The 72,089-nt window shown below is 37.3% G+C and overlaps 3 protein-coding genes and 4 long non-coding RNA genes across 10 annotated transcripts; 2 read left to right on the top strand and 5 right to left on the bottom strand.

The window, feature by feature from the left end:
* Positions 1-14,565: 14,565 nt before the first annotated feature.
* On the bottom strand, positions 14,566-16,688 carry LOC148936482 (uncharacterized). 3 transcript variants are annotated; one of them, XR_016139500.1, is made up of 5 exons: positions 16,462-16,688; positions 16,173-16,330; positions 15,686-15,809; positions 15,200-15,428; positions 14,590-15,059 (listed from the first exon to the last, which is right to left on the bottom strand). It is a non-coding gene; the product is annotated as an uncharacterized LOC148936482 (long non-coding RNA). The 3 variants fall into 3 exon arrangements; XR_016139501.1 differs by lacking the exons at positions 16,173-16,330; positions 16,462-16,688 and adding an exon at positions 15,904-16,111 and having other exon boundaries at positions 14,566-15,059; XR_016139499.1 differs by lacking the exon at positions 16,462-16,688 and having other exon boundaries at positions 16,173-16,445.
* Positions 16,689-19,277: 2,589 nt separating this feature from the next.
* Positions 19,278-23,415, bottom strand: LOC105426321 (uncharacterized). The gene is made up of 3 exons (XR_967752.3): positions 21,142-23,415; positions 20,711-20,800; positions 19,278-20,638 (listed from the first exon to the last, which is right to left on the bottom strand). It is a non-coding gene; the product is annotated as an uncharacterized LOC105426321 (long non-coding RNA).
* A 3,429-nt stretch (positions 23,416-26,844) lies between these two features.
* Positions 26,845-64,190, bottom strand: LOC105426530 (uncharacterized). The gene is made up of 4 exons (XM_089078202.1): positions 64,033-64,190; positions 63,809-63,974; positions 62,751-63,263; positions 26,845-27,735 (listed from the first exon to the last, which is right to left on the bottom strand). Exons 3-4 carry the CDS (start codon positions 62,860-62,862, stop codon positions 27,539-27,541), a joined length of 309 nt encoding a protein of 102 aa, XP_088934328.1. The 5' UTR covers positions 62,863-63,263; positions 63,809-63,974; positions 64,033-64,190; the 3' UTR covers positions 26,845-27,538.
* Positions 35,761-36,195, top strand: LOC148936481 (uncharacterized). Its single transcript, XR_016139532.1, has 2 exons — positions 35,761-35,994; positions 36,102-36,195. It is a non-coding gene; the product is annotated as an uncharacterized LOC148936481 (long non-coding RNA).
* A 47-nt stretch (positions 64,191-64,237) lies between the features above and the next one.
* LOC105426235 (uncharacterized) lies at positions 64,238-65,026 on the bottom strand. Its single transcript, XR_016139530.1, has 2 exons — positions 64,523-65,026; positions 64,238-64,401 (listed from the first exon to the last, which is right to left on the bottom strand). It is a non-coding gene; the product is annotated as an uncharacterized LOC105426235 (long non-coding RNA).
* A 2,601-nt stretch (positions 65,027-67,627) lies between these two features.
* On the top strand, positions 67,628-68,536 carry LOC105426157 (U6 snRNA-associated Sm-like protein LSm6). The gene is made up of 3 exons (XM_011637292.3): positions 67,628-67,848; positions 67,988-68,078; positions 68,357-68,536. Exons 2-3 carry the CDS (start codon positions 67,988-67,990, stop codon positions 68,503-68,505), a joined length of 240 nt encoding a protein of 79 aa, XP_011635594.1. The 5' UTR covers positions 67,628-67,848; the 3' UTR covers positions 68,506-68,536.
* An 89-nt stretch (positions 68,537-68,625) lies between these two features.
* On the bottom strand, positions 68,626-70,283 carry LOC105426029 (TIMELESS-interacting protein). Of its 2 annotated transcripts, none has more exons than XM_011637185.2 (2): positions 70,142-70,283; positions 68,626-69,762 (listed from the first exon to the last, which is right to left on the bottom strand). In XM_011637185.2, exon 2 carries the CDS (start codon positions 69,709-69,711, stop codon positions 68,782-68,784), a length of 930 nt encoding a protein of 309 aa, XP_011635487.2. In that variant the 5' UTR covers positions 69,712-69,762; positions 70,142-70,283; the 3' UTR covers positions 68,626-68,781. The 2 variants fall into 2 exon arrangements, with proteins under 2 accessions (XP_011635487.2, XP_011635422.2); XM_011637120.2 differs by having other exon boundaries at positions 70,118-70,259.
* Between the last annotated feature and the right edge of the window lie 1,806 nt (positions 70,284-72,089).

Raw genomic sequence — 72,089 nt, 5'->3', positions numbered from 1 at the left:
ATTTAATTCATTTTTTTTATTTTACAATGTATTAAAAAAATAAATATACACTGTTTACATGTATACAAAGAGTTTTTATTATTTTTTTCTTCCATTACATTTTTTTAAACTATACATGTATGCAACTTATGAGAACACATGTAAAACTACATGTATTATAAACAATATATGTATTAAGCCGAGTATACATTAAATAAATCGAAGAGAGAATTAAAGCTAATTCCTCAGCAAGTCGGATCTTGATTGCTATTATAAATTTTATATATTATATAAAATAAAATTTGAACAGCTAAATTTTATTGTAAAACTACATATAAAAACTACAAAAAATACATACATCTATACTACATATATAACAGTATCGTATAAAACTACAAGAATACATACGTTCATACATACGTACATAGATATATGATACATACATACATACGTACATATATGCATACATATAAACTACATATATAAATATGTAAAATATATGTACATTGTATATACATATATATTACAATGGAATCCGCCATGTCCCCACGGTAACGTCTTCGTCGAATCCGGTACGACGTATCGTTCGTCGTCGTACGGACTCAGAGCGATTTCGACTCGGACACCGTATATACTTGGTGTAACTTGGATCTTATACACGACTGGCGACGAGTCATTTCAATCTCTTCATTCAAGCACCGCGTGTAATCGAACGTTATTGTTCGCGTTACGACATTATTCTTTACACCTTTCGCCTTTTTAATGTCTTTTCTACCGTCCACTCTCACCGCGTACATCTTCGCTCTGAGTCTGACGAATTCCGTCATTATCGCATCGTTATTCTCATCCTTCATTAGACCGGGTACTTTTTTATTCACGAGAGGCATCCCATACGCGTTGCCCGGCGGATAATCGCTCGTATCGAATCTAGCGATATCGCGTTTTATCGTCTCGTACACATCATCGCACTGGATGTGATATACAAGACTGTCCGTGTCGGTGTACATAATCTTACATTTCTCGCGATACAGCGGTGACATGTATTCGTGGTGAAATTCGTACAAGCAGATTTTCGATATGTCGAGTATACACATACCCATGTAAATCGATTTGTCAAATTTCACCTCGAGTTTACGCAGTTTCGACGGCGATTAAGTTTTCCGCAAAGACGCTGTGGAAATTTGGTTTCGCGATCATTGCTTCCGCGCCATACCGTCCGTCCCATTAGGTCAAAAGTTTAATGTCGACGTGATTGCGCACATTTTCCATTGTTTTATCGAATTCCGCGTTGTTCGTCAATTTGTACAAATTTTTTTCGAAATCATTTTTCGCATACGTTCTAAAGTGTGTATTGAGTTCGATGTAATCGCGAAGCCAGGCGGATTGAGCAAATTGTAGTACGCGATGTATCTTTGCGAAGACCATGGCGCGTACATTGCTGCAGGTTGCGATAATGGATGACATACCGCTTCTTATCGTATAACGTCATGAGAAGTTTATCCTGCCGCGTGCCAGGTGGCTTATCGCGCGTCGGACAGAAAGGTAGGTCAGTGTGTCGATCGTGCAAATAATGCGGATACTCAAGATCGACCTCGAGAATATAACCTGTAGGCGAATCCGGAGCGATCGCGCTCGCATCAAAGTTCTCAATGTCTTCCATCGAAATTTGGCATAAGGCAGCGGTTGACACATCGCCCATCCGTACAGATTATTTACGTCGTAGTACATCAAATACGACGACGGTTTCGATGGGTCGTACGAATGCATGTACTTGTTATTGGCCTGCGCGTATCTGCCGGAACATTGACTGAGACCGCCGCGTATACCGCGCTCGATAAACATAACCATATCGATGTCGGTGAGCAACTCAAATTTTACGCGCGTATGTTTCAACATGGCGTCTCACGTGAAACTTGGCAATATGTAGTAATGCGCGGGATCGAGTCCATAACTCGCGACACAACTTTCGCGGAAATTTTCGAAAACGTCGCCAATAACAAAACATCGGTCTTGATATAGATCGCTGTATTCGCCGAGCGTTCGGATGAACCGCTGCCAAATGTTCGCGGCATGCACGTAATCGTTCTCCGACACTGTGTCACCGGTTAACGAGCTATAGAACGATTCACGGGATGGTAAATGCGTGTCCTGCAACTTGTCCGCGTGATCCACGTATTCGTACGGAAAGACATCTTTGCGCGTCAACAAGTCAAAATCTTTATTTGATACTGTGGAAAATTCGGAACGTAAAATTTTTAATTTTTCTTTCGTTAGAAAAGATACCAATTTATCGAGGCTGGTATTTAAAAATTTGTACGAATCTATGAACCGCAGGCGTACGCAATTTCATGAATCTGATCTCTCGGTGGTATCTTGAACATGTTTTGTAAACGAAATATATTTTTCTTTTGTTATCGGCAGCAGTCGATCCTGTCTTCGAACGCCGTAGTTATTTCCGTGATGATAAAATGCGCGTCACAACCGGATAAGTTGTGAAATCCTATGGGAATGCAATATGAACCTTTATAATTTAGATTACAATTTGAGTGCGCGGGATCACGGTAACGACCGGTAAGATGGCAATGATCGCGTACCCGCGTGTCGTCCGACGCAAATGGTTTTTCACAAATATGACAACGCGTCGCGCTACGATATGCCTCCCACTGCTCTCTCGACAACGTTTCCATGGGGACATTCGGATAACAGAATTTTTACTTGATACGCCAAGTCTTCGAGTTGCCGAACGAACCACGCAATGCAGTTTTCGTCGCGACGAAATTGATATATCGATAACGCGTCATTGTACGAGCATCGCACGTAGTATCCGATGCTAAATACCTCATGCTGTTGATAAGTGTACGATGCGTCTTCCTTCTCTGCCGATTTCGTTCGCTGTAATGCATTCCAAGTTCGCGTAAACGATGAATGGAAGTCGTTCCTTATTCGTGTGGTTCTTGAATTCGAGCTACTTGTCGTCTTCGCTCGGACGGCGCAATTGTTTATTTTTTCGCAGTCCGTTGTATGTGACTGCAATTTTTCAGACGAATTGAAGTAATGTAGGCATCTGCAAACGGAAAATATGCTTTTTTAATAAACAATTTTATAAGAGAAATAATCAAATTTGTTAAAATATATACCGGTCGCAAAAGTATTTCTTGTGTTCTTTTTTACTCAGTTGCAAGCTCACAAGACGGGACAGATCTTTGATGTACGCAAGATGTCCCGCGTTGTCGTCGCGCGGATCCTGCATGTACAATAGATTTGTGTTTCTCCATCTTCCTTGATGTTAGCCGTATCGAGAGAATCTCCTTTCCTCCCTCGAAGCCGTAAATGTTAATGGAGATGTCATTGATTCGTTCAAACTTCTTTATTTGATCTAACGTCATCGGAAACGTAATGTCTTGCAAATTTAACACTGTCGTATAATGCGGGTACGACAATTCTCGATTTGTATTCCTTTCAGCCGATTGCAGAACCGCGATCACCGACCACGCGAAACACGCATTGTCCTTGGATCATACATTGATCACCGCTCGCTTTAACATAATTTCCCGCGATAATTTGATGTAATATCCCGTGTGCATTGGATTATATTTATTCACGTTTACAGTCAAATTTAGAATTCGCAAAAACGTCCCTTGTCGCGTTCTTGGAATTCTTTGAGCGACGCTAACGTGGGTTCGATAACGTACTGCTCGTACCACTCGTCCAAATTTGACACTCGAAAGAGTTCAAATTTATTTTTAGTGATTATTTTTAGTGATTATACTTTTGTTCGCGCGTTTATTGCCCATCACAAACTCGCCGTTAAGTGCAGTGTTCACTTTCACACTATTGTGTCTTTGTACAATGTCTCGCACTCGCTTGAGCACTATATCACCAGCGTTTTCTAAAAATTGTCGCGGCTTGATATAGTCCACATTGATCACCGCACCTGTCAATATATGGCTTTCAAATGCCGTATCAATCTCGCGCCAAACGAGAGATCCAGTGTCTCTACTCGCGTACTCATCACCAACGTGCATGAAACGTCTTTCTAATTGTACTTTTACACCCGCGAGTCGCGCGATCCTCGCCACCACAGATTGTCTATTTGCAATGGTGAGACGAGGACGTTTAACACGGCTAAGTTCCTTGAATTGTTCGATGCACTCCTCACATCGTTGCAATCAGGCGAAACATTCCACCAAGGTAGCGACTTGGCTGCACTGCTCCAGCAGCTCGCGTTCCACCCTCCCTTCTTATTCGGGGGCTCGAGCCATGCTTGATGCAATCTCTCCTGTCGTGCTCCAGGAGGATTATTTGTATATTTGCCAATGGCGTTGGAGGGTGTCGCCGCTGCAGTCCGACCTGCATCCATCGAGAGAATAGGACTATCATCTCTCTGGAGTACCGGTCGTGGGGATTCGAAAGAATACATGTATATATGTATATTGTAATATATATATATATATATATATATATATATATATATATATCATTGTATTGTTGACGTGTTATTCTAAACATGTTATTTGCGATAAATATCATCACATGCCTCGGTAGTCGAAAGGATAAGATGCCTGCCCGGTAAGCAGGAGATCCAGGTTCGATTCCTGGCTGAGGTGGTATTTTTTCGCAAAATAATTACGAGTTTTCACGACTAGTCCGTGGTCGGGCCCCGCCGTGACGCACACCCTCCTTTCTTATTACCCTCGCTCTAGGTGTTTCATATTGCGAAATCTTGATTCTTTTAAATTGTTGTACTGTCTCATCAAAACAATTTTATATTTTTTTTACTTTTTTTTTTCTTTTCTCTATAGCTGCTTTAACTCGAAGCCAGTATATAAAGTGTTGTATTTCCGACATGTTCGGAGATTGATGGGAATAGAACAACCATATATGATTATCCTCGCTTCTTGGAATTATCTCTGCTACTTTTTGCCGCGAGAGGGGTATAGTAATATATTGTATAGTAATATATTGTATGCGTGTCCTCTATAATGATAATAATAATGATAATATGTGCACGCTTCCAGAAGCACGCTTATTTCCACTCTTTCAGAAGGAGCGGAGAAGCAGAGAGTCGAATTGTAGCGTCCCTTAACTCTTGGACAAAGAATCGGGAAATGGGGAGTTGGGGTATAGTGTCTCTTTATAAAATACACCGCCACGTTTACTGGTAGATGAGATTGAGTCCCATAACGGTGTGACGCGGTCACCTCGCTCGACGCTCGGATCGGCTCGTCGGTGTCCGGGTTCAAGAGGAGGGGAGACTCAAGCTTACGAGAACACAGATTGACGTGAAAAAGATAGTTTATTTAGCGAAAGATAGATACAGCGTGGGCCAGGAGATGTCGCAATGTAGTTGGCAGCAGCAGGAGGTGAGATGCAAAGCGCAAAGCGCTAGACAGGTGCGGCGTGCGATAGATGATGGCTTAATCACTACGGCGCGATTACAACTAAGAATCTTAGAATTACAACTTATAACTAGCAGCCTTAATCTCTGTATCTCTTATATATATATATATATATATATATATATATATATATATGTATACCCGTAATGACCCTGCCGTTACAATGAAGAACTTGTTAATTCTTCCAATGACTTTTCCATATTGTTTTTATATCACATCACACTCTTCCACGGAGCACTTGCATATGACTCGTTCACAATGTTGTCTTTTTTTCAATTTGTGCAAATTGGGCACATGTTGCATGGCATTATCACACAGACGGACTGTTGATAATTGGAGCAAAATCGGCTGTTTAGCGCATTGAGAGTATCTATCTCGTGCTTCCTAACAACATACAATACTCCAATGTCAGTGTCCGCCAGACGAACCATGCATTTGGCACATAGAGTTAGTGCACCACCCGTTGAATAATAAAATTGTATTGAACAATACTTTTTTTATTATTATTCAACGCAAGGAGTTCCGAACGGGTAACAATTTTTTTCTGCGTAATCCATAAGGTCATCAATTTTATCACTTACGTAATTGCTATCGGCAGACAATGCTCTTCATCTTCAAATATCAATATCAATATTGTCAATATTGTCAATCTCCATTTCTTCTTCATTTCCAAACACTTCGTCCACTATATTCACAAAGTTTTCCTCATCCATATTATACACATTTTCTATATTTAACACATTATCCATTTTCACCGTCAACTATTTTTTTCTCTCACATTAGACTTCCATCTACTGTGATCCTGCACACCCCATGACCCATTATATATCATCGACAATTTCTTTGTCCCTTTGTCGGAGCATCATCATAGGTCTCCCCCCCATTTATTTATAGCAGCCAGAGTATCGGCGCTTCTCTTGACACGCCGCGACATGTACATCGATTTCTACGAAGAGCTATCTTTTCGCGGGTTCTTCCTAGAAAAAGATTTGTCATCGCGCTCCTTTGCGAACATGTCGCTACATGTTTGATTGCAACAATGAAATTCCTAGAAAAAAAGGGGGGAGGAAGGAGGGGAGGATTAACGGTTTGTTCAAAAATTTACGCGATCAGTCCTCCTCCATCGAACGATCTGCACAACAAAAAAGGTACTCCGCTCTTCCATTATTCGAACAACATGCAATGTATTCCGCCAAAGGAAGCAGCGCACCGTACAATGGCGAAAAACAAAAAAAAGAATGTAACGCGTAAGTTTCAACTGCATTTTTTTAATTTTTTTCTCTTTTTTTCCAATATTGTGCAATATTGTATATTTAATTTCCACAGTATTTCGGTGGAGCGTCGTGCGGTGCGCTTACTGAGCAGACGTTACACTTTGACGGCCATGGGCTACAAATTTCTGGAAATTGGAATCAACGTTGGTCCATCGAGCTACGTGGAGATCGCTCTGGGAGATCATCGGGGACAGGAATTGATACTATCTCTCGAAACGTGGAAGGGATTCTACGAGCAGCGATGGAATATCTACAAATTGCTGCGAAACGATTGCTTGCGACAAAGATAATTTTATAAGCGGACCGTTAACCGTCAGAGTTTACCAGATGAATGACGTTACACTCGTACGTCTTGAATCTTTGAACGTACGCGTAACGATGATCGAATCGACCCTGCGCCGTATGATCTGGACGAATGTATCGATGTGACATTCGATCGACTCGTCAGATTCGTCGATACGATCGATACTAAGTATCGACGCGATTCTCCAACATCGCATTTGTTGTAACAGATCCCGAGGAAGTGCCGAATGCGATACGTGATTGCGATACATTCGATAGACGTCAATTCGTCGATTGCGAGCTATTAGCTTTAGTTTTTAATGTATAAGAAAAATGTGAATAAAAAAATTTCACACTTAAATGTATTCAATTGTTGTTTAAACATATAAACATATATAATATGCAAAAAACATATGTATGTATTTCTTTCATTTCTTTCTTCCCCACCATAAAATAATTAGAAAAATAACATTCGCCATAAAAGCGTGATGTCTGCTATGGACAAGATTTTTTACACGCTTATTCTCTTTAAGCGTGATGTCTGCTATGGACAAGATTTTTTACACGCTTATTCTCTTTAAGAGTGATGTCTGCTATGAACAAGATTTTTTACACGTTTATTCTCTTTAAGCGTGATATCTACTATGGACAAGATTCTAATAATCTAATATTTAACATTTTTAACCTGCCCACGAGGGACCAGCAATTTCATTGTCATTCACGGCATGTAACCTTAAAGTACTGCGTTTTTTTTTAGCAATATTAGCATATAATTTATCTGTTGACATAAGAGACAAATACTTTTCTTCAATCATCATGTTTAAACATGTTTCTCCTCTCGTCTTTAATCCTAATTTTAAAACACATGTGGCATTAATGGAAGCCGACAATAATCTATTTCGATTTTTTGTTTTTAAATTACTTAAAGAGAAAAACATTCTCTCTGGGTCGGCATTTGAATTTGGAAGTGATCGAACAGCATTCAGAACATTTGTTAAATTTGGATACTTAGTAATATTATTTGGATGTTTTGGATGTAAAATTTCCTTCCACATATTATCAAAATTTAATTTGGAAAGATTTTGCTTCTCTTCCATTGTAAAATCTAATGGCAATCCATTCTTTCTTTAAAGCATCTTCATCAACACTATCTATAGTTTTAACTATAAAAGAAACATCATTAAATGAAGTTTCTCTATCAGTATTGAATAAGCTTACAAAAGGTCTAAAAACTTGTAATTTTAATAAAAATTTATTAGGTGTACAAAAAAGTTCTGAGCTTTTTTTTGTAAAATTCAATCTTTATTCAAAAACAAACAAAAAAATATTAGCGAAATATTCCTCGTTTGCATCAACGACCTTTTGCCATCTTTCGGGTAGCTTGCGAATTCCTTGACGATAGAAGCTCACCGGCTTCGAAGCGATAAAGTCATCAATGCATTTTCATATCTCTTCAAATCTCATGAAATGTGTATCAGCCAAATGATGCTGCAGCGACTGGAATAGGTAGTAATCGGAAGGCGCCATGTCTGGGCTATACGCCGCGTGCGGAAGAAGTTAGCCTAACGCAAAGATATGGTCCTGAGTCGCTTTCGCAACATGTGGTCGAGCATTGTCATGAAGCAACATCACTTTACGACGTAACTGGCCAGTAAATGGCTTCTTTTCTTCTAATGCATCGCTCAAATTGGTCAATTGTGTTGGTAGCGGTCTGCTGATGATGTCGTGATTGTTTCACCCGGTTGTAACAACTCATAATACAACATATGTTTCCAATCTCACCAGATACAGAGCAAAACCTTGGCGTGGATATTGGGCTTTGGCGTCGATGTCGAAGGTTGACCAGGGTCAACTCATGATTTTCTACGTTTAGGGTTATCATAAAGAATCCATTTTCATTGCCTGTAATGATTTTGTGCAGAAAATCTTTTTTCCGGAACTTTGAAAACAAAGTAAGTGCAGTGTCACGCCGACGATTTTTGTTGTCTTTGGACAATTCATGCGGAACCTATCTGCCTTCCTTTCCCATCATATGTAAACGTACGGAAATGATTTGCTGCGTAACGCCAAGCTATTCTGCAAGCTCCTTTTCAATTTGCGCAGAGTATATTCAGCAGTGCTTGCAATTCGTTCGTTTCAATCTTTTGAGGGCGTCCAGCACGCGATTCATCTTCAAGACTGAAATCTCCTTGGCGAAATTTTTGATACCATCTTTTATATGTAGTATGACTTACAGCGTTCTCTCTATATGCAGCACAAATCATTGCAGTGGCTTCAGCAGCATTTTTCTTCAGATGAAACGCGAAGTGGACGGAAAATCGAATATGCTCTTTTGTTATTGCCATCGTGAACACTACTGATTTTTAAGGTTATGTGCATCAAACGCCGTATGGCATTTTAGATGGCTAAATGTCAACGCTTTAAAACCGCAAAAGGGCGGGAAGATATATAAAATTTAAATTGTTATTTGTATGAAATCTAAAGCTCAGAACTTTTTTGTACACCTAATATATCACAGCTAGGTGAGCTAAGAATGTACTTATAACATAACTTATTTTGTTTATAATTTAACAAGAAAAACAAAATAAATACTTTTTTAATCGTAAAATAAATTGTAGTTGTGTATAGTTTATATATATATATATATATATATATATATATATACACATATATCACATTTATCATAGGCTAGTTGCACACAAGATGCGACAAAGCGACAACGTGGCAACGCGGTATATCAGAAAACAAGACGATGATTGGCGCTGCCGCGTTGCCGCATTGCCACTTTGCCGCATTCTGTGTGCAATCAGCTATAGCGATCATCAATATTTGTTATTTAAAGAACTTAAAAACATAATTTTGAAAGCTCTTACTTTCTTTATCTGATTACGCTTCTCTGATAAAAATTATATTTGTTATAATATATGACCTATAGAAAAATATGTCCTTATAATATATCCTTTTTAAAATCTGACAATGAAAACAAAACATACTTTTTAAATCTTAGAATAAACTATATATAGTTGCTCTAAATGCTTTGATCACCAATATTCTTTGTTTAAGGAACTTAAAAATATAATCTTGGAAGTCCTTTTTCCTTTTAACCAATTGCTTTCATCGAAAGACTAGGACCATTATCTCTCTGGCGTACCGGAGTTATGGAGATTCGAGAGAATATATGTACATATGTATACCAGGTGTATGCATAAGTTTTTTCTGATTTTTTTAGTAAAAAAAGACACGTAATTTTCAAGGGAAATTAATTTCTTTTTTATTCAAAATATTGGCCATCGGCTTCTACACATTTCGCCCATCTTTCAGGTAATTTATGAATACCATGCCAGAAAAACTGCTTGTCTTTTGCGGCATTCGAGCCATTTTCCAACTTCCTCGAAATTGCTGAAATGCTGCTCTGCGAGCGCGTGCCCCATTGATGCGAAGAGGTGATAGTCAGATGGCGCCAAGTCTGGGGAGTACGGCGGGTGCGGAAGGATGTCCCATCCAAGCGATTTCAAGATGTCTTTCACTGATTTTGCTGTGTGAGACGGCGCATTGTCGTGTAACAAAATCACTTTGCCATGTCTTCTGGCCCATTCCGGTCGTCTTTCGATTAATGCGTGATTTAAATTAATCATTTGTTGGCGATAGCGTTGTGTATTAACGGTTTCGCCGGGCTTCAAGAGTTCATAATACACAATACCATACTGGTCCCACCAGACACAGAGCATGGTCTTCTTGCCAAAGCGATTTGGCCTTGGTGTTGATGGACCGGCTTCGCCAGGTGAAAGCCACGATTTTTTCCGCTTCGGGTTTTCAAAATAAATCCATTTTTCGTCACCCGTCACAATTCGATACAAAAATGATTTCCTTTCGTGGCGTTGAAGCAGCATTTCACAAGTGACTTTGCGATTTTCCATTTGACGTTCATTCAAATCGTGTGGGACCCATTTACCGAGTTTATTGATCTTTCCCATGATCTTTTGCTCGTAAACGTCTGCTGATTTCTTGTGATACATGTAATGCTTCTGCTAATTGCCGTTGAGTTTGAGTTGGGTCATCATCCAATAACTCCTGCAATTGCTCGTCTTCGCATTTTTGTGGTCTACCAGAGCGCTCACTGTCTTTCACATTGAAATCACTACTTTTAAATTGTCGAAACCATGTCTCACATGTTCTAAGCGATGGAGCGTGTTCACCATATGCTTCTACAAGCAAACGATGACTTTCAACAGCCTTTTTCTTTTGATTAAATAAAAAAAGCAATGCATGCTGCAAATGTTCTTTTTCAGGCACAAAACTCGACATGATCACTGAACGATAAAACAAAGACGCTAGTTTTTGGCGGACTCAACTTGTGTGTGTTTGTAGTTTTAAATGTCAGACGAACAAAATGATGTATGTGTCAAATTAATACGCTGCGTACTTTTCGCTGACGACATCTCTTAGTTAAACCGGAAAAAACTTATGCATACACCTGGTACATGTGTATCATTGTATTGTTGACGTGTTATTCTAAACATGTTATTTGTGATAAGTATCATCACATGCCTTTGTAATTGAAAGGATAAGATGCCTGCTCGGTAAGCGGAAGATCCAGGTTTCTGGCTGAGGTGGTATTTTTTCGCAAAATAATTACGAGCTTTTACGACTGATTCGTGGTCGGGCCCCACCGTAACACACACCCTCCCTTCTTTCAAAGGCTCGAGCTATGCTTGATGCAATCTCTCCTGCCGCGCACTAGAAGAATTATTTGTATATTTGCGAGTGGCGTTGGAAGATGTCACCATGCAATCTGATCTGCATCCATCGAGAGACTAGGACCATCATCTCTCTGGAGTACCGGCCGTAGGGATAATTACGAGTTTTCACAACTAGTTCGTGGTCGAGCCCCGCCGTGACGCACACCCTCCCTTCTTATTTGGGTATCCCCTCTTTGCCTAGTCTCTCAATGGCTTTTCTGTAATGATATCACTGGCTTTACTGACAGACTTTCAGATGACACGAGGTATCAATGACGACCAAATATTTTAAAATTATTTCGTACAAATGTGGATACAATACTTTCAATTGCTGCCAAGTTTTTAAAGGACACTTTTTTCTGTCCATTACTGGAAAGCTGTGATATTGTCGAAATTCAGCCGGTATGCCTTCACTCTCTCCAAATTCGTCTAAAATTTTACATCTAGATGTCACCAATTCGTCGTCTACATTCCACAAATCATATTTTTTAATCATATTGTTTTCGATATTCAGTTCGATATTATTACTTTATTGAGTATTTTTTTTCGGATTCAAATATCTCCTTCATAAGTTTAATTATTTTTGTTTGAGCGCATGAAACTGTGGTAATACTCTGAAAATGCATATTTTTATAACGTTGATCTAATAACGTTAATATTGCTAAAAAATTACTTTTTTCTATATTTGATTTTTTGGAATAAAAATCTTCGTTTTATTTTATTCAAAATATTCTGTTGAAGACATGTAGATATTTCTGTTTTTGGAATTATCCGATTAAAAATCACTATTAAATAGTTAATAATTGGAATGATTTGACTACATGTTACATATTTTTCTCCTGAAATTTCTCTTGTAACTGCTTCTATTGGAGATAATATTTCACATGCATTTTCAATGACTTTCAATCAATGAGATACCATTTCTGGTGAACCACTTCTGCAATTCTCAATATTGAATTATTAATAAGAATCGTGCTTACATGGTTTGCTAATTGTAAAAATCTTGATAACATTAGAAACGTTGAATTCCACCGGGTCTCACATTCTTGTTTTAGTTTTAAAACTTTATCCTTCTTTTGTCTTCCTGTTTTTGCATCCTTTTTGGTGCATCTGTAGCATTAACACTGCGTTTTAAAAAATAATAATCTGTTTGACTTTTTGGCTAATTGATTTCAGTTTCTGTGTTGAAAATATAACATCTTGTATCATTAAATTCAATGAATGGGCAAAACATGGAACATGTTTGTTATTTCCAAATGTATCGTACACTGCTTTTCTTATATTGGCGGCATTATCAATGATTACAGCACGTACACTTGTATCCTGTATACCCTTTTCTTTACAAATATTTTTGAAAATTTGGGATATATACGCTGACTCGTGTCGGTGTTCAAGTTCTTGCATTCCAAGATCTATTGATTCTAGAGTGAAGTTTCCAAAGTCAATATGCACTGTTATACCTAAAAATCCTTTTGTATTGTATGAATCAGTCCATATGTTTAAAATAAGAGACAAATCCTTGATGTTTGACAAGATAGTTTTAATTTTTTTTGTATAACGCGATATTTATCGTTCAAATAGGTTGTCATCATTTTTCTGCTAGGAATTTTGTAGTGGTGTTGTTTCATAACTGCTCTAAAATCTTCATTATCAACTATTGACAAAGGTTGATGATCTTTAACAATATATATATATATATATATATATATATATATATATATATATATATAAATATAAAATACTGTTAGTAAGCCGAGTAGCCTGTATCTAAATGCGATAATGTATCCTGTATCTAAAAATAAAGAATTTTTTTGAAATCTATGTGTCAACAGCTTCTATAATAGTAATCGAAAAATCATTATTTCTATTAAAGATTAGCCAAATAAATTTTGTATTCTTAGCATATTAATGCATATTAATGCTACTCAAGTAACATGTAATTGTCATGATAAGTTCAAGATGATGTTATATGATGTCATTTTAATTAAAAGATAATAAAATTTCAAAATGATATCATTTCAAACTAATTGTGACAATCGCATGTTGCTTGGATAAAAATTAAATTCATATATCAACAAAAAATTAAAGTTTTAATTCTGAATGTCAATATATTAAGAGTTATGTGGCAGCACCACATAATATATAAATACATATCTAAAGTACATATATAAATATTCACTCATACATATAACTAACCAAAGCGCGATTCCATCAGCAGCTATGGACAGCGGCCCGACGATCGAGCATACTTACCTGCTCCTGCGCCGCGTCACGAGCCGCGTCATCGCGCCTGCCTGATGCGCCGTGCCCTCCCCCCCCCCCCGACGGCCCGGAGAGAGTCCTCTGACTATCTTGCCTCAGGGATGCCATTTCATGTACGATTGCAGCCACGCTGCAGCACGTAGAGAGGATAGGCTGGCACACACACTAGCGCGAGCGCTCATCCGTGTGCGCTCCGCGCTTCGGCCAGCTTCGAGCGGTAGAGAAGGAGTACCGACAACTGCTGTCTTCTTCTTTCTCGAGAAACGCTGTATCGCTGATTTGAAGCTGGCGTCTCATGACGACACGAATTAATCATGCGAGGCGCGATGCCATTGTCGATTATTTTTACACTTTTATAGATTTATTTTATTAAGTTAATAACATTATTACAATATATTTTTTTCATACATAAATAAAAATTAAAATTTGTAAATACAAAAATCCACTCTTTGCCAATATATACGCTTTTTATTTGCAAAAAGTAATTATTATATTAAAAAAAATTTATTGTGGTCTTATAAAGATATTTAGATATAGCTATTAAAAACTGAATAAATATATAAATAAATATATAAATATATAAATAAACAATATATATATATATATATATATATATATATATATATATACCAATAAATATATAAAATAAATATTAGATATATTATTATATAAAAGGGAGCTGAATATAAAAAGGCTATATAGCTTTTATGATATTAATAAATAATAGATAATAATAAAACTAATAACTGATATAAATATATCAATCGCAAAAAGAAATTCAAATTATGTTAATACTCTTATCTTTTCATTATTGTTATTAGTTTTTAAATGTTTAATGCTTTTTTGATAAATTTTTATTAAAAGAAGTATTATTCTTTTTGGTAATAATTTATCAAAGAAGCATTAAATATTTAACAAATAACAATAATGAAAAGGTAAGAGTGCTGACATAATCCATTTAAATTTATTTTTATATTTTTTATTTAAAATAATATTTTTTTACAATTATATTTTTTCCCCGGCCTCTTCCTCCTCCATTTCCTTCCGGGCCTCTTACATACGTCCCCCTCGTTGCAAGACCCATCTTGCACGGGACCGCCCACCACTATTTCGTCTATAAGGCACTGAAAATAATTAAATGTCAAAATATTAATATGTTTACATATATATGTATTATACATGACATATACTAGTATGTGTGTATTTATATACATATAATTATTATTATTATATTATTATTATATATTATTTCAATAAATAATACCACTATCTTGATGCTGCTGCTGTTGCTGCTGCTACTGCTGCTGCTGCTGCTGCTGCTGCTACGGCTGCTGCTGCTGCTGCGGCTGCTGCTGCTGCTGTTGCGGCTGCTGCTGCTGCTGCTGCTGCGGCTGCTGCGGCGGCTGCTGCTGCGGCTGCGGCTGCGGCTGCGACTGCGGCGGCTGCTGCTGCTGCTGCGGCTGCTGCTGCTGCTGCTGCTGCGGTTGTTGTTTCTGTATAAAAAAAACTTTTGAAAAATCTAAAAATTACAAATTAATCAGATACAGATCTAGAAATAATTTTATTGGACCATCAATATTATTATGTAGGACACTTAAATATAATAATAATGTTCACAAATTTCTGATCTAGCAACCGATTTGAATATAACAGATTTTAAAGATAATCATTTTAAAGATCCAATAAAATTATTTACATCAGTATCTGTCCAAATTTTTATATTTGTCATTAAAAGCATTCTTTTTTTTACCAGCAAGTTTATCTGCTTCCGCAGCTGTTGCAATTGCAGCTCATGCTGCTCTCTCAATTGCTGCATTTGCAGCTCATGCTGTTTTGCTGCTGTTGCAGCATATCAGCAAATTTTTTCTTTTGCTCTGTAAAATACATAAACTATATAATAGTAACATTATTATACTACTGATTATACTACTGATATCGGATAATGATAAAATTTTAATACACACGTACACGCGTACGCACGTAGGCACACGCACACGCAGGCACACGTACACACAGGCACACGTACACGCAGGCACCGTACACGCAGGCACACGTATACGCAGGCACACATACACACAGGCACACATACACACAGGCACACGCAGGCACACGTACACGTAGGCACACGTACACACAGGTACACGCAGCCACACGCACACGCACACGATAATGAAGCATATTAAATTAGATTAAAAATGTGATTTATATTTCTTAAATAATAATAAATTGTAACTAACCTGTCATTGCGTCGTCAAGTATGCTGTGGCGCCGAATAAAAAAGAAACAACGATCTCGATTTTCCATTATTTATCTCACGATGCGCGACGATTTCATTTGTCTTTCGGTGACTTCGTGTACCGTCTTTCGATCACATCGTGTATCTTATACATCTTGACTTTTTAATATTGAAGAATATATTCGAGATTAAAAGGTATAACTTTCCATATACACATTTATACACACACACACACACACACACACACACACACACACACACACACATTTTATATATATATATATATTCACATATACGTATACGGAGAGAGACGATTTAAGATCGTAAAATATTTTGACAAATGCGTCATGTGTCAGTGTGCAAGCTGCAAGCCACAAGAATTGACCAGTCACAGTCGAATAGGGAGAATACTTGATTGTGATTGATCCATTCTTAGCCCACGATCCACGACACCGACATACGACGCATTGTAGAACAGGCCTACGAAGTTAGAGAATAGGCATATAGGTGGCCGAAGTGCCGAGTGCACATGTACGTGCTTTGCCTTTGTATGCATGCTACGCGTCTCTCCTCACAATCGATCCTTCGGGTGACACCCGTTTGACCACGTCCCGATTGACCACTAGCCATTCACAGCGCTTGAACAGTGAAAAAATTCTAGGCACCGGCCCTTGTGAGTGGCTAGTGATCAATCAGGACGTGGTTAAACGGGTGTCACCCCATAACGACATATCTAGCTAGTGAAACTGTTGTTAAGAAGTTAGAGAATAAATCTGGAACGCTCCCTTTCCGAATAATATATTGTTATATGTTGTTACATCTATATTAATAGCTATATTTTAACAAAAATTCAGCAAATCGGTGGCCTGAAGGCCGGAATCTTTTTGATTAGAAGGATCGGGTGATACTCGTTTGACCACGTCCCGATTGATCACTAGCCACGCAGGGACTGGTGCCTAGAATTTTTCCACTGTTCAAGTGCTATGAGTGACTAATGTTCAATCGGGACGTGATCAAACAGGTGTCACCCGTCGTTACGCAGCTTTTTTTTCCATATACTATACCTGCGCAACGACAACATAATGATAACGACACTGTCGTTGAGAAGTTAGAGAATAGGCTTATACAGCGTCCCAATTGATCACAATTACTCACAGGAGCCGATGCCTAGAATTTTTCCACTGTTCAAGCGCTGTGAGTGGCTAGTGGTCAATCAGAACGTGGTCAAACGGGTGTCACCCATTCGGAAATGATGTATTTTTGAACTATTAATGAGAAATTGCGATTTGAATTTTAGTATGCTCCATTAGTATAACTACAGTAAGACGAACGTGTGGCGTAGTGGATTAGATGCGTTGGAAATGTAGAGATTGCGTGTTCGCGTCTTAGTATTTTATATATAATTTCTTTTTCTTTTTTTTACATTTATTTTTTTTGTTACAAAAATATATTTAGTTTATAATAATACGGAAACTTATTATTTATATATTTCAACTTTTTATTCCTGTTTGTTTTTAATAAAAGTAAACAGTGTTAATATGACAAGTTTATACATATATATATGTATTTATAGATGGCGAGATATTTATATCATATAAAAAAAGTTGTTTGTACATAAATAAACCAATAAATGTATACTACTGTGATCAAATATAAACGAGATTTTTGTTATAGAGTGAAAAATCTTTATTTATTCTTCAAAATCAAATTCGTCGCCTTCAAAATAATCCCCTCCCGACACTTATGCCAACGCTTTTTCCAATCCTCGAAACACTCTGAAAACTCTTCTTCCGGAATGGCCTTCAATACTTTCTTCGTTTCGGCTTGTATCTCCTCAATCGATTCAAAACGGTGTCCCTGGAGCGGTCTTTTGAATTTATTGAATAGCCAGAAGTCACACGGTGCTAAATCAGGCGAATACGGTGATTGTGGAACGATATGAGTCAAGTTTTTGGCGAAATGGTCACGAAGAACCAGTGTAATGTGAGATGGCGCATTATCGTGATACAAAAATTATGAGTTATCTGCCCATAAATCTGGCCTCTTGAGGCGAATAGCTTCACGCAAACGACGCATAACCCTAATATTCCTTGTTGACAGTTTGGCCCGGAGAAAGGAATTCATAATGCACCACACCACGATAATCGAAGAAAACTGTTAACAAAATCTTGATTTTTGAGCGACTTTGGCGATCTTTGGCCTTGCCTCACCTTTTACATGATATTCGCTCGATTAGTCGGTTGTTTCCGGGTCGTACGCATAGATCCAAGTCTCATCTCCAGTTATCATGCGTTTCATCTCGTCCTGGTAGTCAGAAATCATTGTTTCACACACTTCAACGCGACGCTGTTTTTCCAAAAAATTGAGTGTTTTCGGAATCAAACGAGATTTGACTCTTCTCAAATCTTTTCAAGCACAAATGGTCTTTCAAAATGGTCTGGACTAATCCAAATGAAATGTTTACAGTATCGGCAAGTTCTCTAATTGTCAATCGACCATTTTGGAGCACCAAATCCTTGATTTGCTTCACATATTGTTCATCAGTTGATGTTTTTGGTCGTTTTTGATGTGGTTTTCTACGCTTTCTCGACTATCTTTCAACATTTTATACCAGTCAAATACTTTTGGTCTTGATAGAGCCTGGTCACCAAAAGCCTTCTGCAACATTCTGAACGTTTCAGTAGCAGAAATTTCATTCCGTAAACAAAATAAAATACAATTTCTTTGCCCAACAGAATCACACATCGTAAAAATCGAAAAAAATACTTTTGGATATTCATAAAAACGAGCGTTCACTATTAAACAAATGAAGAGAATGACATGAAATTTCACACAGATGTCAAAGATAGTACTACCAACTTAATCAAAAAATATTTGTCAGAATCAATGAATCCGCGCAGTTTAAATTTAAAAATCTCGTTTATATTTGATCACAGTTTATACTTACATGTATATACTTATATATATATATATATATATATATATATATAATATATATTATATATATATAAGTATATACATGTAAGTATAAACTTGTTAATTAATACTGTTCACTTTTATTAAAAACAAACAAAAATAAAGAGTTGAAATATATATAAAAAAAGTTTTCATATTATTATATGTACTAAATATTTTTCTTTGTAACAAAAAAAATTAATATAAAAAAAATAAAAAAGATTATAAAATACTGAGACACGAACACGCAGTCTCCACGCGCGCGCGCGCGCGCGCGCGCGTGTGTGTGTGTGTGTGTGTGTGTGTGATAAGATGCAACATGCATGTGTTGCATGTATCAATACTCGCGTGTAGCTATCAGCTGATTGCATTGAGTGCCTCACGTAATCGCCCGCATCAGATAGTGAGTTGCTCCGGTCCTGTCTATCCTCTTCTATGTGCAGTTCGTAATTCGCGAACTGTTTTCTCTTATAATTTAAAAACTAAGCTTCTGATAAAAATTTGATAGGGGAAAAATCATCTTCAGAATCGACTCAGGAATATGACATTTTAAGGACAAATGGTTCTTCTGAATGACCCTGTATACATAACATTAATGTATATAATATTTTATCATTTTTTTCACCTTATTCACTTTATGTTTTCACTTATTTGTCCTTATTTAATTTTATTTTAATAAAATACTATAATTTTTTTTTTATATTTACATTCTGATATATAATACTTATTACGTACATGCCCGCGCATATGTCAAAAAGGATGTGCAAACCAACAGATTACTACTTGAACAGTGCTACTAATTCATAAAAATTAAAATTATTTCGTTTAGAAAATTTCGTTAGTGTCAATATTATTATCCCGTTATTATATTATCCCGTCTATTTTTCAGGAAACTGTCTAACCCAATATTTCACTTAAAAATGTATTTGATAGTTAATATGTTACAGTATTAATTTAGTTTATTTACAATGTTATTTGCCTTTAATGTTTAAATCTCACAAAATTAAAAGCAGTAAAAGATATTTTAAGAACAGACATGTAGTAACTAGCGACACCCCCCTAATCGGAAGCGAGAGAGACCCTAAAAACATAAGTATCCAATGAGATTAATCCAAAGCGTAGTGGGGCAAGGTATAAAACCCACTGCGCGTACGGACAGCAGCAGTTACAGTGAGTTTAAGTTAATCAATCAGTAGTCGAGGGTGAAAAGCGCGAGTAATCGAAAAGTAGTGTACAAAATCTCGCTCACGAGAATGATCGCGTGCGGCACGAAGTGACTGATTCAATTCGTTAAAAAGCGTGATAAAGCGTACGAATTAATTTGTGATTCGCGCATAAGCGACATTTCGAGTACAGATCAAATAGACATATCAAATTATCGCGACGATAATCGCGACGACGAGACGATTTATTTTATTACACGATTTATTGGTTTGTGTATAAATATATAATTAACATATTGTGAAACATTATTATTTCGTTATTGCGGCATCAATACAAAGTTTGTAAAATCTGGAACAAAACGACATTATATAATATATTTTATTAACATTAAAAGTGAACATTAATGTTACCCATACTCACCATTCCTGGAAAGAAAGTCGAGTCACAAACTGTGATCCAATAGATGTCCTGACGGAAAGATTCGAGTGATCCAGCGACATCCAGAGGATACTTGAAACAGAAAGATGAGTTAGAAACCATCGAAAGGTTGGGTGATTCATATATCAAAGATAGACAATTCGTATTAAAAATAGATATGTAAAGCATGCCGCGCATATTATATTCATTTTTATATTCATTTTATAAAAGATAAAGTAATACGTGATGAAGTGCTCGAGTTATAATTTTTCAATTGAAATCGATAAATTCTTGAAATTTTTCCATGACAGGAATTTAAATTAAACATTCCGCGCGTACGAGAAGTAATTTCATTTATCTGATAAAAACGAATGGCGACCGAAAAATATTAATAAAAATAAATTTATTTATGCATAGAGACCAAGGTACATTACCATCGGTCACATCACGACATAGTGTGAGGAGAAAGCAGAAATATTTTTGTACTCTTTCGCACTTTACGCGCTGTGCGATGGTCGAGCGTCTCCGACGTTTATATCTCTTGATTATCGCTAACATCTGGCAACATGACATCGAGTTATACGAAATATGAAACAAAAAGAAGCCTGAAGACCATATCAGACTAGCGGTTACCTGATTACGGTTGCCGATTGACGATTCTATTATTACTAATCACATTGACCATAACCAGGACTTGCTACATTGTGATTGGCTGAAATAGAATCGCCAACCGTAGTCGGCAACCGCTAATCTGATATGGCCTTCAGAGTGGTCATGGACGCGTTTTAACTGTACCCTTATTCGCGTTGGTAATGTGCACGTTTTTGTGGTTCTGTTCCGTGCTAGAAGAATGATAAAGAGGGACGATATGGACACGATATCCATATCTTTCATATTATCTCACACGTAACAGCACATGCATCGAGTCGCTTAAAAATAACTAGGACTAAAGTTACTTATAATTTACGAATTATTAATAAATAAGGTATAGGATAATTTATCGATAAAATAAGGATAATATATGTATATGGACCTAGCAAACGACTAGCAAACGTTTTAACACCGAAATATTCATGAAATCATAAGATAAAGATTCCAAATGAGATAATCAAAGTCATATGTATACTGCGATATATGTATATATGTGTATCATTGTTATTCTAACATGTTATTTGCGGTAAATATCACAAGTTATAGTCTTACAAACATGAAGCTACAAGTCCATTTTAGTCAAATTATATATTTTAATCATATAAAAGATTTGATAAACCACTGTTTAAAAAAATAATAAAACTCAAGTAGTAGTTTCTTTAATTTAAAAATAATAAAAACCAAATTATATGTATATCTTTCTATCCATTAAAAACTTCTTTTTCTAATCCAAGTGGTAGTAATTATTTAGCTTTAAAATATTTTTATATCACAAAATTGCTTTACTCAATTTACGTTTTTATTACAAAGAATTATAAAGTAACAGTATAAAATAAATGATAAAATTTTATTTAAATAAAAAAAATTTTTATGTAAAAACACTTAGCGCTGCTCATACCTCTAAAAAGAATATGAATATGTGTGTGTGTGTGTGTGTGTGTGTGTGTGCGTGCGCGCGCGCGCGCGTGCGTGCGTGCGTGCGTGTGCGTGTGTGCGTGCGTGTGCGAGCGTGCGTGCGTGTGCGTGTGTGCGTGCGTGTGCGAGCGTGCGTGCGCGCGCGCGCGCGCGTGTGTGTGTGTCGGCCTCCGTCGTGATGCACACCTCCCTTCTTATTCGGGGGCTCGAGCCATGCTTGATGCAATCTCTCCTGCTGCGCATCAGGAGGATTATTTATATATTTACCAGTGGCGTTGGAGGGTGTCATCGCTGCAGTCCGACCTGCATCCATCGAGAGACTAGGACCATCATCTCTCTAGAGTACCGGTCGTGGGGATTCGAGGGAATATACATGTATATATGTATATTGTATATGTGTGATTGATATATGTATATATGTGTATTATTGTATTGTTGACGTGTTATTCTAACATGTCATTATTTGCGATAAATATCACCTAATAAAATTACCTTTTAAAAAAGATAAAAAATAACGCCAAGTTCACGTTTTCTTATTTATGTAAAAGAAAAAATTTTATACAAAAATTTTCATCTACAAAAGTCTTTTTAATAATAAATTTCATATTGATACAAAAGATGTGATATGAAGAATTGGCGCCAACTTCTACGAGGGTAGTCTGAAAAGTTTTGAGCCTTAACATGAAGATGACGTTACTCGTCAAAACCATTCTAATACTACAATAGTATATGCTTTGAAAGACTTTTGTGAAAATTTCAGCCATTTTGAACGTCCAGTTGTTGTTTGACAGTCGTTTGTGTTAGTCGATGTCAGTGTTTTTGTAAAAATGGAAAAAATTGAATATCGTGCCGTGATTAAATTCTTACATTTAAAAGGCAATACGCCTGCGCAAATTAAAATCGAGTTGGATGCTGTTTACAGGGACTCTGCCCCATCATTTGCCACCGTAAAAAGATGGACAGCTAAATTTAAACGTCGTACCAGCTTGGCTGATGATGAGCGTTCGGGATGGCCAAAAACTGCGACCACCGCTGATAACATCGAAAATGTTCACCAAATGGTACTGGACGACCATCGAATCAAGGTTAGAGAGATAGCAGAGGCTATGAGCATATCGAAAGAACGCGTTTGTCATATATTGACTGAAGAATTGGATATGCGCAAGCTATCCGCGCGTTGGGTGCCGCGCTTGCTCACTTTGAACCAAAAACGAATTCGAATGGACATTTCCAAGGCCCTGTTGGAGCGGTTCAAGCGAAACGAGTCAGATTTTTTGCGTCGATTCATAACTGTAGATGAAACTTGGATCCACCATTACACTCCAGAGATAAAAGAACAGTTAAAACAGTGGACTGCAAAGGGTGAATCTGCTCCGAAAAAGATGAAGACGGTTCCATCAGCTGGGAAGGTAATGGCGACTGTTTTTTGAGTCACAGAATTGTGTGTATCGACTATCTTGAAAAAGGTAAAACAATAACGGGAGCGTATTACGCATCATTACTTGATAAGCTGAAGGTAGAAATTGCAAAAAAACGGCCGCATTTGAAGAAGAAGAAGAAGAAAGTGCTGTTCCATCAAGATAACGCACCTGCTCACACTTCGACGGTCGCCATGGCCAAAATTCACGAACTGCACTTCGAATTGGTTGACCACCCGTATTCATTAGATCTGGCTCCCAGCGATTTTTTCCTGTTTCCTAAGCTTAAAGTTTCGCTTGGAGGACAGAGATTTTCATCGAACGAGGAGGTCATCGCATACGTAAACGCCTATTTTGCGGAGCAAGATGCCAACTACTATTTGGAGAGGTTAAAGAGGTTAGAGTATCGATGGGAAAAGTATATCGACTTAAAAGGAGATTATGTTGAAAAATAAAACTGTAATGGCAGGGCCGTTACTTGTAAGGAAAATATATATCCATGTATACATATACACTTGGCTTGTTATTTGTCCTGCGCTGCCTATCCTGCTTGCACGCACACCGCTCGCGCTATTCCACTCGCTTGCCTGTACACCGCACGCGCCGTCTCGCTCATGCTATCGCTCATGGTACCCCACGCGATACCGACTCCCCACCGCCGGATTGATGGCGCACAATAGGGAACGCCGGCCGGGTATATAAGCCCGGCCGGCCGAGACATGGGATCAGATCCCATCCTGCGATCCGATTCCTGACATCGACCTGACCAGTACCTACTACCTCTTGGAGCCAAGGTTTCGCTTGGTTCTGTCGGGTTTCGCTGACTTCTGTCACCACGCCTCGGGCTAAGGTTTCGCTTAGCTCTGTCGGGTTTCGCCGACTCCTGTCACCACTCCTCGGGCTGAGGTTTCGCTCAGCTCCACCGGGTTTCGCTGGTTTTCGTTGCGAAGGCAAGGCTCGACGTGACACTCGGCCCTGCCCGCAATACCTCGCCGGCATTCAACCTGACATTAGCTTATAAGTGCATGCGATTCTATTAGTTATAAGCCGATACAGATTCTGTTAGTTATAAGCCGGTAGCTCTAAGTTCTTTAACCGCGCCATAGTCACGTGTAAATAAACCGTTGTCGACTGCACACCGCACCTGTCTTGCGCCGCCTTACGTCAACTGTTTGCGTTTCCGCTTTGCAGCGACACTGCGACATCACCCGGCTTTGCACTACTCTGTATCTATCTTTCTACCAATAAACGATCTTTTCGCTGTAACCTGTGTTCGCGTACGCTCTCCCCTCCTCTCGAACCCGGACACCGACGAGCCGAGTGTCGAGTGAGGTGACCGCGTTACAAAACTATATTTGACCGAAAAAATACTTGTTTCTATGTTAGGCTCAAAACTTTTTAGACTACTCTCGTAATTTAATAAAATAAAAAGAGCTTTACATTGAAATACATTTTATCTTGTAGTTTATTTTTATTTGAAAAATCGTTTCATTATTTCTACAAAAAACATGATATAAAAAATTGGCACAAACTTTTAATTATATGAAGTAGAAAAGAAACTTTGCAAAGGTGAAAAAAAATGTTATCAATCCAAAATTAATGTCAATTTATAATTGGCAAAAAAATTTTATTGAATTATTGTACTTGTGTTATATAAAAATATAATATAAAAGAAAATCTGATAAGAAAAAAAAACGTACAAAAACTTGGCGCGCCCGGGTCGTATTAAAACTACTTTTAATAATAATGAATTATGTGACAGATAAATAAAAAACAGTTTGAATTAAAATTTAATATATTTTAAGATTTTTTATTTTTAAACTTATTTCTTTTTTAATATTAACTAAATAAAATTAATGAAATATATAATTAATTATTAATTAATGAAACATTTTTTACATAAATAATGCAAGAAACTTAAGAGTTTATTTTATTAGAATGTTATCCAGTATAAACGCATGTGTTTTAATATTTATTAATAAATTTTTTTTAATATTATATATTTACATATAATATTAAAGAAAAATATATAAATAAAAATTATATAAAAAATTTATTACAAATAATTTAAAAAGTAATATACATTATTAATGTAAAAAGATAAACAGTAAGAGTGCAATATAATAAGTATGTATGTATGTGTTTTAATGCGACCCGGTCGCATCAAGTTTTTGTATGTCGTTTTTTTTTCTTACACATCAGATTTTTTTTTTATATTTGTATTTTATATTGTATTTTATATTGTATTTTTATATAAACACAAGTACTATATATACACAAGTATAATTCAATAACATTTTTTTGGTAACTACAAATTGACATTAATTTTAGATTGATAACATCTTTTTTCACTTTTGCAAAGTTTCTTTTCTACTTCATATAATTAAAAGTTTGTGCTAAATTTTGATACCATATTTTTTGTAGAAATAATGAAACGATTTTTCAAATAAAAATGAACTACAAAATAGAATGTATTTCAATGTAAAGCTCTTTTTATTTTATTAAATTAGAAGTTGGTGCCAGTTCTTCATATCACATCTTTTGTACCAATATAAAATTTATTATTAAAAAGAATTTTATAGATGAAAATTTGTGTATAAAATTCTTTTTTTTACATAAATAAGAAAACGGACGCGTGAACTTAGCGTTATTTTTTAGGTAATTTTATTAGGATATCACTCATTCTTTTAGTAACAAATAGTATTTATTATTTAGCATATTTGAAACATTTTATTACTTTATATATACTAGAAAAAACAATCAGTATTCAATTATTATTTTTTAATCTTTTTTAAAAAAAATATATACACATTGTTTGCTCCTCTAGGCCATTTTTTCTTGTTAATTTGTGCATCATCAATGTCTATCCATCTATTAGATGTTTCATCTCTACACATACTTGTGTAATGACCATCTTCAATAGATAATTCCATCTTCAATAGATAGATAAAAAGATCCATGATGAAAAATAGCATTCATTACTTTATAAAATTGTCCCCTACTGATATTGTAGTTGTTGGTACTGCACGCAAATTAAATTGATCTATTTTTATTAATTTACCATTTTGTTCTAAAAATAATTGTAAATAAATGATAAGTATTTCTCGTGTTAATGTTAATTCTTTTTTAAATATTGTATCTTTCCCTGTACAATTTTTACATAGGTCATGAGAGTGATACCACCTCGAAAAAGTAATATTTAATAAATCATTAAGATCTTACGTAACTGTCTTTTTTTAAATTAGTAATGGGAAATAAGAATATTATCATTAGTAATAACAATTGTATTATCATTTTATCACAAGTTTTACACCGTATAGTGAAACGTATTTGATGCTTAACTAGATTTTTAATATAATCATATTTTTCACAGATAGCTATGAGAAATTCAGATGCATCTTGTTTTATATAGCTAGAAAAATTACTTCTTAAATCTTGTCGTACTGTAAATGTATTCAAATCAGATATTCCATTTTCATATCAATTCATTAATATATCTAAAACATTTAATTTATCACATTCAAAAATTTGTTTTCTAATAACATTTAAATGCAAAAGACATTGCAAAATTGCATTTGCGTAAGATGAAACTTTATCCTTATTTTGGAACCCATGTATTATTCAAATAGTATTTTTTTGAACCATTTCATATGATTCTTGAACAGAAGAAATAACTTTTGGTAATATCCATAAAGTATCTTTTATTTTAATATATTTTTGTTTTGAAATAGTAATTAATTTCGCTTCTGATTTATATGTTTGTTTTAATCGATTATATTCAATAATTGCACTTCACTAGCTTTTATAGATGAGGGATCATAATTAATTAAAAAATCTTCTCTAAATGTTACTCGTGACAAAGCAATATAAACTTGTCCTGCATTAAATACAGATTACCAATGTCCAATAGCATTTTGTACTTACCTAGGCTTTTATGAATAGTGATTCCATAATTTAATGATAATGGAAATTGTTTTCTGATAATGTAAGCTCTATCCATCATTTGAAATTTAACGCTGACTCTTTCAATCAAGTATTCTGAACCTGTAGATAATAAAAGTTTGATCTTTTCTACATATTCAGTATTTATATTTTGAACAATTGATATTATTTTCGCGATTGTACCATTTACCAGTCCCAAACTAGCATCAATATTATATATTACGTCTTAGCATTATTTTTACTTTAATCTTAATAATAATTTGTTTCGAAAGTCCAGCTGTTCTAGTATCATCTTCATCATTTTTCGATAATACTTTCAATACTTTCTTTTTTATGTATGGAATACAATTTATCGTGTCTTCAGCAATTAATAACATTTCTTTTGAATTAATACGATTCAACATTGTGTTGTACCCCGGATGGGCTACAACGTTAATTTTTAGAGATAGTCGGGTCCGTTAAGCCTAAGGAGTTGGGACTCCGAGCAGGATCGAACGAATGGAAGGAAATCTTGAAATCACTAACACACTTTCTTTAGGATACTTGATTTATTTAACAACTGCACAATTTCTTGGATTGCTTATATTATTTCTTTTACACACGGTTAAACGTCGGCGGGCGCGTATCGCGTTACTCTGGCGGCCGTCGACCGAGTATGTCACCTGAGACGTTGATAGTACGGCTCGCGTGAACTTCGCTGTGCTCGTGTAATATCTTGCGCGATAATTATAATAACGATTCCGAACGACACGTAATGTTTGATTGATTCCCGACTCTGACTATTCCGCCTTGTATAGCCGGTTATATAGTCTGATCGATGCCCGGTCAGCATTCTGATCGATTGCGTCGATCGGTTGCGTGATATTGATCAATCAATATCACGCTCGATTTGATCATCAAATTTAGGAATTTGTTGATCAGCTTTTTCGCAATGTTCTCGCGATGCATTTCTTCGGTCTTTCGAAAGACTGGTCGCGATTTCGGCGATCACACATTTGTGTAATCTTTCGAAAGACTTTTCGAGGTTCGTGCAACCTAATTTTGTTGCCATGCGGACTACTTTTATTATTGGTTGTAGGCTTGGCTACAACATCCCCCCCCCTGTTATTAAAAGAAAACGGAGGTACGAGGTTTTCGCTTCTTACATAATTTTTGTTTTTTCCCGATACATTTTTTGGTATAATCGTTTGCTTAGAATCGAATACTTTCGCTTATTCTAACGGCGCGATTTACATTGCGTGCGTTATTGTTTCGTTTTGTTTTTTCTTCCTTAATACAATTATTATTGTTGCGATAACGATGACTATTATTAATGAGCTGCTAATTGATACAGGATATACAAAGTGTTTTTGTTGAAAAAAGGGTGTCTCGTTATTGTTTATTTCGTTTTTCATGTCATTTAATTTCTTTGTTAATTCTGTCAGGTCTGTTGCGTCTTGTATAACTTTTAATTTTAATTTCTCTGTCTTATTTGTCTTGAACGTTTCGCTTAGTAGCGTAATATTATATTTCGGTAGATATGTTTTTATTTCTTTTCCTTTATTGGTGCTTGTAGATTTTATTGTCGCGTCTGCTGTGACTATTTTGCAATTGTCTGACAACGTTATTCTGAATTATTTCCTCGTGGTTATTTATGTGCGCTATTGTCGCGTTTATAATCTTGATTTGATTCCTTATTATGTGCTCTGTCGTTTTTTGTTTGTTGTCTAGGATACTTAGTTGCTCGTTGATTAGTTTTCTATCTTCATTGTCCATTGTTCCAAATAATGTTTTGGCAATAGTTCCTATTCCATCTATTAGTCCTCGTTTCGTTTTTGTCTCTCGTGTTTTATACAGAACGTTTATTCTTTTTATTAAGTGTTTTAAACGTTGATAATTGTTTTCAATTATGACATTATAGTTTTGACATGACCCCCTGTTTGTGAGGTGTAACATTGTGCATATATTTTGCGTTTTTTGAATGTATTCTTCTATTTGTTCTGTTCGCTTTTCAATTGGCGAAATATCTATTTTTATTATTATCTTCCAGAATGACTCGATTATGTTTAGTTTTCCTATTTCCTCGAAGTATATTCCGGGGTGATGCTCGAAGTTTTCTATTTCGAATGGTAATTTTTTCTCTTCTTCTCCGTTGGTCATCCATATCTTTATTCTGCAAAAATAAAAATTCTTATTTCTCCTGAAAATTTGTCGATGCTTGAATTCGGCGTTTTTTCTTTTTTATCCTGTTCCCAGGTGTAATATTACTTTATTCTGAATTTGTTATCTTAGTTAAACGATTCTCCTGTGAATCTGTTTAGCTTGCTTTTTTACGACGTATATCGTTTCTCTTGGTGTCTTATTTATTATATCGGTGCGATCCTTCTAATATTTCATTTTCGCGATGAGCTCTCTGGCTGCATTTCGTCAGTTGTCGAAGTGCTTTCCTTGTGACATCATGGGTCACAACGCGAATTTTAATCGTGCTCCGCCAGTTTTCGATGACGATGCCGCGGTGGAAGCCTCGTCTGATGACGAGGGCTTCGATGTTGAGATTGACGATGATGACGTTGACGAATTTATGGGCCAGCCTGACGCTCAGGCCCATTTCCGACGTGTGCGCGAGTGGTTATCCATTGTAAATCAATTTTATCACAATGGTGTGTTCCATGTATGTGCGGACTGTATTTGGTTCGTCAGCAGTGATGTTCCAGGCAGGGTTGTAGAGTTGCCTTGGTGTGTGGAACTCTATGAACTGCTGGTCTCTCTGCCTGAGGCCGTTGTGGCGGACGTGGAGGTTGATTCGGAGGGTGCCTCGGATGTCGATCCGTTGGATGTTCCCGCCGATAATTTGGATGAAGAGGGATTCGAGGATGGCCCCGCGGACAACCCCGCAGAGGCGAAAGGCCGCTCTCCTGGGGCCTAAATTTTTTAATGTGCTTCGTAGTATAGTTTATAGTGTAGTTCGTAGTGTTAGTTTTTTAGTGTAGTGTAGCTGTTAGTTTTTTTTTTTTTTTTGTAACTCTGGATATTATTGCTGGGATTATTTTCCGGACCTGCTGAGATTCTTCTCCGGTGAGTTCCAATGTTTTTGTTTTTATTTCCTTATTATTTTTATTCTATTATTTTGTACTGTGTGTTCTTTTCTTTTTATTTTCTCTTAATTTTCCACGAACGGTTTGATTCGGTTCGCGTGCACGTTTATCGTTCGGCGGCCCATTTTTATTTTATAGTTTAATTCGCTTAGTTTTTCTAGAATTATGTAGGGTCCGATCCATAACGCGTCTAGCTTTTTTGATCTCCCTCGCCGAACTGTTTCGTCGTGTAGTAGGACTTTATCTCCTATTTCGAACGTGCGTATTTTTGTTTTTCTGTCGTATGTTTCCTTCGCTTTTTGTTTTTCTTCTTTTATATTTTCCTTTGCTATCTGATTCGCGGCTCGTATTCTTTCTCGGAGTTCTTGCGCATAATCATCGTATGTATACGATGATTTCGGTGAGCTAGTTAGGGCCGTAGGTAGTGGTGCCTGGTGCCCGTATACCAGTTCGAACGGCGTGAATCCCGTAGCGGTGTGCGGTGTCGTATTATATGCGAACATCGCATACGGTATCCATTCGTCCCAGTCTGTCTGATCATTATTAATATAATGTCTTAAATATTCGGTTAATGTCCGATGTGATCTTTCGAGTGCTCCGTTTGTTTCTGGATGATAGGCCGTCGTTTGTAATTTGTGTATTTTTAGTAATTTGCACGTATTCTTAAATAATTCGCTTGTAAAATTTGTTCCTTGGTCGGTCAATATTTTATCTGGAATTCCATATTCTAATATAATTTTTGTGACAAATTCTTTCGCTACTGTTGTCGCCTCTTGATTTTGTATTGGTATTCCTTTGCTAAATTTTGTTAAACTGTCCTGGAATGTCAATACATATTTGTTTTCCATCGTTGTTATAGGCAAAGGTCCTACAATATCTAACGCGCATTTCTCAAATGGTTTTGTTGGCGTATCTGTTATCATTAATGGTGCTTTAGCGCGTCGTTGCAATTTATTTTTCTGGCAATATTCGCATTTTGAGATGTATTGCTCAACGTCTCTTTTTAATCCTGGCCAGTTGTGGTGTAATCGTATTCTATTTATTGTTCGTTCAACGCCCTGGTGTCCTCCTATAGGTGCGTTGTGATATTCATATAATATTTGTTTCTTTTCTTCTTCTTTATATTGTTTTTCTGACGCGACGTCGTCAGTTTGTTGCCCTTCTGTTATTGTTGTTACGTTACGGCTCAATGCGTCGGCGTTAGCATTTGCTTTTCCAGCTTTATGTATTATTTCGTAATCGAATTCTTCCAATTTTAATCTCCATCTGACTAAACGTGATCCGGGATCTGTTACGTTAAATAACCATATTAACGGTTTATGATCGGTAATTATTTTAAATTTTGTCCCGTATAAATAAGGTCTAAAATGTTTTACTGCCCATACTATTGCGAGTAATTCCTTTTCAGTCGTATTATAATTCTGTTCTGCTCGCGATAGTACACGGCTGGCGTACGCGACGGGTTGGTCTTGACCTACCTCGCCTTGCGATAAGACGGCTCCTATTGCATAGTCCGATGCATCCGTTGTTAGGAGAAATTCTCTCGTCTGGATATTTTAATATCGGTGCCGTCGTTAATTTATTTTTTAATGTATCAAATGCGTTTTGCTGTTTTTCGGTCCATTCGAATTTCTCTCCCTTTTTTGTGAGTTTTGTTAGAGGTTTTGCTATTCGTGAGAAATCTTCGATAAATTTTCGGTAATATCCGGCTAATCCGATAAATGATTGCACATCTTTTACTTTTTTGGGCATAGGAAAATTTTTTACGGCGTGCAGTTTTGATGGATCTGGCGAAATTCCATTTTCCGTAATTATGTGTCCTAAATAAATCACTTCTTTTCTTAAAAATTCGCACTTGTCCGGTTGGAGCTTTAGATTGTTCTCTCTTAGTCTTTGGAGAACTAATTTTAATCTTTTGTTATGCTCTATTAAGCTAGGACCGTATATTACAAAATCGTCCAGATACACTAGACATTTAATTCCTTGCAACCCTGTTAAAATTGAATTCATTAATCGTTGGAAGGTTGCAGGTGCGTTTTTCAGACCAAATGGCATTCTATTAAATTCATAATGACCGTGTGGTGTAGAGAATGCTGTTTTATTTTTATCCCGCTCCGTCATTGATATCTGGTGGTAACCTGATGCGAGATCCAGTGTCGTGAAGTACTTTGCGTTGCCCAGCTGATCAAGTATATCCGTTATATTGGGCAACGGAAATGAATCTCCGATTGTGAGATCGTTTAATTTTCTGAAATCTATTACAATTCGTAATTTTGTTTTTCCTGACGCATCTGTTTTTTTGGGCACGACTAATAGTGGTGCGTTCCATTGGCTGACGCTCGGTCTGATAATTTCTTGTTTCAACATTTCTTGAATCTGTTTATTTACCTCGTCTTTGTGTTTTTCCGGTAAACGGTAAGGTCGTACGTTTACTGGTGATGAATCTGTTCGTACAGATATTTCATGCTTAATCTTTGTTGTGCATGATAATGTATCCCCTTCTAGGTGGAACACGTCATTGTATTCGTGACATAATTTTAATATAGATTTTCGTTCTTCTTCATTTAAATGTTCTGTGCGCAAGGAATTGTTTATTTGCTCTTCTCGAGCTATTGATTTTGTCTCTTTATTTTTTGTCTGTATTGCGTTTACAGATTCTTGTATTATTTTTTCTTGTGTATTTATTTCTTCTATTATTACTTGTGGTACTTGCACAATTTTTTCTTCTTCTGTAATATTTATTATGCTTATTGGGCACGTATAATTTCGTGGTTCGACTAGGCAACATCCAATAAAAATTCCAGGTATCATTTCCTCTGGTTTTGTCAATCCCATTATATTTTGGTTAGTCGTGACTTGCACGATTGTTTCGCTGCGCGGTCCTAAGGTTACGCGCCTGTATGGGTACAGTCTGAATTTCGTATTTTGAAATTGTACTAAATTTATTCTTGGATTGAACGCAGTCATGTATTTCCAAATAAAATCTGCTCCTAGGATTGCATCATATTCCATTGGCGCATTATCTCGCACTATGTATACGGGGTGTCGTATCTTTTCTCGCGACAGTTGCACCGTAATATGTGTTTTGCCCAATGTTATTATTTCATGTCCTGTTATGCCTGTTAGCTTAGTTTTTTCTTCATAGATTAGGACGTGGTCTAAAACATGTTTCAGTTTTATTATTGTTGCTGATGCTCCTGTATCAAACAAGAAATTTATTTTTCTACCTTTGGCTTCTGCAATCGGTAATGTGATTGCATTTAATCCAGTGTTAACGAGCGGTGTCCCCTTCACGTGTGCCACGCGATACTCTGACGCGGGACGCGGGACGGTCGATTTATCTTCGCCAGTTTCGCTCTTTTTACTTTTAAAATTCTTCGCGGAATTTTCTCTTCGCGAATTCGAAAAAATTTTTCCGGAAATTTTGCTGTTTTCCGGTTTTCCATTTAATGTCCAACATTCGTGCCGTAAATGTCCTATCTTTTTGCAATAGCTACACTGTTTTTCAATTGTATTTATTCGTGGTTGCCTTTCTGGCTTAGGCAGAGTATATCTATTTGAAAAACGGCTAGTCCTACAATCGTATCCGTAATGACCGATTTTTCCGCATTTTTCACAACGCGGACTAGGTGTATGCGTTTTAAATACTGGCCGGTTTCGATAGGTTAGCGTTCGCATGCTAGGTCCTCGCGTTTTTTCTTCCGCGGTTGCTCCTGCGATTGCTTCCTGTATTGTTTGATATCGCTGCGATCGTACAATTAATTTAATTTCTTCGTGTAAACCATTCTGGTAATTGTGGAGCGCCTGCTCTTTTATATTTTCTAAAATCGCGCGTTGCTGTTCGACCGTATGATTTTTTCCTTCTTCCATGGATTCGTATAATTCCATGGCTATATTTTCGGTTCGTCTGCCGAATTCTTGTGCATTCTCGTTTGCTTTTTGTTTGAGCGAGTTGAATTCGAGTTGCAAATGTGCGGTGCTTCGTTTGCTCAAATATTCTTTTTCTAATTCTCGTTTCAATTGTTCAAAGTTTATTATATCTCGCGTACGGAAATCCATCATGGCCTTGCCTTTGAATTTAGTGCAAAGAATGGCTTCTAATAGAGAATGTTCATCCGCGGGATGTATATTTTTTATCGCGTACGTACTTGCGTTTAGAAATTCGTACACGCGTCCTCGTGACGTGCCGTCGATCTCTGGGATCATGTTACGCGCGTCTTTCAGTGTGAGGAATGCCAGTGCATTTCCCGGCTGGTTTCGTATGTCTTGATACGAACGTCCGTACGTTAGATCTAACGGGTGTGGTAAAAAATCCTGGGATATTCTCGTTCGTTCGCCCATAGGCAATTGTGTTTGTTGTCTTAATCCGTTGACTTGCACACGGAGATCGCGTATTTCGTCCATTAATTCTCGAATGAGACTGTTATCGGGCGGTGCGTCGATTGTGACGCGGCGGTTCGTTCGACTTTCTTGCGGTCCATGTCTCTCGACCGAATGTCGTAATTGTAAAATTTCGTTGTCGATTTCATTCTGTTGTTCGACAGGTGACTGAGCCATTTCGTTTATTAGCGAGTGATATATATTAAAAGAATTGAATAAGCTTCCGTCTCGTAGGTTTGTATGTATGTTTTTTCGCGCTTGTATGTGTGTGTTAGTGTGAGAGTCGGTGTCGTTCGGTTCGAGCAAGCTGTAATCTTTTTCGTCGTATGGAAATTCGCGTTCTGTTATTACGTGGACGTCTTCGTCACTATCGTATTGTAATACGCGGCGCACGTTATCGCGTATTTCTGTTAATGCGTTTCTCGCGGTATTTAACGCGGAGATAGTATGCGGAAAGTTTACAGAATTATTTATTGACCGCGCTTTTGGCCAAGTCGCATTTGCTACGCTGTCCTTCGCTGCGGACATTCGCCTTTTTAAAATATAATTTCTTTGACTTACATTAGTAGATAAATCGCATACGCTCGCATGTTCGCTGCTTGTGCTGGTGCGTCAATTGGCTGCGTGTAGTAGTGCGTATCGGTGAAGCGTCCTTGCTGCCTGGTATCGTTGTACACGGTCAGCGCTGGCTGGCTCTCGGTGCTCGTGGACTCTCTGGTCGTTGCTCCGCTGCCACTGGACACTCGTTGTCGTAGGTCGGCACTCTACTAATATTGCACTGTACACTTGACACAATTTCGTGGGCGGCTTATTTTTTGACGGGGCCTTTTCCGTCCGCCTGTTTTCTACAGGTCTTGTATTTTCTGCTTATTGAGAATTTGATTCTTCTGCCTGTCTATTGCTGCAGGTCTTGTATTTTCTGCTTATTTTGATTCTTCTGCCTGTCTATTACTGCAGGTCTTATTTTTTCTGCTCATTGAGAGTTTGATTTCTTCTGCCTGTCTATTACTGCAGGTCTTATTTTTTTTTCTGCTTATTGCGAGTTTGGTTTCTTCTGCCTGTCTATTACTGCAGGTCTTATTATTTTTTTTTTTTTTTTTTTGCTTATTGCGAGTTTGATTCTGCTGGCTTGATTAACAATGATCCTCTCAAGTTGTTCTTGGGGATGGTTTTGACTATCCCACCGCTGCCACCAAAATGTTGTACCCCGGATGGGCTACAACGTTAATTTTTAGAGATAGTCGGGTCCGTTAAGCCTAAGGAGTTGGGACTCCGAGCAGGATCGAACGAATGGAAGGAAATCTTGAAATCACTAACACACTTTCTTTAGGATACTTGATTTATTTAACAACTGCACAATTTCTTGGATTGCTTATATTATTTCTTTTACACACGGTTAAACGTCGGCGGGCGCGTATCGCGTTACTCTGGCGGCCGTCGACCGAGTATGTCACCTGAGACGTTGATAGTACGGCTCGCGTGAACTTCGCTGTGCTCGTGTAATATCTTGCGCGATAATTATAATAACGATTCCGAACGACACGTAATGTTTGATTGATTCCCGACTCTGACTATTCCGCCTTGTATAGCCGGTTATATAGTCTGATCGATGCCCGGTCAGCATTCTGATCGATTGCGTCGATCGGTTGCGTGATATTGATCAATCAATATCACGCTCGATTTGATCATCAAATTTAGGAATTTGTTGATCAGCTTTTTCGCAATGTTCTCGCGATGCATTTCTTCGGTCTTTCGAAAGACTGGTCGCGATTTCGGCGATCACACATTTGTGTAATCTTTCGAAAGACTTTTCGAGGTTCGTGCAACCTAATTTTGTTGCCATGCGGACTACTTTTATTATTGGTTGTAGGCTTGGCTACAACATCCCCCCCCCTGTTATTAAAAGAAAACGGAGGTACGAGGTTTTCGCTTCTTACATAATTTTTGTTTTTTCCCGATACATTTTTTGGTATAATCGTTTGCTTAGAATCGAATACTTTCGCTTATTCTAACGGCGCGATTTACATTGCGTGCGTTATTGTTTCGTTTTGTTTTTTCTTCCTTAATACAATTATTATTGTTGCGATAACGATGACTATTATTAATGAGCTGCTAATTGATACAGGATATACAAAGTGTTTTTGTTGAAAAAAGGGTGTCTCGTTATTGTTTATTTCGTTTTTCATGTCATTTAATTTCTTTGTTAATTCTGTCAGGTCTGTTGCGTCTTGTATAACTTTTAATTTTAATTTCTCTGTCTTATTTGTCTTGAACGTTTCGCTTAGTAGCGTAATATTATATTTCGGTAGATATGTTTTTATTTCTTTTCCTTTATTGGTGCTTGTAGATTTTATTGTCGCGTCTGCTGTGACTATTTTGCAATTGTCTGACAACGTTATTCTGAATTATTTCCTCGTGGTTATTTATGTGCGCTATTGTCGCGTTTATAATCTTGATTTGATTCCTTATTATGTGCTCTGTCGTTTTTTGTTTGTTGTCTAGGATACTTAGTTGCTCGTTGATTAGTTTTCTATCTTCATTGTCCATTGTTCCAAATAATGTTTTGGCAATAGTTCCTATTCCATCTATTAGTCCTCGTTTCGTTTTTGTCTCTCGTGTTTTATACAGAACGTTTATTCTTTTTATTAAGTGTTTTAAACGTTGATAATTGTTTTCAATTATGACATTATAGTTTTGACATGACCCCCTGTTTGTGAGGTGTAACATTGTGCATATATTTTGCGTTTTTTGAATGTATTCTTCTATTTGTTCTGTTCGCTTTTCAATTGGCGAAATATCTATTTTTATTATTATCTTCCAGAATGACTCGATTATGTTTAGTTTTCCTATTTCCTCGAAGTATATTCCGGGGTGATGCTCGAAGTTTTCTATTTCGAATGGTAATTTTTTCTCTTCTTCTCCGTTGGTCATCCATATCTTTATTCTGCAAAAATAAAAATTCTTATTTCTCCTGAAAATTTGTCGATGCTTGAATTCGGCGTTTTTTCTTTTTTATCCTGTTCCCAGGTGTAATATTACTTTATTCTGAATTTGTTATCTTAGTTAAACGATTCTCCTGTGAATCTGTTTAGCTTGCTTTTTTACGACGTATATCGTTTCTCTTGGTGTCTTATTTATTATATCGGTGCGATCCTTCTAATATTTCATTTTCGCGATGAGCTCTCTGGCTGCATTTCGTCAGTTGTCGAAGTGCTTTCCTTGTGACATCATGGGTCACAACGCGAATTTTAATCGTGCTCCGCCAGTTTTCGATGACGATGCCGCGGTGGAAGCCTCGTCTGATGACGAGGGCTTCGATGTTGAGATTGACGATGATGACGTTGACGAATTTATGGGCCAGCCTGACGCTCAGGCCCATTTCCGACGTGTGCGCGAGTGGTTATCCATTGTAAATCAATTTTATCACAATGGTGTGTTCCATGTATGTGCGGACTGTATTTGGTTCGTCAGCAGTGATGTTCCAGGCAGGGTTGTAGAGTTGCCTTGGTGTGTGGAACTCTATGAACTGCTGGTCTCTCTGCCTGAGGCCGTTGTGGCGGACGTGGAGGTTGATTCGGAGGGTGCCTCGGATGTCGATCCGTTGGATGTTCCCGCCGATAATTTGGATGAAGAGGGATTCGAGGATGGCCCCGCGGACAACCCCGCAGAGGCGAAAGGCCGCTCTCCTGGGGCCTAAATTTTTTAATGTGCTTCGTAGTATAGTTTATAGTGTAGTTCGTAGTGTTAGTTTTTTAGTGTAGTGTAGCTGTTAGTTTTTTTTTTTTTTTTGTAACTCTGGATATTATTGCTGGGATTATTTTCCGGACCTGCTGAGATTCTTCTCCGGTGAGTTCCAATGTTTTTGTTTTTATTTCCTTATTATTTTTATTCTATTATTTTGTACTGTGTGTTCTTTTCTTTTTATTTTCTCTTAATTTTCCACGAACGGTTTGATTCGGTTCGCGTGCACGTTTATCGTTCGGCGGCCCATTTTTATTTTATAGTTTAATTCGCTTAGTTTTTCTAGAATTATGTAGGGTCCGATCCATAACGCGTCTAGCTTTTTTGATCTCCCTCGCCGAACTGTTTCGTCGTGTAGTAGGACTTTATCTCCTATTTCGAACGTGCGTATTTTTGTTTTTCTGTCGTATGTTTCCTTCGCTTTTTGTTTTTCTTCTTTTATATTTTCCTTTGCTATCTGATTCGCGGCTCGTATTCTTTCTCGGAGTTCTTGCGCATAATCATCGTATGTATACGATGATTTCGGTGAGCTAGTTAGGGCCGTAGGTAGTGGTGCCTGGTGCCCGTATACCAGTTCGAACGGCGTGAATCCCGTAGCGGTGTGCGGTGTCGTATTATATGCGAACATCGCATACGGTATCCATTCGTCCCAGTCTGTCTGATCATTATTAATATAATGTCTTAAATATTCGGTTAATGTCCGATGTGATCTTTCGAGTGCTCCGTTTGTTTCTGGATGATAGGCCGTCGTTTGTAATTTGTGTATTTTTAGTAATTTGCACGTATTCTTAAATAATTCGCTTGTAAAATTTGTTCCTTGGTCGGTCAATATTTTATCTGGAATTCCATATTCTAATATAATTTTTGTGACAAATTCTTTCGCTACTGTTGTCGCCTCTTGATTTTGTATTGGTATTCCTTTGCTAAATTTTGTTAAACTGTCCTGGAATGTCAATACATATTTGTTTTCCATCGTTGTTATAGGCAAAGGTCCTACAATATCTAACGCGCATTTCTCAAATGGTTTTGTTGGCGTATCTGTTATCATTAATGGTGCTTTAGCGCGTCGTTGCAATTTATTTTTCTGGCAATATTCGCATTTTGAGATGTATTGCTCAACGTCTCTTTTTAATCCTGGCCAGTTGTGGTGTAATCGTATTCTATTTATTGTTCGTTCAACGCCCTGGTGTCCTCCTATAGGTGCGTTGTGATATTCATATAATATTTGTTTCTTTTCTTCTTCTTTATATTGTTTTTCTGACGCGACGTCGTCAGTTTGTTGCCCTTCTGTTATTGTTGTTACGTTACGGCTCAATGCGTCGGCGTTAGCATTTGCTTTTCCAGCTTTATGTATTATTTCGTAATCGAATTCTTCCAATTTTAATCTCCATCTGACTAAACGTGATCCGGGATCTGTTACGTTAAATAACCATATTAACGGTTTATGATCGGTAATTATTTTAAATTTTGTCCCGTATAAATAAGGTCTAAAATGTTTTACTGCCCATACTATTGCGAGTAATTCCTTTTCAGTCGTATTATAATTCTGTTCTGCTCGCGATAGTACACGGCTGGCGTACGCGACGGGTTGGTCTTGACCTACCTCGCCTTGCGATAAGACGGCTCCTATTGCATAGTCCGATGCATCCGTTGTTAGGAGAAATTCTCTCGTCTGGATATTTTAATATCGGTGCCGTCGTTAATTTATTTTTTAATGTATCAAATGCGTTTTGCTGTTTTTCGGTCCATTCGAATTTCTCTCCCTTTTTTGTGAGTTTTGTTAGAGGTTTTGCTATTCGTGAGAAATCTTCGATAAATTTTCGGTAATATCCGGCTAATCCGATAAATGATTGCACATCTTTTACTTTTTTGGGCATAGGAAAATTTTTTACGGCGTGCAGTTTTGATGGATCTGGCGAAATTCCATTTTCCGTAATTATGTGTCCTAAATAAATCACTTCTTTTCTTAAAAATTCGCACTTGTCCGGTTGGAGCTTTAGATTGTTCTCTCTTAGTCTTTGGAGAACTAATTTTAATCTTTTGTTATGCTCTATTAAGCTAGGACCGTATATTACAAAATCGTCCAGATACACTAGACATTTAATTCCTTGCAACCCTGTTAAAATTGAATTCATTAATCGTTGGAAGGTTGCAGGTGCGTTTTTCAGACCAAATGGCATTCTATTAAATTCATAATGACCGTGTGGTGTAGAGAATGCTGTTTTATTTTTATCCCGCTCCGTCATTGATATCTGGTGGTAACCTGATGCGAGATCCAGTGTCGTGAAGTACTTTGCGTTGCCCAGCTGATCAAGTATATCCGTTATATTGGGCAACGGAAATGAATCTCCGATTGTGAGATCGTTTAATTTTCTGAAATCTATTACAATTCGTAATTTTGTTTTTCCTGACGCATCTGTTTTTTTGGGCACGACTAATAGTGGTGCGTTCCATTGGCTGACGCTCGGTCTGATAATTTCTTGTTTCAACATTTCTTGAATCTGTTTATTTACCTCGTCTTTGTGTTTTTCCGGTAAACGGTAAGGTCGTACGTTTACTGGTGATGAATCTGTTCGTACAGATATTTCATGCTTAATCTTTGTTGTGCATGATAATGTATCCCCTTCTAGGTGGAACACGTCATTGTATTCGTGACATAATTTTAATATAGATTTTCGTTCTTCTTCATTTAAATGTTCTGTGCGCAAGGAATTGTTTATTTGCTCTTCTCGAGCTATTGATTTTGTCTCTTTATTTTTTGTCTGTATTGCGTTTACAGATTCTTGTATTATTTTTTCTTGTGTATTTATTTCTTCTATTATTACTTGTGGTACTTGCACAATTTTTTCTTCTTCTGTAATATTTATTATGCTTATTGGGCACGTATAATTTCGTGGTTCGACTAGGCAACATCCAATAAAAATTCCAGGTATCATTTCCTCTGGTTTTGTCAATCCCATTATATTTTGGTTAGTCGTGACTTGCACGATTGTTTCGCTGCGCGGTCCTAAGGTTACGCGCCTGTATGGGTACAGTCTGAATTTCGTATTTTGAAATTGTACTAAATTTATTCTTGGATTGAACGCAGTCATGTATTTCCAAATAAAATCTGCTCCTAGGATTGCATCATATTCCATTGGCGCATTATCTCGCACTATGTATACGGGGTGTCGTATCTTTTCTCGCGACAGTTGCACCGTAATATGTGTTTTGCCCAATGTTATTATTTCATGTCCTGTTATGCCTGTTAGCTTAGTTTTTTCTTCATAGATTAGGACGTGGTCTAAAACATGTTTCAGTTTTATTATTGTTGCTGATGCTCCTGTATCAAACAAGAAATTTATTTTTCTACCTTTGGCTTCTGCAATCGGTAATGTGATTGCATTTAATCCAGTGTTAACGAGCGGTGTCCCCTTCACGTGTGCCACGCGATACTCTGACGCGGGACGCGGGACGGTCGATTTATCTTCGCCAGTTTCGCTCTTTTTACTTTTAAAATTCTTCGCGGAATTTTCTCTTCGCGAATTCGAAAAAATTTTTCCGGAAATTTTGCTGTTTTCCGGTTTTCCATTTAATGTCCAACATTCGTGCCGTAAATGTCCTATCTTTTTGCAATAGCTACACTGTTTTTCAATTGTATTTATTCGTGGTTGCCTTTCTGGCTTAGGCAGAGTATATCTATTTGAAAAACGGCTAGTCCTACAATCGTATCCGTAATGACCGATTTTTCCGCATTTTTCACAACGCGGACTAGGTGTATGCGTTTTAAATACTGGCCGGTTTCGATAGGTTAGCGTTCGCATGCTAGGTCCTCGCGTTTTTTCTTCCGCGGTTGCTCCTGCGATTGCTTCCTGTATTGTTTGATATCGCTGCGATCGTACAATTAATTTAATTTCTTCGTGTAAACCATTCTGGTAATTGTGGAGCGCCTGCTCTTTTATATTTTCTAAAATCGCGCGTTGCTGTTCGACCGTATGATTTTTTCCTTCTTCCATGGATTCGTATAATTCCATGGCTATATTTTCGGTTCGTCTGCCGAATTCTTGTGCATTCTCGTTTGCTTTTTGTTTGAGCGAGTTGAATTCGAGTTGCAAATGTGCGGTGCTTCGTTTGCTCAAATATTCTTTTTCTAATTCTCGTTTCAATTGTTCAAAGTTTATTATATCTCGCGTACGGAAATCCATCATGGCCTTGCCTTTGAATTTAGTGCAAAGAATGGCTTCTAATAGAGAATGTTCATCCGCGGGATGTATATTTTTTATCGCGTACGTACTTGCGTTTAGAAATTCGTACACGCGTCCTCGTGACGTGCCGTCGATCTCTGGGATCATGTTACGCGCGTCTTTCAGTGTGAGGAATGCCAGTGCATTTCCCGGCTGGTTTCGTATGTCTTGATACGAACGTCCGTACGTTAGATCTAACGGGTGTGGTAAAAAATCCTGGGATATTCTCGTTCGTTCGCCCATAGGCAATTGTGTTTGTTGTCTTAATCCGTTGACTTGCACACGGAGATCGCGTATTTCGTCCATTAATTCTCGAATGAGACTGTTATCGGGCGGTGCGTCGATTGTGACGCGGCGGTTCGTTCGACTTTCTTGCGGTCCATGTCTCTCGACCGAATGTCGTAATTGTAAAATTTCGTTGTCGATTTCATTCTGTTGTTCGACAGGTGAGTGAGCCATTTCGTTTATTAGCGAGTGATATATATTAAAAGAATTGAATAAGCTTCCGTCTCGTAGGTTTGTATGTATGTTTTTTCGCGCTTGTATGTGTGTGTTAGTGTGAGAGTCGGTGTCGTTCGGTTCGAGCAAGCTGTAATCTTTTTCGTCGTATGGAAATTCGCGTTCTGTTATTACGTGGACGTCTTCGTCACTATCGTATTGTAATACGCGGCGCACGTTATCGCGTATTTCTGTTAATGCGTTTCTCGCGGTATTTAACGCGGAGATAGTATGCGGAAAGTTTACAGAATTATTTATTGACCGCGCTTTTGGCCAAGTCGCATTTGCTACGCTGTCCTTCGCTGCGGACATTCGCCTTTTTAAAATATAATTTCTTTGACTTACATTAGTAGATAAATCGCATACGCTCGCATGTTCGCTGCTTGTGCTGGTGCGTCAATTGGCTGCGTGTAGTAGTGCGTATCGGTGAAGCGTCCTTGCTGCCTGGTATCGTTGTACACGGTCAGCGCTGGCTGGCTCTCGGTGCTCGTGGACTCTCTGGTCGTTGCTCCGCTGCCACTGGACACTCGTTGTCGTAGGTCGGCACTCTACTAATATTGCACTGTACACTTGACACAATTTCGTGGGCGGCTTATTTTTTGACGGGGCCTTTTCCGTCCGCCTGTTTTCTACAGGTCTTGTATTTTCTGCTTATTGAGAATTTGATTCTTCTGCCTGTCTATTGCTGCAGGTCTTGTATTTTCTGCTTATTTTGATTCTTCTGCCTGTCTATTACTGCAGGTCTTATTTTTTCTGCTCATTGAGAGTTTGATTTCTTCTGCCTGTCTATTACTGCAGGTCTTATTTTTTTTTCTGCTTATTGCGAGTTTGGTTTCTTCTGCCTGTCTATTACTGCAGGTCTTATTATTTTTTTTTTTTTTTTTTTGCTTATTGCGAGTTTGATTCTGCTGGCTTGATTAACAATGATCCTCTCAAGTTGTTCTTGGGGATGGTTTTGACTATCCCACCGCTGCCACCAAAATGTTGTACCCCGGATGGGCTACAACGTTAATTTTTAGAGATAGTCGGGTCCGTTAAGCCTAAGGAGTTGGGACTCCGAGCAGGATCGAACGAATGGAAGGAAATCTTGAAATCACTAACACACTTTCTTTAGGATACTTGATTTATTTAACAACTGCACAATTTCTTGGATTGCTTATATTATTTCTTTTACACACGGTTAAACGTCGGCGGGCGCGTATCGCGTTACTCTGGCGGCCGTCGACCGAGTATGTCACCTGAGACGTTGATAGTACGGCTCGCGTGAACTTCGCTGTGCTCGTGTAATATCTTGCGCGATAATTATAATAACGATTCCGAACGACACGTAATGTTTGATTGATTCCCGACTCTGACTATTCCGCCTTGTATAGCCGGTTATATAGTCTGATCGATGCCCGGTCAGCATTCTGATCGATTGCGTCGATCGGTTGCGTGATATTGATCAATCAATATCACGCTCGATTTGATCATCAAATTTAGGAATTTGTTGATCAGCTTTTTCGCAATGTTCTCGCGATGCATTTCTTCGGTCTTTCGAAAGACTGGTCGCGATTTCGGCGATCACACATTTGTGTAATCTTTCGAAAGACTTTTCGAGGTTCGTGCAACCTAATTTTGTTGCCATGCGGACTACTTTTATTATTGGTTGTAGGCTTGGCTACAACAATTGCAATGTTTAAAATGTCACACATATGACAAGTAGGAAGTAAACACACAGTGTCAACTGGTAAATTGATAATAAAATTACATATTTCATCCAATCTTGAATTAAAAGAAGTATTCGTAAAGGATATTTTTCTATTTTGAAGAATCTCGTGATCTGAATTTGTCAATAAATCAATACGAATACACGATAACAATTCACGATAAGCCATATCTCCTTGCTATCGCATATTAATTGTCAATTCATCATATTCAAATGTAGTCCACAAATTAATGGTTCCTAAAATATATTTATCAATTTTTTCTTTCAATAAATGAACAAAAACAAAATCTTCGTGTACAGGAGGTAATTGAAGAAGATCTTCAAATAAAAGAATATGTTTTCTACCAAACCAGCCATCATCACATTCAGTGTCATATATTTCGGATAATCGAAGATGTATATACATTAAAATTAAATTAGATATCATTGATATTTCATCTATTATAAAAAGTATAACATCATTTAAATCCGCTCGTAGAACTTTCAATACATGATCAGATAATTGTTTATATTTAGAAGTATGATCATGTTCAACAGGTAATTGGAACAATCTGTGAATTGTCAAACCGTCTATATTAAATGCAATACCTATAGGTGCTGCTACTGCAGTTTCTTTATTAAGATTTTGTTTTATCCAACATTTAATAGTCTTAATTAGAAAACTTAATTAGTCTTAATTAGAAAACTTTTTCCAGTACCTTCACCGCTAACATATAATCGTAATACTGATTTATTTAATTTAATAGTGCTAATAATTCTATCAAATATTCTCTTTTGATCTGTGTTTAATTTTATTATCATTTCAGAAACATCCTCTTCTTTAATTTTAGCTCCAAGATCTTTAAAGTCCTGCTTCATCCGCCTTTATGTTTTGCCTATTGCCTATTTTCTAGATCATCTTGAGATCTTGTTGTTTTTGCAATTCATTATCTAGATATTTCTGAACTAACTGTTTTGCAGTTTCAAATGCCGTTTTCAATTTTTTTAATTTTTCGTGATATTGTAATGCTTCTACAAAATGTAATTTAATTCTGTGAAATGATTCTTTGTGTCATATCCATTTTTAAGATTATCTAGTTTCCGCCATGGTTGAAACATAAGTAATAGTGCAAAGAAATATTTTTCTGGCTATATATGAACGTTATATCTGTAATAATTAACTAAATGTTTACGTTGCCGTCGTTTAAGATAATAATTTCTCCTTATCTAGTATTCAATATCTTCATTTTGTGGTTTAGTTTTTGTATTTATTGTAGTTTAATATCATTGTACAAATTCATAAAGAGATGTATATTCCAATTCTTCTGATCTATTTGGATAATGATCATCTATTACAGACGGACAAAATATATAAATATAAATAAATATAAATATAAATAAAATAAAATAAATATAAATATAAATAAAATAAAATAAATAAAATAAAATAAATATAAATAAAAATAAATAAAAATAAATAAATATAATATAAATATAAATATTTTATAGTAATTGATAATATTAAAATTAATTAGTTATGATTCTATTTTCATTTTTAAATTAATAAAAAAAGTATAACTGATATAAATAACATTATATATATATATATATATATATATATATATATATTAGTTTATATTAATGAAATTTTTTATATGTATTTATATAAGAATGAGTTTTGTAAAAATATAATATATTTGTTGTCAATAATTTGTTGTAAAAATCTAATTCTATTTCTATTTCTATTTCTTATTCTATTTCTTCAATGTATTATATATTATATTATTACAATATTACTTACTATTATATGTGACACGTTATATTTTCTTTTTTATTAATCAATACGTACAACTTTACACGAAGGACATCTGTCAAAGACATATCAAATCAAAAAAATGAGTGCTGCAAGAGCTGTCATACAGAGACATTCATTAGCGCCTCTTGCGACAAAAAAAGGAGAGTCACGATGACGACCAGGATGTTTCTTAAATTTATCCATTTGAACTTTGCGTCACAATTGCGTCGCGATATCTCAGTTTATAGAACACGGAGAAAAAAAAATAAAAACACTTTTCTTATATAATTTGATATTCAGCTATTGATTAAGCGTAATTAAAACTTAATCAATGCAGTTATTGCTGACATTGCAGTCATTGCAGTCATTGTAGAGTTCATCCCGGAGCCTGTGGCCTCTCGCGTAAATAGAGCCACGGGCGTCTCGCCGTCGTTCTACACTTCGCTGCACGTGAACTTGGCGTCGAGACACCACCCGTGTCTCTTGATCACATGCCTCGGTAATCGAAAGGATAAGATGCTGTCTGGTAAGCAGGAGATCTAGATTCGATTCCTAACTGAGATGGTATTTTTTCGCAAAATAATTATGAGTTTTCACGACTGATTCGTGGTCGGGCCCCGCCGTGACGCCCTCCCTTCTTATTTGGGGCCAGCGTCTAAAATTTTTCCACTGTTCAAGCGCTGTGAGTGGCTAATGATCAATCAGGACGTGGTCAAACGGGTGTCATCCTCTTTTAAATCTAAAAATGTACTCTAATTAAATGCAGAAAATCTAACTGCGGTTGTTACGGCTAAAGCGGTTTAACGTCGCCGTGTAAACGATAGTAACATTGATAAGCCAACTTTGACTTTTTGTCTTCAGAGAGCTTTGCGGATGGCGTCCGATTGCCCACGTTGCCGATTGATCAATTTAAAATAAAATTATTTGATTGATTGATCGAGTGGAAAATCTTCAAGCATTGGTCGCTGTAAGTGGCTGTGTCCAATTGCAACGTGGTCAAGTGAGACGCACCCGAGTTTTGGATGAATACTCAGTCTATCAGCCCAAGAATTGCGCCTTGCACTGTGGTTTCGTATATTTCGTTCACAAAATTATATAATATTCACAATGTATATCATTCACGTGCGGTGTTCGCGTAATGTCCGATAATTCGCATTTTCGCGTTTCGCATAATGCCCGTCGCGTCGTGACTACGCCTGAGGCGAGTACTCCGAGCCACTTGATGGAAGCGCTTGGGAATGCTGCCTGAGTCAGTTTTACGGAACGACAATGCCTGAGGCCGTCGTCTTGGATCGTTATAGCACACACGTTTTGAAAGGCGCTCTCGATGTGTATGGCATCGCGGATTTCGCAGGAATGAACGTGATCGTCATTTTTCGACGATCATGGACTCGATTTCTAAAAATGTACGATTTCTAAAATTATACATTCTTGTTTTTCACGACAATCGGAAGAACACAAGAGCCGTCGATACCGTGACGGTGACGTCGAATTTTGCACGTGTCCCGGATCCTTTGATACCGCGGAAAGCTAATACGCGAACCTCGAGTCCGAGATCACAGACTCCACGAATGTCGCGGGCACATTGTCAATATGCGTATATATGTGTGTGTACAGATGTGTGTATAGATGTGTGTGCTATTCGTCATCGCTTTCGCATATGTTGTGTACGACTGTGAAACGTATATTATATACAAATAAAAATGCATTAGTGTCGGTCCACAATAAGTATTTAATCTTTAAGCCGTAAGAAATTGACTAATCATAGTCGAGTATTCTTTTCATATGAGATTATAATTGGTCAATTTCTTACTTCTTAAAGCTTAAATCACCTATTGTGGACCGACACTTAGACAGCATGCAAGTTAAAGATACTACCTGTCTTTTTAATCTTTTTTAGAATTTATTAAACATAAAATCGATTATTATATTCCATTTGGCTTCATATTTATTGTTTAAATATTTAATCTTTATATTATTCTTTACATGTACATTTATGTTATGAATTTCTTTGGCTTTTGTTTTCAAATATTTGTTGATAAAGTATGAAAAGCAAAAATATATTTCATTGAAATTATACTATAATAAAACATCAGAATACTTTTAGTTCAATGCATGTTTATAGTAACAAAGTTAATTTTTAGAGATTGTATACTAGATAAAACGGTCTCGCTTTCTCACGCGGATAGCGGTCAGTCGGTTACCAGGTGAGGAAGCGAGGACATTGGAGACAATATTTTTGATGTTAAAATTAGATCGAAGGCGAAATTATGATACAATCCATCAAGAGAATAGGACCATCATCTCTCTGGAGTACCGGTCATGGAGATTCGAGAGAATATACATGTATATATGTGTTACGTCCGGGGGACTTCACAAATTCTTCTCTTTCGGGAAGGAAAAATTTAACGGCCGCTAATCCATAAACGGGCACTTCGAACGATCAAACAAAAATAACCCGATCAAACAAAAAAAAACTCTAAATAAACAATCGTTCTCCCGAGATATGTCTCATTATCAAAAAACCCTTGGTAAACAGCCTTGTCGGCGCCGACAAGTTTACGACTTACCAATAAAAAAAAATTTTATATTAACAAAAGCAAATTCCTAACGGATAAAAAACGCGTTGGATCGTTCGGGGATGACACTCCCCACATTGGTGGGGAAACACAAAAAGGCACCAATCAAGAAGAACTGATTAGTGGCCGTTGGCTGGCACACCAATGAGCGATTAAGGGTGCGAACTAGCGGGAGAATTTTTATTAATAAATTCTATCTATCTAAAAACTAATTCTATCATTCGCTGGGAAATCTGAAAATGGAAAAACGACCACAAATCATAGGACACCGCTTCCCTCCTTCCTCTATATTCATAATTTTCCTAAATTATCATTTGACAAGCCAACACGGAAATCCATCACGCCCTCAGATATTCCCACCCCTCCGGAACCCTTTAAAAACCGCGACTCGGAGCGGATCGCTCTCTTCTTCCTGATACACTCGAGGTCGACACCTTCCGTAACAGTTAGAATCTGTGCGCGACTTTATTCTCGAACCATTCAGTGATCCAGCCTGGGCAATTACATTCTTCGATCACCGCCCCCGGCCGCTACAACAAAAAGTAAGTCCAACCTTATCAATTTTTCCCGCGGTAACTGGCAGTTTGGTTCGCGACATCTTATTTACTTATTCCTCAAAAATTTATCTATCTTAAAACCACCCCAACATTCCCAATGGGCAAGCCGCCGATTAACTCGGTGAAGCTGCCTTCCCTAACTTCACAATCATTTCCATAACCTTCTAACCAGGCAAGCCGCCGATTAACTCGGTGAAGCTGCCTCCTCCGATTCCATAACATTCCAACCGGGCAAGCCGCCGATTGATTCGGTGAAGCTGCCTTATTTCGATTCCTCAACTTCTCTCTTATCTGACCTTCATTTGTATAGTGAACCAAACAAATGCTATTCGGAACGGACCAACGAAACGGGCATTGCGACACCGTCGCGAGAAGGCAAATAAACGGATTCGTCGCGAATGCCACACCGCTCGCGGAGCGGTTAGCGGTAGTAGAAGTAGAGCCGGAACTAGCCAATATATCGCTCCACCAATACGCCTCCGCCCTCCGTTCCGCAGCCGAATTCGAGAGGCAGTGCACTCCGGAAAATTTCGACGTGGAGAAGTTCTTCCACCTCGTCCGTCAATTCCCCCGCTCTCCCGCCCATCCACCTCCCGGCACCTTCTTCATCCCAAGGAAATTTAAACCCGACAAACAATTCTGGGACCAAATATCCAAGCATGCCATAACCGATACTGTCCCAATGTACATTTCCCGCGATCCTCTCCCCTACCTCGTCCCGATTAAGGCATTCCGCAGCGCGCACCCCAATCCTCCTCCACACCTGCAACCCGATCCTATAGACCCGTTCGCTATCACCAATTTCTTATCCCAACTTGAGCAATTGGGTATATAAGAGATTTTCCTTCCCCGCGGTCGTTTTTTTTATATTTGTATGTACAAGATTTCTTTTGTTATCAATACTTTAACCTTTTATGTATACGAACAGAAGATTGTAGTTCACGTTTATTATTTCTTATTAAAATTAATTGATCAAAATTCGGTAGTAAACAGTTTTTTTTTTCCTAAACCTGACCCCGCGCCGTTCCCGGCTCCCTGAAGATCGCACTAGGTCCATCCCTGGTCAAAGAGATTCGGTTCTCTGACCTAAAACGGACCACCGAATAGCGCGGGCGCAGGTAAGGGTAATAGCGCCGCTGACGCTGACCCGATCCCTGCCCCCCTTAACGCGCGTTCGACTCGCGGATCGGCATCACGACGTCGTTCCGCGAGAAAAGGGGAGGTTCCGTGCGTCCACCCGAGTTCTCCTCCTCCTGACGAGAACACGGACGTAACATATGTATATTGTGATATATGTATATATGTGTGTATCATTGTATTGTTGTGTTATTCTAAACACGTTATTTGCGATAAATATCATCACATGTCTCTGCAGTCGAAAGGCTAAGATGTCTGCCCGATAAGCAGGAGATCCAGGTTCAATTCCTGGCTGAGGTGATATTTTTCGCAAAATAATTACGAATTTTCATGACTGGTTCGTGATCGGGCCGCGCCATGACGCACATCCTTCCTTCTTATTTGGGATAAGGAGGGGTCCCCCTCTAATTTATTAGGCAACAACAATAAATCATGCCGGATGGAAATGCACAGTTATTTGAAAGGAATGTGAATCAAATTGATCGTGACCGAGTCGGCGATTGACGCGTGTTTACGCGTTTTTGTATGTTCGAAGTATCGCTCCAACGATCGGCGCAATACTGATGTCGCTGCGTAGTTCGGTGATGTGGAGCGCACGGGACGTACGACGGTATTGCACATGTACTTGCGGACTTTTAAACGGGGCGATTTAAATCGCGTACGCGTGTCTATGATCGCGGACGTTGACTTCATCGCGAGGATGGAATTTTCGAGAGGATGCTATGACCACTCGGGTCGGAGAACGGGTGTACCCGTCCCCTGCCGAGTGTACTCGGCTAGCGGGAGGTGTACCCCGCTTTGACAGAGGATGCCGATAAACTCGGGGGAGAACTCCAGCTCTAGCGGAAGGTTTCGGTGTGCTTGCCGAGCGTACTCGACTGACCGGAGTGTACCCCGATGCTCGGAATCGGTCGGTTGTATCGGGGAGCACCTCGATACTCGAAAGGCAGCGGAATTCGGTGACGGTGGAGTCAGATCGACCGGATTCGATACGCTGGGGGGGACCCAGCAACTCTCGGCTTGCCGTGAAAAATTTCGGAAATAGTTTCGGCCAGACCAAGCGAACTTGGCGCGTTGGGGAGGGCGTCAATATATCAGGCTTCTATCAGGTTCGGATACTCGTTTTCCGTGAGACATGTTCTCAGAAAACGAGTGCGGAACAGGATAATCTTCTGTGGAAAGCGATGCTTTTTTATACCCGAGATCGACCTCGGTATTTTTCGGTTGGATTGATCGATCTCAGGGATAGCATCCCTCTCCACAGGAGTGGAGAAAGGATCGGTTTTAATTGCTTTTTCGGAAATAAGGATTCAGAGCGGGGAGATAGGAGTAGGGAAAGGAGTTCGGTAACAGCGCGGTGCGAGTGCGGACGGTTACGACGCTTCTGGACGGTCTAGCGATTGTGGCGCGATGCGGGATCCTCGCTTTCGTAGCGCGGTGTCGGTGCGGCGCGAGGCACATTAGCGCTCGCTGGTACAACGCGTGGTGCGATGCGGAGAGCGCTTGCTAGTGCGGCGTGTGGCGCGGCGCGGGGGGAATGCCACGAAAACAGGGGAGTGTCCCGTTTGACCACGTTGCGATTGACTACAGCCACTCACAGCGGCCGGTGCCTAGAGGTTTTCCTCTGTTCAAACGCTATGAGTGGCTGGTAGTTAATTGTAACGTGATCAAACGGGCCCCACTCGAAAACAGTCATGTTTTCGTGGTATTCCCTCGCTATTCCGCTCCGGAATTCGCGAAATATTAATAAGATTAAAAAATAGGCATAAACGCCTTTTGCCACTGCCGCCTGATGGTCGGTGGTTCCCGACGGATGGTCGGTCGGGGAAATAGTTGGAGAAGGAATGGAGCGGAAGGATGCGCTCCGTAACATAAATATATGGTGCCAATAATAAAAAAAAACTTTTGCAAATTTACATTATACAGTAGCTTAGTGACAAACATAATGTATAGTTTAGATGTAATAAATAAAAAAAGTAAAATATAAAATAAAAAAAAATAAAATTGTATTTGTATTTGTAATTGTATTTGTACTTCGTATAAATTATAAAATAATCAATACATTTTGATGAGCGTTTGATTACGTCTATTATTGATCACAGCCACTTAAGCTGGTTGCGGCAAAGCGGCAGTGCGACAACGGCAATGTGATAGCCAATCATCGTCTTGTTTTCTGATATATAACTTTGTTACATATTAGAAAACAAGACGATTAGCTACTGCATTGCCGCTTTGCCGTGTCCTATGTGCAACCTTAGGGCCGGGGCACACACAAAAATTTAAAATGGTCTCGCTTTCCCGCGCGGAGAGCGGTCAGTCGGAGGGGAAGCGAGGATGTTGGAGACAGAAAGTTGGTTATCAAGTTGTTAGGCGATAATTATAAGAAATAACAATGCTTTATTCAACTAACAGTGGTGCGGTGGAATGCATAGAATCTTTGTGTCAATGGTCGTGGCTGTGGACGGGCGAGACGGCGATCGGCGCGCAGATAGTGTTTGGATACAAATGAGGTATCGCTCTGGCGGTCGGCGCGATACTGGTCGCGATGCGAAGTTCGGTGGCGCGGGGCGCGCGCGGCAGCGGCGGTGTCGCACGTGTTCGTCGCGGACTTTTAAATCAGCGGTGATTTAAAACGTGCACGCGTGTCGCGGGCATTGTCGCGAGGGTAGATATTCGCGAGGTCGTCGGATCGTTTAGATCGGAAAACGGGTGTACCCGTTCCCTGCCGAGAGGGCTCAGCTGACGGGAGATGCGCCCGCCTGTCTTAGTGAATGCCGAGTGAACTCGGCCAGCTGGGGAGAGCCCCAGCTGTGTGCGGAGAAAAAAGCGATGGTGCCGAATGTACTCGGCCAACCAGGGCGTACCCTGGTGCTCGGAGAGGAACGGTATCGGGGATAACCTCGATGCCCGGCGGAGAAATCTCGGAAACGGCGGAGTCGGATCGAGCGAACTCGACGCGCTGGGGAGACTCCAGCAACTCTCGGCTTGCCGTGCGAGATACGGAGATATGACTTTTGGTCAGGCCAAGCGAACTTGGCGCGTTGGGGAGGGCCCCAACAAAACTCAGGCTTGCTACCGGTTTCGGATGCTCGCTTCCTTGAGACGGGCTCTCAGAAAACGAGCGAGGAAGTCAACGAGGAGTCGATTTCCTGTGGAGAGTGATGCCTTTTTATACCTGAGATCGACCTCAGTATTTTCGGTCGGATCGGTCAGATTGGTCGTTCTCGGGGTTAGCATCCCTCTCCCCAGGAGCGGATAAAAGGATCGGGTATAATTGGTTTTTTGGGGATTAGAAGGAATAGGAGGGGGGGATGTTTGAGAGTAGGGAAGGAATTCGGTGGGAAGGTAACGGCGCGGTGCGGAGTGCTCGCTCGCTTGCGTGACGTGGCGTCGGTGCGGCGTGGAACGCATTTACGCTCGGTGGTACGGTGCGTAGTGCGGTGCGGAGTGCGCTAGCGCTTGGTGGCGCGACGCGTGGCGCGGTGCGAGGAAATACCACGAGGAAAAACACACATATTTTCGTGGTATTCTCTGACGGAGTTCGCGTATCATAATACTTAAAAAAAAGGAGGCATAAATGCCTCTTGCAGCCACTGCCGTACTCCGCCTGTTGTTCGACGATCCCCGACGGATGGTCGGTCGGGGGGAAATCGGAGGAGGAACGGAGCGGAGGGATGCGCTCCGTTACAAACTTAAGCAGTAAGGAAATCAATCGTTATGCTTACGATAATCTAAGTTCAAGTTAATTCTACTAGAATCAAAAATATAATACGCATATCCATCTAATATTTTCATGAGTTATGACAACTCAACTCAACGCTGTCTTGAGAGTGTCCCGTTTGATCACAACTACTCACAGGGGCCGGTGCTTAGAATTTTTCCATTGTTCAAGCGCTGTGAATGGCCTAGTGGTCAATCGAGACGTGGTCAAAGTGTCACCCCGCTGCCTTATATTCTCTGAGTTGAGTTAGCTGCGATTAGCTGGTAGAAGATATCGAAGATATTATAAATAATATATTACTTATAATATATTAATATATTAATATAATATATTATCCATATATTTTATTATCTTAATAATTACATTTGGTGATCTTAGTTTTATAAAAAGAGGATAAGAAGAGAGAGCATATGCTACGACGAGGCCCGACCACGAACCAATCGTAAAAATCTGTAATTATTTTTACGAAAAATATTACGGCCTCAGCCAGGAATCAAACTTGAATCTCCTGCTTACCGGGCAGGCATCTTATCCTTTCGACTACAGAGGCCTGTGATGATATTTATCGCAAATAATGTGTTTAGAATAACACGTCAATAATTCAATGATACACACATATACAGGATGATTCAAAACAACCTTTTATCCTTGTCGTGTTCCTGACTTTATTCTCAAATGATTTTTCCTTTTCCAAAATTTTGTCCGAAACTTAGTTTTTGAACTATTAAAATAAATAGTTGTCGTATCACGGATCAGATACAAAAAGTAAGCAGGGGCGGCGCAACTCACCATCAGTGGGCGTTTACGCGAAGTGCTTATTGTGATCAAACGATTAACTAATCAACCGGCTACAAATAATAGTACACGCGTACACATTAACATGTTTTTAAAAAGAAAAAGTCAAAATTAAGATAGGAATAAGATAGGAAAATTTTCAAGACAAAATTATTTTGTTAGCACACATTCTCTCTCTCTCTCTCTCTCTCTCCCCCTTCCCCTCTCTCTCTCCCTCCCTCCTCTCTCTCTCTCTCTCTCTCTCTAACCCATACACTCATTTACTGTTATCTTGTGATGACTTAAAGATGATTCAATGATGTACTACTATTCCTTGCCTTTCTTGAGAAAGACGGACGAATTTTCCGACCATCACAGAGCTCTATGTGATTCTTTTTATAAATTTTTCATTGATTTTACACTTGATCTCTTTTAGTCATTTGATTAAGGAAGCGAGAAATTTACTAATATATTTATCACTTATTATATATACATTACTAAATTATTATCAACTTTATTATCACTTTATCCATTAATTATTCAATAACTGAAAATCACTCGCGGAAAAAAATACGTTATTAACACACAAGACGCGTTTATTCGACAATAGCAAGCAATTTACTGATTTTAATAACAAATCTATTAATTAAACACTATTAATCACTCTCGATTAACTGTTCGGCGATCATAAACTGCTCGAAGAAACACACATTACTATTACACAATACGCGTTTATCCGACGATAACAATCGACCGATTTTGTTGGTTATGGTTGTACATACACATATATATATATATATATATATATATATGTGTGTGTATATTAATATTTCTTAATCATATATTTTTAACTTTACACATTATTTTTTTTTATCATTCCTATTTAACATTTTCTAATTTCCATTCCCATTTCATATGTAATTAAGCTTATACCACCTTTACTTCACCTTTTGCATAAATCAAATATTTATATATATGTAAACTTGTATTTCCGATATTATTTTATTCATCACTATATTTCACGATATAATTTTCATTAATATTTTCATTACTATCATTATATTATTATTATTATTATTATTTTCTTTATTATTATTATTTTAATATAACTGTTTATTCGTGTTATATTTTACAATAACTAATTTTACAATAATAAAATTGGGATTTATAATCCAAGAAATCATTTCTTTCTGTCATATTAAATAACTTTGAATCATAATTTCACAATCAATTACACCAACAATCGTAACTTTATAATACAATGTCATATCCCTATTATTATATTAATAAAACATATTTCCCTGCGATTTCCGCTCGGTCGCGGGTTCTAATCCGAAAATATAGTTTGTAATCGTATCCAACGCAGCCATTGAACATAAATACACTAGATACCCTTTTCCAAATTCCATTAACCGTTCTATACCATCTCGGGACATAACAACACCGTAGAACGAAACTGGTGACAGCGGTGGGATGGCACAAGGTACGCGATCTCAATGCTATCGTACTCGCTTAGATTTTGCTGATCAGCCATTATCCGAAGCGGAGATGGACTTCAGAAACCAATATCTAGAAAAAGAGAAACAATTAAAAGAACAGAGTGATGCTGTATCGCTTCGACAGGAAGAACTCGAAAAACAACGAGAGGAATTCGAAAGAATTAAAAACACTAATTCAGATATCAGTAATTTTAATATTACGTTAAACACGATCCAAAAGGATCTTTCCTTTTTGAAAACTTTAAGCGAACGATTTCAAATCTTAGAGAAACGCGTAGGTGATGTACAGAATAACCTATCCAACTCTGCTTCCAATAAATCATTGCAAGACGCTGAGACTAGAGAGAATCGAATTACGCAAGATAACACATCCTTTGATAGATTACCACCTAATCCACCGAATCCTTTTCAACATACGGAAGTATGGAATTTTCAACGTGCGGAATTATTCTAACTCATCGATCCGAGACGCTTTGGACCTCGTGCCGAAATACGACGGACATAATATGCCCGTTTTATAATTTGCACGCGCTTGCAAACGCGCTAAGGAACTTATCCCATTGACTAACAAAAATCATTTAGTCCGATTATTAAGAAATAAGCTAACAGATCATACATACCTAGCCGTTGAAGATGAGATTCATAATACAGTCGATCAGTTCATAGATTGTTTAAAACCCACATTCGGACCGGTACGGATTCTAATTATTACCGCGGACAATTAAGCATCAATTTCAAAAAACCTTCAGAGCATATTTTAGATTATATCGGCCGTGTAAAGGATTTGCGTAATGCTAATCGAAGGAGATCAAAATCAATTTGGCCGACCTCTCAATAATTTCGAAATTGAGCAGATAGATTCATATGCCCTAGAATCATTCTTTGAGGGTTTAACCCCCGAATATCGTACCGAAATCCGCATGGAGGGTTATCGAAATCTCTCAGAAGCTTATAATAAAGTAATACTCATTAAGCAATACTCAGTAAGAGGCTCGAACGCGATCGCGTACGCCAGCGCGATACGAAACCGAACCCTGTTCGCAACATCTCAACTACCGATCAGAACCGAAGAACAATACCGCCAATTTCCGTTATGCAACCAGATCGCCGTCAATCCTCTTCTCCTAATCCTTCCCTTCAAGTTAAAATCTGTGCATACTGTAAAAACTTTGGTCACCTAATCTCCAAATGTAAGAAAAGACAATATAACAATGCCATGCGCGATAACAATCAGGGAAACTTGTCCAGCCCCTCGACGTCGGACGTAAATCGAGGGGAGGCGACCACGCGCCCGTTATACCGAATAACAAAATACCAGAGTCGCCATCATCAAACTTAGTTCTGGAACCGTCCCAACCATCGAATTAGATTCTTGCTCTTTCCGCAAGCCAGCAGCTCTGATGCTCGATACAGGAGCTCAGCCGAATATCATAAAAATTGGTATTCTAGATCGTAACGTACCTATTAACAGCGACAACATTTTGAATTTAAAAGGAATCACGGAAAATATTGTAAAAACTCTCGGAACAGTATACATCTATCTTCACGATATTCCGATAATCTTTCATGTTGTAATCGATGATTTTCCTATCGCACAAGGAAATATTAGGGTCTTCATTCTTTACCGAACATCATGCACGAATCGATTATGATACCAACCATATTACCTGGAACCAACATAAGATACCTTTCAAAAGATATCTCTGCAAGTATTGTAGTATCACCAAGAAGTAACGTAGATTTAATGATAAAAGTATTAAATCCAGAAATAGGAACTGGATATGTATCACAAATGTACGTGAGGGATGGAGTCTTCCTAGGAGACTCACTGGTCACTTGTATCAACGATAAAGCTTTTATTCGAATTATCAACACCACTAAAATTGAATTTGAGGTTTTTGTTCCTACTATTCGATTACAAGAAGTCTCGCAGGTTGCTAACTTCAGAGAATTCATGATGGATTGTTTTGATTCTAAATCGATCTCTCAGAGACCTTATCATCTTAGCGATGATGACACTCAAGAGGAATCGCAGAAGCGACATTCTAACTCGACAAGTTATTCCACTTCCACTATCGCCAAACCGATAGAATCATTGCCTTCACCTGTTCTAGGACAGGAAAAATCCTTAGGCAACTTATGCTATTTCACTGAATCCAACCTCTCTACATCTCCACCTCAATCTATTTTAAGCGTCTTAGGATGTTCAAATGAAGACAACTGTACGTCTCATACTCTCTCCGACCCAGAGTCGCGGAGCAACAAGATCATCCAACTTCTCCGACTAGACCACCTCAATTCAGAGGAAAGACAGAATATTCTTTCGCTTGTGGACGCCATCAAGATCGGTTTTATATTCCCGATGAGTTTTTGGGACGAACTACTGCTACTACTCATAAAATCCTCACCACCGAAATACCAATAAATACCAAACAATATCGATTCCCACCTATACACAAAGGAGAGATCAACAAACAAGTCTCACAACTGTTATCAAATAATATCATTAAGTCTTCGACCTCACCATACAATTCCCCGGTATGGATAGTTCCAAAGAAAGCAGACTCTCAAGGGAACAGAAGATGGAGAATGGTAATCGACTACAGGACTCTTAACGAAAAAACTGTCGAGGATGTTTACCCGTTACCGAATATCTCAGACATCTTAGACCAACTCGGGGGAGCCAAGTACTTTTCGGTCCTTGATCTTGCTAGAGGATTTCATCAAATCCCCTTGGATCCTTCATGTGCTCATAAAACAGCGTTCTCTACGCCTCATGGTCACTACGAGTTCAATCGGATGCCATTTGGCTTGAAGAACGCCCCAGCTACTTTCCAACGCCTGATGGACCAAATCCTCACCGGCTTACAAGGAGCCGAACTCTTCGTCTACATGGACGATATCGTTGTATATGCAAGTTCACTGCAAGAGCACGACATAAATATACAAAAATTAATGAGTCGCCTACGAGATGCTAACTTACTACTGCAACCAGACAAATGTGAGTTTCTACGACATGAAGTTGGTTACATAATTGTCTAGGCCACATAATTAGAAAGGATGGAGTGCAGCCTAATCCAGAAAAGACAGCGGCTGTTAAGAATTTCCCGACTCCCAAAAACTCCAAAAATATCAAACAGTTTTTAGGCCTCGCCGGCTATTATCGCTGTTTCATATTCAACTTTTCGGGATTAACAAAACTGACCAAACTTTTGAAGAAAAACGTTCCTTTCTCATGGAAATTCGAACAACAAGAGGCGTTCCTTCCTAAGGACAGCTCTATGCCAACAGCCTATCCTTCAGTACCCGGATTTTTCAAAACCATTTATACTCACCACCGATGCATCGAACACAGCCGTAGGCGGAGTTCTTAGCCAGGGGATTATTGGACAAGACCTCCCTACAGCATATGTGTCTCGCGTGCTAAACCCCGCTGAAATAAATTACTCTACCATAGAAAAGGAACTTTTAGCCATTATATACTGTACACATTATTTCCGATCTTATCTATATGGACATAAATTTTCTCTTATTACCGATCATCAACCTCTTACTTGGCTTTACAAAGTGAAAGACCCTACCTCGAGAGAGTATGATTATCAAATTTTGTATAAATCAGGATCCGCGAATCATAACGCCGATGCTCTTTCTCGGAATCCCCAAGTTTTGGCCGTTGTAAACTCGCCTGCCGAGATAATCGAGCTCCTATCGTCAGAAGAAGATTCAGAACCACCCTCACCCACTCAATCTCAATTTGAAACCCTTGGCGAATCTAGCGAAGGAGATCAATCCCAGTCTCCTCCTCCCGCATCCAACATCATAGAAGGAAGCTCAGAATTAGGGGGAGATTCCATGCCATTCGTCGTGTCTCCTGCTGATGGGGCCGAGATTCAGTTACCTCCTGCTGATAATAACGAGCTTGACGAACAAACTAGCGAATCCGATTTATCGGATGAAGAAGACAATAAAGCAATGTATCAGCATCTTATTCGAGCTAGAATACAAACTATTCGAGACAGATTATCTATGCAAAAGGATAATTTGGTTATTTTAACAACAGTTGATGGACACCCATGCGATAATGGAGCTAAAGAATTTCGAACTCCGTAAAATTCCATCACTGATAGACTTGACTCTTGGTCACGCGCGGGTATGTGGAGTTAATAATAAAAATTTAATCATACTATCGGTTAAAGAAAGACTTACCACTATTATGGATTGGAACATATTTCAAGAGACAATTCGTTCTTTGTTGGATGTAACAATCGAATTTCAATTGAATTCTTTTAGTATAGCAAAAACCCAATAACTAGACGATACACCTTGGCCATTAATCGTTGAAGAACGGTTTAACTATGGTCTCCCTTAAAGAAGAAAGACCAAACATCATCAGTGAATATCATTGATCAACTGTAGGCGGACACAAGGATGTGACGAAAACGTATCTTAGGATTCGTCAAGATTACTATTGGAATAATATCAAAATCCAAGTCCAAGAGTTCATACGAAATTGTCGCAAATGTCAACTGAAAAGACTAAAAACGAAACAACGTTCTTCGATGGTTCTTACTGATACGCCGGGAGCTGCATTTGATAAGGTCGCGATGGATGTGATGGGCCCTCTGCCCAAAACTAGACGTGGTAATAAATATATTTTAACGATACAAGACTTACTTACTAAATATTCGATCGTCGTATCAATGGAAGATACAAGCGCAACAACAACAGCGGAAGCATTCGTCGATCACTTCATTTGCCGGTTCGGATGCCCGAAAGCCATCTTAACCGACCAAGGATAACAAATTTCTTAAGTTATCTTAAAATATCGCCAAACGCTTTAGGATCAAACACTATCGTACTTCTGCCTATCATCCACAAGCTAACGGGTCCGTCGAACGTTCCCATCACATTTTTATAGAATACCTAAAGACTTTCATCGACAGAAACGAAGAATGGGATAAGTTTATGGAGAGAGCTACATTTTCATATAATACAAGTGTTCATGAAGGCACAAAAACGCCTCATGAATTAGTATTTGGGAAGGTGGCCAGGATTCCATCCAGTCGTCAGCCTGTAGAAGGAGGAGTGGAAACGTATCAACACCACTTGCTTGAGCTTTTTGATCATATAAGTGAAGCACAAGAAATCGCTAAAACCAATTTGGAAAGCTCAAAACGTTATTACGACAGAAACTTAAATCAAATAAATTTTCACGTTGGCGACTATGTATTCTTAAAAACAGAGAGGAAAACTAATAAATTTTCGGATGAATATTCCAGCTCCTATAAGATCCTGGAAATCCTTGACCATGAAAATGTACGCATTCAATTTAAAGACACTATCAAACTGGTTCACACTAATAAGTTACGATTGTCTCACATAACTGATCCCGGTTGAAACTCCGAACCATTTTGAGTACTGGATTACCTCTTTAAGGTCTGTATATACTTACAAATGTTCACCATATCCTTGGTGCTACTTCTGATTAAGACTGCCTCCGGTCTATTTGGATATGATTGCGGAGGGACGTCATTCAATGTAACTACTGTATCTTTGCTGGACATAGGCGAATGCCATATCACGGATTCCCGACCCAACTATTGCTGCAAGTCGCCGATTACTCGCAGATAGGCGTCATTTGCTGCAAGATAGAAATCGATCGACAAATATTCCATTACGAAATGCACATATCTCCATGATGCGTGGAGGCCATAGAAAATATCTACTAGAACTTGACCAACACAAATGCGCTCGTCTACACGAAACGGGTTCTATCGTTCTGGGAATTCCGTCTCTATCATTGGATTGCTCCTCAATGCCACCAACTATCGGATCGTCACTTTAGCTGGTACTACCAACATGGACGGTTCCTGTAAGGGAAGCCATTTCTCGGATCCATACGGGACTTGGGACGATGTCATCGTCGAAGCCGCCGTTACCATTACACTGCGAGATTATTTTGCACCTGCAAGAACAAAAACAGATTATATTACGTTCCGCTCAGGAATTCAATGCATGCTTTCAAGGAACGAATGTATCGACGAAGACGGGGGAAATATATATTGAGCCCCTCTACCTGTCGACGTGTAACTTCCATGCTTATAATGTCTTGTATCAAGGTCAAGCTTATAAAATAGCTTCGAATAGATTCGAACACTCAATACTCTATTGTATACTCATTAATAACAAAAGATGTCACTTTTGCTTTATCCAAAAAATCTGAATATAATGTGTGTGGCTATACCTTGATACAAACCGAACATCCTAAATTACTAATCGTAGAAACAAATAAAAATAATCTCTTTGCTAAATTCACCAGAATCTCTGTCGACAATTTAGATATTTTCACTTACATTAACTCTAAAATAACTCTAAATAACTCTAAATTTGTTTACGTCGAGAAACATTTAAAGACACAAATGCAAGACCTATACCATAACATTCTTGAACAAAAGTGTAAATTAGAACAACAGGTTTTGAAAAACGCTATATCGATAGCTCATACCCAACCTGATGTTTTTGCATACAACTTAATGAAAGGTCCTGGCTACATGGCTACTATTTCGGGTGAAGTAGCTCATATTATTAAGTGCGTCCAATCGAATTACACGTCGCACCACCGAAATCTGTTATTTAGAACTAGTATCTTTACAAAATAGATCTATGTATTTATCTCCTAAAATTCACATTTTAATTAATAGCGGTATCGCCGATCGACTGCAACCCTCTCATACCTGTTATGTATCAGATAAAAGGAGGCTGGATAAGTCTTACTCCTAATCTGCTGCAGTACTGTCACCTCAGACCTTATAACCAATGACTAAACCCGTCTGGAAATATGTTGACGTTGAGCATCTTGCTGATAGTGGAATTTATTCCCAGGAAGATCTCTCCAGGGACCACATCATGTTCCCTGTCGAGAGTACCGCTCTCCTCAACACTTTCGCACGGACTGCAGCCGGACAACGCGTCCCTTTGGCGGGCATCTCCCTCTCAGGTTTTCTCGATGAGCAAACCCTTGATAAAATAGCTACCTCTGCCGGTGAAAAATTGTGGGGTGGCTTTCTGAAGTTTGGGACTGCCAGTGCGGGATTTATTGGTATCTGGATGTTGATAAGGCTCATTAAATTGATTGCAGACACTGCGATACACGATTATGCACTTCATTCAGTGTATGGATGGAGTTTGCACCTACTAGGAGCAATTTTCTCCTCTATTACAAACCTCCTGCTGTACTTAGGGAAACGCAGCCATCCTGAGTCGTCTCCTCAAGCAGTTGAAGAAGGAACCTCAAACGAAACTTATGCCCGCATGGACAAATCTCAACCTGCAGCACGCATGTCCTTCCATGAAACTCAGCCATTATATCCAATCATTATATCTCAGCCATTATAGCAATCGAAATGGAACTTCCTAGGGGAATAAACCAGCGCGGAGCCATCTCCAATAACGTGGAAGATTCCGTCGAGCGCAACGCATGCGCAACTTGCAAGGAAATTCATTAAAGTAAGTGCAGCAATCAAATAGACGCAAACGTGTTACTTATAGTATGTGCAAGATTTCTACCAGAACAGCTAATGAAAGTGACTTTATAAGAAAGAGCCTCAACGAACAATCAGTGTTCATATAATCTTGCGTCTATAGTTCCCATAAACTATTACTATAAGTGACTCAAATCTCACCCTGCATTAAGCTCTCAGAAGTAAATAACGTGTTCCTCCCATTATTTACTTTCTTAAGGAGGGGGGTGTAACGTCCGCAGAAAATTAAAACTTGCAGACGTTCATTCAAAATGATGGTGCAGTCGAATCTTAGGTTAACGCATGCGTAACTTTAAATATTAAGATATAAGATTCTAAATATTGAGATTTTAAATATTAAGATATATAATTTTAAATATTAAGATTTGAATATTAGGATATAACTTTCATCATTTTATAATCTTACCATTTTATATATATATGTTCCTCTTTTTTTTTATATATATAATTCTTATTATTATTAAAATAATCAATGGTAAAGCGAGAATTCATTTTCCTTCGTCTCGCGATAAGACATAATTTTATTTTATTACCATTATTATTGTTTTCTTTTGGAAATATAATCTGGGAATATAATTCTATAATTTATTTAATTTTCTTTTCTCGTATCGTCTCTTCTTCAGTTCTCGATGTTACAATTGTAGAAGAGACGAGAGAGCGTTCGATGATCTTTAGTTTACACAAAAGGGGAGGCTTATCGCACTCAAATCTTTCTAACGTAAACTTTCAAACGAAGGAGAGCCTTTCGTTGCGCAACAAAATTTAACCGACGACGAAAATGAATTAAATGAATTCTCATTTTGAATAATAAGATTTATCTTTAAGCATTAATGATATCTTCGAAAATATTAGGTTTAGTTTTATCTTTCTCCTTTCTCTTTCTTTTACTTTTCCTATTTTCTCATAAATAATTGTAGTACAAAATAAATGCTCAGTCGAGGAGTGCTTTGTTTGCCCCTCCCCTTTGCGCCTGGCCCTACCCTAGACGGCTTGGGCGCGGACGGGGCAGTGGTGAACGAACCTCCGAAGAAGATAGTCGTTACCAAATTGTCAGAGAGTCCAGTCACTATCTCAAACCGCTGATACTACTTGGAATACTATTTGGAATATTATTTGATTTTCTTATATTATATTATTTGATTTTCTTATATTATACTATTCGATTTATTTATATTATATTACTGATTTTCTTATATTATATTATTTGATTTTCTTATATTATACTATTCGATTTACTTATATTATATTACTGATTTTCTTATATTATATTATTTGATTTTCTTATATTATACTATTCGATTTACTTATATTATATTACTGACTTTCACTTCGTTTCAATATCATTATCTACATAAATTTCAAAGATAACTTAGAATTTAATTATCATATTCACATCTCATTATTATTACATATTTCATATTTTTATATTGATTAAGTTGTATTTCATTCATATTATTATTACATCTACATCAGTCTATGTTCAACGCCACCATCTCTGTTTTATGTATATATATATATATATATATATATATATATATATAGTATACATATATACATATATACATATACAGTATACATATATACATATATACATATATAGTATATGTATATATATATATATATATATATATATATATATATATATATATGTATATTAATATTTCTTAATCGTATATTTTTAACTTTACACATTATTTTTTTTTATCATTCCTATTTAACATTTTCTAATTTCCATTCCCATTTCATATGTAATTAAGCTTATACCATCCTCACCTTTTGCATAAATCAAATATTTATATATATGTAAACTTATATTTCCGATATTATTTTATTCATCACTATATTTCACGATATAATTTTCATTAATATTTTCATTACTATCATTATATTATTATTATTATTATTATTTTAATATAACTGTTTATTCGTGTTATATTTTACAATAACCCAAGAAATCATTTCTTTCTGTCATATTAAATAACTTTGAATCATAATTTCACAACCAATTATATCAACAATCGTAACTTTATAATACAATGTCATATCCCTATTATTATATTAATAAAACACATTCCCTCGCGATTTCCGCTCGGTCGCGGGTTCTAATCCGAAAATATAGTTTGTAATCGTATCCAGCGCAGCCATTGAACATAAATACACTAGATACCCTTTCCCAAATTCCATTAACCGTTCTACACCATCTCGGGACGTAACACATGCTATATACCAGGCAATGTGCGACATGTGCGAGTGAGAAGAAACAACACCTGATTTTTTCTCTCTCTCTAGAGAAGAAATAGAAGAAGATGGGGGAACATTAAGTGAGGACTGTGTCTATTATTACGTTTACACGGCGACGTTAAACTAATTTAGTAACAACTGTAGTTAGTGATTTCTTGTATTTAATTGGATCATAATTTTAGATTTAAAAGAATGTACTAATCTAACGCGAGATTTCACTAACTACGGTTCTTACTAAACCAGTTACCAGTTTAACGTCGCCGTGTAAACGTAGTAATTGATACATTCTTTTAAATCTAAAATTGTGATCCAATTAAATACAAGAAATCACTAACTACGGTTGTTACTAAACCGGTTTAACGTCACCGTGTAAATGTAGTATAGGTATAAGGATCATACACACAGTCCCCACTTAATGTTTCTTTCATCTTCTTCTATTAGAGAAAGAGAAAAAATCAGGTGTTGTTTCTTCTCACTCACACATGTCGCCCATTGCCTGGTATATAGCATGCTCGGTCTATCTATACTATGTCTATGCCTGTACCTTTTCATTGTGTCTCAGGCTTTATGCGCATAGAAGCGTTGATGGACTACCTAAAACGCGGCCATGACTATTCTTTAGTTTCTCTCTGGTAATAGCAATAGTGTATATGTGTGTTTATAATTTGCAAATGATTTGATGAAACTGGAGAAATAAGGTTAAAATATATGACTTAAAGACAAGAACTCAAAAAGGTTAAAGATTGATTACCCGTATTATTTTCAAAGGTATACGGAATGTTTGTGATAATTGTCTTTAAAAATTATTACTAAACATCACATTTAGATATAATAATTTAAATGTAATTATTCTTCATTTGCGTGTAATTTCTTCGATATATTAAATATTATTTTTGCACATTGATAGATGAGTCGGAAGGAAGCGTTGTCTCAATTTATACAACAAATTCATGGACGGCCTGTCGTTGTAAAACTGAACAGTGGTGTTGATTACAGAGGTAGATATTTGTCAATATATGTATTGTACAGAGAAAATATTTGTCAATGTTAATATATATAAATATTTAATAATAATCTAATAATAATAATATTGATATATATTAACATTTATTTAATTACATAAAATGAAAAATCAAAAATTATTTCTTTTAGAAAATTTATTCTTTTAGATTAATCAAATATCTAATTTCTAATTTAAATAGTGAATATTATATATTTTTTAACTTTTAATCTTTGTTTTCCAAGATGCTGTATATTTAATAAAATTTGTTTGCAGGTGTGTTAGCTTGTATAGATGGTTACATGAATATCGCACTTGAACAAACAGAAGAATATGTCAATGGACAATTGAAGGATAAATATGGAGATGCTTTTATACGGGGAAATAATGTATTGTATATTAGTACACAAAAACGTAGGAATTAATCACAAAACAAAATAAAAATTATTTAAACTATTTCATGAGTTTGAAAGATTTATCTCATGAACATGTTTTAGCTTAATTTTGCAATAATTCCAAATAAGTTTGATATAATAGATGTATAATAGATGTTTCTATATATTTTATTCTTTTATAAACAAACTTGATACATTATTGTAAAAATTACTTTCAGGTATCACCTATTGCTGACTCTTTATTTAATAATTTTTCTGATTCATTAGCGATTGTTTCATTCATATTTTTTTAAATTTATGTCTATATTATCTATCTGAGTGAGATTCATCTATTTTATTATCAATTGTAAGATTAACGCTTTCATTTAGTTTCTGTTTGTTGGCATTATCAGTAAATTTTAGTCTTTTAGGTTCTTCACGTTCTTTCTGCCTTTGGAATCTTCTTTGAATAGCCAATTGTTTATTTCTCTCAATTTTTTGTTTCATTTCACTGCTTAATTCATTAGTGGTAGTAGTAGCAATAATAGTAGCATTAGCAGCAATAGCATTAGCAGCAGTAGCAGTAACAGTAGTAATATTTGTATGCTGTATTTGAGAATTCTGTATATCAGTGGACTGCATTAAGAGCTCATCAAATGCATCTTCATATGAAGTGCTTACAGTAGTGACAGAAGCTCGCGTTTCAGCTTGTTTTTGTTTTTGAATTTGTTCCATTATTAGCAAATCCAAATCATCGAGAGGCATGTTCTCTTGCTGATCTTCCTTATCTTCATCCATATTATCATGCATGACCAAACTATTGTCAAAGGTAATCATATCTAGTCTATATTTCTTAATGAACACCTGCAAATCTTTCTTCATTCCTAGTTGCTCAACTTTCATGAGAAAATCATCAAAATGATACTTAGGGAATAATCGATAGGACCAATGTTCTAATCTCTTCATAATTCTGTCAAGATCCATTCTTTCGTGTCCTTTACCATAAAACTTAAATCCTTCAAAATATTTTTCAATGGTTTGAATACCTTTGGAGCCTTTCAATCTTTCTGTATTAAGTTTGAGAACAGGATTTCTTATGATGTGTGTCTTAGTTTTTGACAAATCTATTCTTTGTGCAATTCTTGCCTCATTGTCGGAAGCTGCTTCATCTATTTCTTCATAATTGTCATGTTCTCCAAATTCTTGATTCTCGTAATGTTTTATATCATCATCCTCACGATCCGAAACATTTGCCATAATGATATGAAATATTTTTTGATCAAATTTGAATACTGTTTAGGCAGATTCCTAAAAAAATATTTATTTATATCAATTTCTATTAATATAAATTAAATTTAAAATTGTATATCTTATATGTTATTAAAAAGGCGATATAGATAAATATAATTGTCCACTAAAAAATTATTAGGAAAGTCCCAAACAATAGTTTGGAATGGTTAAGTTTTTTTTTAAATAATTAACCTAATCATTAATTTTGAAGGTAGAGACAATTTTTTTTTATTTCAACAATTTTTTTTTATTTCAATTAAAATTAAAAAGAAATTTTTTTTTTATTTCAATAAAAATTAATCAGAGAGAATTTCTTCTATAGTCAAATTTGAAATCGTTGGATTTTTTTAATAATTAGCATTTGAATAATTACATCTAAAAAATAGGTCGAGTTTACTTGGCGTTCAGAAAATCAGTTGTCCTAGAAATCTCTATCGTCTTGCGATTTGCAATTTCCTCTCCCTTCTTCCATAAACTTGTCGAATTGCCCGTCTGACTTCTTCATCCGTTCCAATACCGAAACAAGCAGCTTCTTATTTAACCGATCGGTTTGCGTTATCTCCCACACAACGGACTCGCACCTCCGTTCGTCTTGCGATCGTTCGTTCGTTCGTTTCCCTAATACGTTGTTGTCCTGTTTCATCGGAGTTCCAGGCATTTCCTCTGACAGAGATATTATTCAAATCTTGCAACGATAAAAATTGAGTTTAAACAAAATATTTGGCGTGCAAAAAAATAACGCAAAATACTAACCTATCAAAATACTAACCAATGTTAATACAAAATGACAAATCGATTAATCGATTAATCGTAGAATTGATTGATCTGCGTTCCGATATTCACTTCCAGTACTGAAAATATATAGTTCATGTCACATATATTATAGATTTTATGTACTGGCAGTGAATATCGGAACGCAGCTGAGTGTTTATGACAAGTGATCAGAGGTGTGTTCGTTTTCAACGCTCACGCGCTGTAAGTGCTTATAAGCGTTAAGCCGCTTAAGCCTAGTCTACAATGACAATAATGTAAGGCTATAAAGCTGTAAAGCGTGGTTGTAAGAACCTACTTAAATGAATTATTTTCATTTCTTATGCTTAACAACCTTATGTCACAGTATAACTGTGCTGTATGCTGCCTTACAGCCTTATAGCCCTATGTTATGTCATTGTAGACTATGGCTTTATGCCGTCCGCTTTGGCGTGTAAGCACTTATGAGACGCATTTATGACGTCATCGTAACGTCATAACTCGTACTTATAAGTGCTTATTTTGGCTGCGTTCCAATATTCACTATCAGTACTGAAAATATATAGTTCAGGTCACGTATATATTATTATAGATTTTCAGTATTTGCAGTGAATATCGGAACGCAGCCTCTATCGAGGTAGGGCACCGAAAGCATGAGCGCTTATAAATGTTTTTTGATAAAAGCGAACGTGAGTGAGCACGACGGTACGATAGTGTGCAATTGCCCGCGCAAGTATAAATTTATAAATGAATTTATAAACATGGAAACGATAGCATTAAAAGATGCTGATATTAATAAAGTATAATACACAATATGCATAATTTCGGAAGAGGCAAATCGTATTAAAATGGTAAGTATATTGTGAAATTAAATAACTTTAGTCTAAATAGTCTTTAAATATTCTTTATTCTTTTTTTTATCGTTTCATTCTAAAGAGAACAATTAATTATTTTATTATTTATTTATTATTTTACTATTTTTTATTAATTTTTATTATTTTTTTATTTTATTTTTTATTTATCATTTATTTTTTAAAATTTATTTTTATCCAAATATACAAAGTGAGTTATTAGAAACTATATTAATTATTATTTTTTATATAAATTTTTGTAACATAAATTTTAGCAATATATTAAACATACTTTTTAATATTCTTTTAATTGTTACAAATCTTAAATGTGACTTACATTGTTCATCAATATAACATAATAGAATATTCTCTACATAATCCTACAATCGAGGTATCGATTTTTTAATAAAATGTTTACCCAAAAACATTATACAATTTTCAACATCTTTCATGTAAGGATTATCATCTTCATCATCGGCAAATAATTCCAATAGATGCAATGCTTGTGCAAATAATATAAGAATTCATTCTTCTTTATTTGCCATTTTAACGCGTTTATAATTGCTTAGAAACATCAAAACGAACGACGTTGTTTTGACGTCATGTGAGCATTTTTAAGCGTGAGAAATGAAAACGAACGATTGAAAATAGCACTTATAAGTGTGAACGCTTACAGCATGTGAGCGTTAAAAACAAACGCAGATCTCTGGGCATCGATTATGTATTTTTTAATGTTCACAGACA

The sequence above is a fragment of the Pogonomyrmex barbatus genome, unplaced genomic scaffold (assembly GCF_055798465.1).
Source record: "Pogonomyrmex barbatus isolate J1 unplaced genomic scaffold, ASM5579846v1 scaffold21, whole genome shotgun sequence".
NCBI classification, from domain to species: domain Eukaryota; kingdom Metazoa; phylum Arthropoda; class Insecta; order Hymenoptera; family Formicidae; genus Pogonomyrmex; species Pogonomyrmex barbatus.
Note: the sequence above shows the minus strand (reverse complement) of the source record. Positions and strands in the feature narration are given on the sequence as shown.

Bases quoted from the DNA above. Each gene is read 5' to 3' on its own strand.
- LOC105426530 (XM_089078202.1), bottom strand. From the start codon at position 62,862: ATGTCCAGCAAAGATACAGTAGTTACATTGAATGACGTCCCTCCGCAA. The intron at 27,736-62,750 runs GTAAGTATATAC...TATTATCTACAG, and splicing joins CAAGGATATGGTGAACATTT to GTTCAGAATACTTGATTGAA.
- LOC105426157 (XM_011637292.3), top strand. From the start codon at position 67,988: ATGAGTCGGAAGGAAGCGTTGTCTCAATTTATACAACAAATTCATGGA. The intron at 68,079-68,356 runs GTAGATATTTGT...ATTTGTTTGCAG, and splicing joins CAGTGGTGTTGATTACAGAG to GTGTGTTAGCTTGTATAGAT.
- LOC105426029 (XM_011637185.2), bottom strand. From the start codon at position 69,711: ATGGCAAATGTTTCGGATCGTGAGGATGATGATATAAAACATTACGAG.